The sequence below is a fragment of the Ammospiza caudacuta genome, chromosome 9 (assembly GCF_027887145.1).
Source record: "Ammospiza caudacuta isolate bAmmCau1 chromosome 9, bAmmCau1.pri, whole genome shotgun sequence".
Taxonomy (NCBI): Eukaryota; Metazoa; Chordata; class Aves; order Passeriformes; family Passerellidae; genus Ammospiza; species Ammospiza caudacuta.
In genome coordinates, this window is record NC_080601.1 from 33329757 (window position 1) to 33390704 (window position 60948).

Below are 60948 nucleotides of genomic sequence, written 5' to 3' on the forward strand. Positions count from 1 at the left end.
CAGTGATGAAAAATTATATTTCTCTATTTGCACTCACAGCCTGCCTTATTCTGCACTCAGACAACTTGGTGAAAAAAACTTTGGTGGCTATTCATTTTATGAATTCATTTTATTTCAAAACATGATGATTTCCTTCAGCTGAAAGAAAACTCTTGGAATTAAAGCAGAAGACAGGGAAATTGTGGATTTTTCCTAACACTACCACTGATTAAGAGATGGGCCCACTATCACATGGATGATTTCTCTTTTACTGAAATAAAAATCAAAGTTATAATATTCAGTTCCAGGAAATTCAGCTTTTTGTGCTTTCACATCTGCAAAGAGATGCAGGGTCAGCTAATGGGAAGCCAGATGTATTTCAGCTCTTAGTTATATCCTCTTAAACAGTAACTTCAGGGGGTTTTTTGTATAAAAATCTGCGACTCTGCCAGTAAACTCCCACTGAAATTCCACTTTTTAGGGACTTCCCTGTCCCCAGCCAGTGTCACACTGCAGCCTGCACATGTGCTGTACAGTCTTTGTCCCCTTCTCATATCCAGGAAGGTTCTGTCCTGCTTCTGTGTCCTTCTCCCCACACACCACTCCTATTCCCATCATTAATGGTTGATAAATAGCTAATGAGTGGCTTGGACATTAGGGCCTCCCTTTCCATCTGGGCTACATGCTATTTTACAGGCCCTGCTAAATCTTTATTAGATTTGGGTGCACATTATTGATTTAGGTAGATGAGGTCGTTGTAACCTCATCTCAAAGAGAAAGGAAGCAGGAGAAGCCAAATGTAATTCAGCTGTTATTTTCTGTAGCACTGTAAATCAATAGCAGGGGAAAAGGCACAACAAAACCAAAAAGTGTCCATTGAAAAAAAAAAGAAAGTCATAACTGGACCTTAAACCAAATGCAATGGTCTTACAGGCAATTGGAAGAAAGGAACTGAGATAGGCTATAAAAGTTAAGAGCTGTTCCCATTTTAGCACTAGAGAATAGGTGGTAGGTTCTAGTGAAGAGACAATGTTAATAAAATACCAGGCTGTTCCTAGGGCAAAGTGACATCTATTTATAGAATAAGAACACTTTACCTAAGACACAGTGATGGCTTAATAAAAGGGCATCTTTTGGTTAAGTTATTTTTGCTCCTGTTAAATGGCCATATCAGAACCTGCAGCTCTAAAAAAAAAAAAACTCAGGCTTTATACCAAGCAATTTGAGCATCCTGTCAGAGGTAACTTAAGCACAGAAATCCCCCAGAAAGTCTTGCATTCAGAGCTGGTCCCTCTGAAAGATTTCAACCACACTGCCACCACTTATAATCCTATGGATGTGAACATCAAGGGTGTGCATGGGCTCAAAAGACCTTGCACACATACACGAAAAAGGAGCCTGGAGGTGCCACATTCTCTGGAAAAATCCCTTTGCCCAGGATTTTTCTCCTGGGAAGCTGAGAAGCCTCAGAAAAAGGAAAACAACTATTATCTCATTTGCTTCTCCTGTGTTTTGCTGCTTCGGGATGTGCTTGGAGATGGTTTACCCACAGGTGATTGTTTCATTGGATTCTGGTGTGAGTTGTTTTGACTTAATGACCAATCAGTGCCCAGCTGTCAGGACTCTGGCAAGTCACGAGTTTTCATTATCTTTTTAGCCTTCTGTAAGTATCCTTTCTGTATTCTTTAGCATAGTTGTAGTATAGCATTCTTTCATATAATACAGTATCATAAAAAAATATATTAGCCTTCTGAGAACATGGAGTAAGATTCATCATTCAAATGTAATTCAGCTGTCATTTTCTGTAGCACTGCAAATCAATAGCAGGGAAAAAGTCACAACAAAACCAAAAAGTCCAGGGGCAGCACAAATACAATATGGAGGTACTTTAGGAAAGAAATCCTTGCACAGGTGTGTGCAAGAGCTGTGTGTTCATCCTTCCCCAAGCCCATTCCATGCACAGGGCAAGGTGAGCCAAGGGGGAGGCACAGCTGCTGTGTTCACTGGTGTTGCGTGCCCTTCCCTGCTCTTCCCAGCCCTGGTGTCAGGCCATGCTGTCCCTCCCAGCTCACAGCTGTCACTTCAAGGCAGAGGTGACCCCAAGCTGAGCACCTGCCCCTGAGACATAGGTGCCAACTCCGGCACAGCACCCCCTTAGCCCTCCCTATCTGCCCCCCATGAGACAGGGCCTCTCCCTTCATCCTCTCTTTTGGAGGATGCAGCCCAGGGTGGCAAATTCCAGCAGGCAGCAGAGCACTTATCCAAACTCACAAAGGACTCGTGTATTGTGTGCCTAATCCAGGGGCATTTTGGGATTCCCATCCCTAAAACCACAAACCAAACCACACAAAAGCCATTTTCACCTGGGCTCGGGAGGGTGTTGTTCCCTCCTAATGCACCATGACAGGCTGCCTGGCTGCTTCCAAATCACAGCTCTTTGATCTCCCCATTCCAAAGGAATAGGAGATTGAGGGCTGCTGGTCGTATCCAGGAGCTGTCGAGTCCCACTAATCTGCCTCCCTTCCACATGACAGCCAGCTGGTGTTTGCCTCTGCAGCCACATTCTGGTGTGGAATTCCAAAGCCAGGGAGCCTGGAGCTGCCACCAGGGGCCTGGGGGCACCTGCACACACCCAGCTGCTGCAGGACTGTGTCCAGTTTATGCCCAGGTCTGTGCAAGCCCCTCTGTCCTGTTTAGCAGGTGGATTTGGCTGCCTGGAAGGATTCCAGGCTGGCAGCTCAGCTCTCTCCCTGCATGGAGCCCTGGCAACTCAGCAGTGCAAGATCCAAACTCTTTATTCACCCCTGTGTTTCACCCAATATGATCAATGCTGGTGTGAGTGCTCATTTTCAGCAGCATTAAATGCTCAGCTCATCAGGGTGTGATAACAGTCACACAGGAGTCTCTCTCTGTGTTTTCTGGTAACAGAAACCATGACAGGGCACAATATATTCCATTTTACTGCCGCTGTGACCAGCTCCCAGGCACTGCCACCTCACTGCCCACCAAGCACAGGTACATCTCCAACCCTTTGCTTTAAACCAGCCAGAGAGCCAACACCCTGGGACCCCATGTGATTTCTAAGACACTGGAGATGAATTTGGAGAATTTTCAAGTTGTCCACACCCCCAGGCACTTCTGCAGCTGATGCTGAGTGCACCAGCCTGGGCTGCTTTGGAGCTCACACCATAGGATCCCTGCTATGCTGCAGCTGAGCACTGAATGCAATCCTCTCCAACAGTGAGGTCTGGGACACTCATAAGAAAATGTGACCATATCTGTCCAAAATATAATTGAGAAACTACTGCCACAGGGGCAGCACATCATAGCCTTCATTTACCATTTCACGGTTTCACAAAAAGGTCAAAACACACTAAAAAGGTCAAAAACATGCCTTCACCAAACTGGTTTGAGTGAAAAGCTGTGTATTTCTATCTGGTGTCAGGGATCACTCAGCTGTCTCCAACTCTTTCCAGATGTGCAGTAAGAGCACAGTTCCTAGTCTTCCTCATCTTCCAAAGACCAGAAACATCCTTGGATCAAAACCACAACAAATTACAGCAGACATCAGCACTGCAGCTGAAAGTGCAAGCCACCAATGGGTATGTGTGAGTTTTATGTGGCCATGTGGATGCTCATTTTCTAGATAAGAAGACAAGGGAAGCTATAAAGTGAAAGGTTTTTTGTTTGACCCAGTGAGAGTCTTCATGCACTCTCCACTCCCTCACTCCAACTTCAAACCAATTCTCTCTTGTTGGACTTTGCTGCTGCTACAGCCAGAATTTCCTTTTTGCCTCATTAGCCAGAGCAGTGGCTAGTTTTAAAGCTTTGCTAACACTTCCTTCCTTCTCCCCATCCATAATGCTCCATCAGACATCATCATGGCTCAGTGAGAAAATAATGAAGAAAAATGCACATTTGACAGTTTGCTGAGACTGCCTGCCCTGCTGGCCTCAATTCTGCTTTTTGTTAATTCTTGAAGCACTTATGCCAGGCAGTACCCACTCTGCAGCAAGCAGCAGCCCTGGAATCTCAGAACCCCAGGTCTGTTTCCACACAGCAGCAGACGGAGATGCTGCAGTAGACCTGGCAGTTCTGGTCCTTGGAGTTCCCACTGGCCACATCTCTGCTCCCTGTGGATACACCTGAACATGTGCATGGAGCTCAGGGCTCCTCAGACACCTACCAGCGTCTGTGCCAGGGAGACACAAGCTGTGAAATGGGAATAAATACTGTCGCAGAGATCTTTTATGGAAAATCCTTTCCTTAGGATTTTCCCTCCTGAGAAGCTGTGAGGCCTCAGGAACAAAATGTAAACAATGGTTATCTGCTGCTGTGGAATGCAACAGGTGCATCTGTGACTGGGCCATGTTGGTTGTTTTTAATTAATGGCCAATCACAGTCAGCTGGCTTGGACAGAGTCCAAGACAGCTGCCTTTGTTACCATTCATTCTTTTCCTATTCTATTCCTTTCAAGCCTTCTGATGAAATCCTATTCTTTTAGTATAGTTTTAATGTAATATATATCATAAAATAATAAATCAAGCCTTCTGAAACATGGAGCCAGATTCTCATCTCTTCCCTCATCCTAAGACCCCTGTGAACACAGTCACAACATACATCATGTAGTTCACCATCAGTGTACAAAGCTTATTCTCTCTAAAGAAATCCTTGAGTCACACTGCCAAAACAGCAGGGACATTTCAAAGTAGCCACACTCAGATTAACCAGCACTTTTGCTGGCTCCAAAAGAGTCAACACAAGCTGATCTTACAGTCCCAGACACACCAGGCTCCTGCTGCCATTTATGTGGCCACAGACAGAGATCAGAGTTCTCATCCTTCACCACTCAGCACCTGGGCTGGTTCCCTGCTTGGCCCAGACCCAAAACCAACACTGTCTGCAGCAAATACAGAACTTGGGGCCACCTGGGCTGTGGTGCTCCACTGGCTCTCACTCACAGCAGCGTTCCCTACAGTTACAAGCTGGGGTAAATAAGAGAGATCATGACAAAGCAAACACCAGCATGTCATCCTTAATTCAGAAATTGCATTTTCTGTGTTCCCAGCCACCACCATCAGATACTTCATCCTTCAATGTATAGACACTTTCCAACCTGCAGACCAGGAACCCCGGGGAATCCTGAGATAATTCTACAAAGGGTAATTAAGAAAAGTGAGTCTGTTGTTAATGGCCTTAAAGTAGCTCTATGGGGATCCATGTACTCACTGAGAAGTATTTTTAATAAGAGGAAAAGAAGGTTTACACGGACACTCATTGCACAAAGAGTTCATTCTCCAGAGCAGCAGAGGTCAGAGACACCTTCTTGTCCCCTCTCCTGCCCACATCACATCCCTGTGACTGTACCTGTGCACTCTGTATGTGGTGACCCCCGTTATGCTGTTGTTTTACATAAGCTCAGCCCATGAGAAGCAAAATCAAACAGCAAAAGATCACTGCACTGAGACGAAAGCAGAAGAAAACTTCTTTCCTAAAACTGATGTTCATAAAATTGAAAACAAACTAACCTGAGACAGCTCCTGTAACACAACATCACTGATCAAACATTACAACAGGCTCGCTCTAAGAGAAGCCCCTTGCCTTGCCACATATGCCCAGCCCTCTCTAAACTTCATTAAAGTCTAGTAAAAAATAAATAAGATAAATATCATTTGCATGCATTATAGGAATTAGAAGGGATTGCCAGATGGGGAGCTCTCCTCCAGCAGGGCTGTTGTTTTCCAGCAGAGACCAGCACTGGCACTACCCAGCTGTTTGGGGCCTGTGATGCTCCCACTCCTGGAAAAGCATCGCCCCTGGCTTCTCCCTGTAATTAGTTGGTGCTAATACCCTTGGCTGGCTCTGCAAAAGTCACATTCTGAGAGATCACCCCTGCGAGCAGCTGCACTCAGGAGACAGAACGTCACCGCTGCAAGCTGTCAGCCAATTCATCTCCAGCACAAGTCGGCCTGGCCAGAAACTGGGAGTTCTTTATCTCAGGACAGCAGACTGAGCGGGGCTTTAATTGCTGAGCTATGCTAATGAGCCTGGTGTGTGACACGAGGTGCTGGTGGTGGCTCTGTTTGAGAGCACAGCACTGTCACCACCCCCCCCGAGGGCACACACAATCAGCTTAAAGCTGCAGCCGTCTGGATGCAGAGGAGAAACCATGTAGGGTCCCCTCAGCATGGCACCTTATCAAAGGCATCACTAACAGCTGCTCCTGCAGGGGCAGCAGCCTCTCCTGGGTCAGCTCGGTTCACTTCCCTCCTTTCTGCCCTCCCTTAACAGGTTTGTTTTTTCCCCTAAATTGTGAGTTCTGTAAACATCGCTGCCAAATCAACTGCAGGGGAACAAAATGATACCAAGAATTCAGTGTTTCCTCACAGATAAGAGCTGTGTCTGGTTTTAAAAGGAGTTAAAACACATTGTGCCAGGGGAAAACCAAACAAAAGAATATCAGCTGAAGTCCTTCTTGCTGACTTCTTGAGTCAAACTCTACTTCAGCCTGCATTTCACCTTTTACCTTTTGGGTTAGTACTGAAAACAGTTATTTTAACACTGACATTTTGGAAAATAATCAGAGAATCACACAATAGTATGGGCTGGGAGATATCTTAATGATCATGTAGCTTCAACCCCACTGCCATGGGTAGGGAACGCATCAGATTACTGAGATATCTTCAATATCTCCAGGGATAGGGGATCTACAGCCTCCCTGGGCAAAATGACAGCCCAGGTGGACACAAGGCTACAGATTTCCTTGTCCAGACATCAAATGATGTTTCATTTCCCCATTAATGATGAGGCTTGCCCGCCACAGAAAGCCAAAGCCACATTTCCATGGGTAAGGCCAGTGCTCAGCATCTTTAAAAACCATTAGTATTTAAATGTGGCATTATTATTCTTCTGGCACTACCTAAGGAGGTGTGCAGGCATCCCAGAGCCCAGACACTCTGCAAACATCCATTTCCCCAGTCCCTGAGATCTTCTAACCTGGGGGCCCAACCTTGCACACACTTGAGCAACCACCAGCATCTCGTGGCCCCACTGAAATCAACACAACTGATGAATGGATTGAAATCAGTAATTACCCATGTGCTTAATTATTTGCAGAACTGGGCGCTAAGTGCTTGATTTCCAGCTTTATGCTTGAAAATACTGGTTCTAATCTAGAGTGCCTTACTTTGCACTCAGTCCCACGAGGAGCAGCATGGTCTGGCCTAATTAAGCAAAAGCACTTAAAGTGTTTAACTTGAGCATGTGAACAAACCATTGACTGAACACTGCATTGCTTGGCTTGGATGGCAGGATGGGGCCTCAGCCCAGGTGTGAGGGGGGCAAAACTGAGGGAAACGTGACCCAAACGTGTCCAAGGACAGGTGCTCAGCGTGTTAGACATGCCAGGCCTCCCCTGGTGGGACAGGCAGGAGCCCTGGCAGGGCTCAGGATCCACCCCTGTGTCCCCCACTGCCATCCTGGGTGCCATCCAGGCCTGTCTGTGCAAGGGGGGGCACAGAGGCAGGGCTGGGACTGAAAGAGAAGCTGCAAATGTTCTCTGTAATTCACTGACTGAAAGCCTTCATGCCCAAAACTCATCCCTGATTAAACACTGGCCACAGCTCCCACTGTGCAGCAGGGGAACAGCCCAGCCCTGCTCAGCACTGATGGCCCTGGGGACATCCCTCACTGCCACACTGGGACAGGCACCTTCCAGGGCCACAGGACTTGCAGCCAGACCCCTCTGCACCTCTGCTGCCACCTCTTTTCTTTTTTTTCCAAGCTAAGGAGTACCTGGAATGTGCAGGTGCATGAGGAGACCCATCTCTCCCCAGGCCTAGGACAAAGCCTCCAACCGTGGCTTGCTTCTTACAAGCCCTAATTTTAGGCCCTTTAGGACACAAAGTAATGATAACACACTCCCTGGAAAAAAAAAATCCCCTTGGGCCTGTGTAAAATTAGCAGTGTGCTGCCTGTCCCACTTTCACTCCTGCTATGTGGGGCAGCCTGGCTTATTAATACCCTGCGCTCATTTCCACATCCTTTGCTTTCCCCCTTGCAAAGGGAGCCTGGGGGCTGCCAGGATCCTCTGCTGCTCCTCCCAGCAGGGCCAGAGGTGCCTTTCTTACCCTGACAGACAAAACCTCCTGCACCCCACCTGGGAGGGCAGCAGGATGGGCAGGGCAGGGTGGAGGAGCTGCAGGGGAGGAAGAGGAGGGATGTGCCCTTTGCTGGCACCCCAGCAATGAGGGTGAAGCACAGCTTGGACTGTGCATGAGCCCAGAATGTATCAGAAATGTAAAACATTTAGACTGATTAAAAATATTTCTCGGTGTTTTAATGGCTTCTGTATTCTTCAGTTTATTTTCTTGGATATCACTGTTTTTCTCAAGAGAGACAACTTCAATTTCAGATCAATAAACCAGCACCACCAAGCAGGGAGGACAATGGAGAACAGTCTGCTTACTCCTTTTACCAAATAACAAAACAGAAAACAAGCGTAAATTTGCACAAGCAATTTCCAAGTGCAAGCCTGATTTTTTGGATTGCTTTTGTCTTTCAGCTAAAATGTGCTTATCAGCTTGACAGAAAATGCAATGACTGTTTTTCACTAGGAATTTTTTACTACTTTAATGGAGTTGTCAGGAGAAACGCTGTTATCCTCACCATGTGAAATTAATATATCAGGAACTTTTCTACTGTCTTGTATGTGTGAATGACATTTATATGGATCATTGCAACTAAAACATATATATCCAAAGGGGGGGGGAAGATATATATAAGATATCCAGTACACATATATAGAAGATATGTATATATATATATATATGAGATGTCCATATATATATGTCCAAGAGGGGAAGATAAACCGCAGGTGCTCTCCACCCTCCAGAGGCTCTGGCAAGGCATCAAGGACTTCAGTGCCACTCCTGGAGGGAGCTGGGCTGTCCTGCTGTCCTACACACACCCTTCCCCTGGAAATAAAGCACAGCCTGACAGGAAGACTTCTAGAAAGTGTCATCATTACCATAAATCAATATTAGTGTAAAATATAACCTCTGCACAGAAGCAAAGAGGAGGTTGGTGCCTGTTGTCTGCCCAGGTGAGAATCTCCTGACAGAGATCCCCAGGGAAAGGGAATTTCAGAGGTGCTGTGAGATTTCTCCCAGTGTGCAAGAAAAATCCCAGCTAAACTGAAATGTGCAAAGAGAGGAGAGAAAAATGGAACTGACCCCAGACACATCTACATTAGAGCCATTTAAGGAGAGGAAACCTCAGCTAAAAGAACAAAGTTTTCAGAAATAAGGTTTTTCATAATGTCACACAGCCTGTTCTTTCACTCCAGACAACATCCTGCTCCAACATTGTATTTATGCTCACAGAGAGTGTTGTGACACTCCAACCCTAAGCCAGCTCCCCTGTTAAATTCTGATTTAACCTCAGCTCAAACAAAAACCTCAAAAATCAGCACTCAGTTTGATTCAGATATAGAACACAACAATACACGAAGAGAGAGAGGAAAGGAAAGATCTGGGGGAAATGATGTTGTATACCTTAAACAAGAGAAATGTATAAACTGCCCTGGCCCCACAGAGCCTCAGGAGCTAAGCCTGTGAATCAAATACATTTCAGTAAACAAAGAAAATCTACTGGAATGGCACTGCTTTTTCCTGTGTAGGTTTTTTTTTTTTTTACTCTCATGGGGATCATGGGGACTGCAAGTTGTGTTGCTTGGTTTGTTTTGGTTTTTTTTCCCTTTCTAAGGTACATTATTCCATTTAAGTGCTTGTCCGTATTTATTAATAGAACAAAAATGAGTGAACCAGGAGCTGCTCTGGGGAGGCTGAAAGCCTCAGTGAATCAGAGGAACAAATCCATTTAGGAAAATTCTCATTTTCCTAAATGTGAAAGTTCCTTTCACATTTGAATTATTTTCCTCTAACATAATCAGACCCAGAGACATGCCAATGCTACAACACCATGTACCCACCCCAGGCAGGGCCCTCCAGCTGCATCTCCTGATGTTGTGCTAAAAAACAATCAGAAAGTGGCCAAGAGCAGCTCACAGTTGCTAGGAAGCAATGAGTTGTTGTCATCTTATTGCAAAAGTTCCATACCTTCTCGGTGATTTCTCGTGGTCATCTCCTCACAGCACTGACTCCTTCTTCACAGCACAGCCAACAAACTCCAGCTCTCTCCTCACCCAGCTAAGCCACTCCTTTATAGCACTTATCATTATTGGACACAGCTGTGGCCTGTTAAGGGCAGGCCTGTTCCTAATCTTTGGTGATTGGTACAGCTGCAAGTCCTCAGGTGTGAGATTACCTTCTGCACTACCTTTATTTTCTTACATTCTATCCCTCCACAATGAATGGAAAATGTTTAGGAAACATCCCTCACTCAGGCTGTGGAGGAGCCCCTGTAGGACTGGCACCATCACAGCTATTGCTGCCAGGTAGTAGATGGAAGACATGAAACCTGAGATGATTCTGGCCCTTCACAACTGTCCTGTACCCCCAGGTGAGCCCCAGGGCTGCCAAAACCTCCTGAGCAGGTGGGGACAGCTCAGAGCTCCCTGCAGAGGCACAGGGGACATCACTGCTGGCTTCAGACAGGGAGAGCATCCTGCTGTGAGTGCCCACTGCTCTGGTAAACCCTGGGGAAACACCTGAGCAAATGCACACACAAAACCAGACACAAATGTGGGCACAATCCCCAAAGCAGTGGAAAGGCAGGTGCCCAGAGCTGGTCAGGAAAAGAGAGTCAGAAGAAAGTAAAAAGAAACGGAGTCAGAAGAAAGTGAGGTACACAGGAAGATGTGTCAGCAAAGGTCACCAGAGAGAGAGAGAGCACAAATTGTCCTCTTGCTAATGAAAGGGGTTTAGTAATGTGGGAAGAAATGTTTCCAGAGCAACTCATCCCTTATCAGAGCCCCCCTCAGCCCTGGCAGAGACACCTGACAAAAGCAACCTGGGAACCACAGAGCTCCCTGAGCACACCAAAGGTCACAGGTATTTGATTCATTTGCTGTCCCCAAAGGGCATTGCTATTTATTTGCTTGCTGTCAGGATCTGTGCTCTGCAGCTTCAGCTCTCTCTTGGCTTTGCTAAAATCCTTTCCCAGCCAGTGAGGGCTGCAGCTGGATCCAGCAGAGCCAGGACAGTCTCAGCTGTGTCCCCCAGCACCAAGCCCCTGTTTGCAGTCCCTGCGTGCTCTCCAATGAGATTAGCTGATTTCAGACAGTACCTGATGAAAGCTGAGTTTTTTCCATGCCAGGATTTGGCTTCCCAGCCTGAAAACACACGGCTGGAAGGTTGGCCTGGCACTCAGGCTGCAGCATGTGACTCTTTAATGAGGGAGGTCTATGAGCTGCAGGACTAATGCACACAGCTCCCTGATGTGACCTGCTTCACTGGAGTGGAAGGATTTTTTTTTCTTTTTTTCTTTTTTTTTGTGATTAAGGCCCACTAAGGGGAAACAAGCCTGTTCTTGGGTCTTTCACAGCCCTAGCAGGTGATTATGAACAAATTCTATAGCCATGTCCTACCTCAGGAGTGCCCCACCACAATAACGAGGTAAAAATGCCCTTTGTCACAGGAGGATGCAGCAGGTTCAGGAATTAGAGGGATGAATGTCACAGCAATGCTTGTAAAATGTAAAGACTAAAACTGGAGCAAGCCCTGCAGCGCTGGCTTTGAAAGAGCCTGCGTGGAATAGCTGGATTACAGTGGTCCTTTGGATCTCTGAGCAGCACCTGCAGCAAACGTGGCTGCAGTGCTCCCCTCCTCCTGCCATCCTGCCCAACAGCAGCCTTCTGTCCTGGAAGAAAACATGGAATCATCTCCTAATAAAGCAGCAGCTGACACAGCAGAGCAGGGGGATAACTCAGGGACAGGATTGCTGAATGCCAAGGACCTGGCTGGGCAGGGGCAGGGGCGTCCCAGGCACTCAGGGCAGGATGGAATCCCCAGCTCCATGGGGAACACAGAGGAGGCAGGGCTGTGTTCAGAGATGCTCAGACAGGTTTGGGGTCCTGGTGGTTCCTCAGCTCAGCTTACAGACAGGGAGGCAGTGTTGGTTTGATTTTTTAAGTTTTTCTAAGCCTTCTGATGTTCATATTCTTGTAATGAACTTTCTTGTTGCAGACATCTTTTATGGAAAATCCTTTCCTTAGGATTTTCCCTCCTGAGAAGCTGTGAGGCCTCAGGAACAAAATGCAAACATTGATTATCTGCTGCTGTGGAATGCAACAGGTGCATCTGTGATTGGTGTCATGTGGTTGTTTCTAATTAATGGCCAATCACAGTCAGCTGGCTTGGACTCTCTGTCTGAGCCACAAACCTTTGTTATCATCCTTTCTTTTTCTATTCTTAGCCAGCCTTCTGATGAAATCTTTTCTTTAATTCTTTTAGCATAGTTTTAATGTAATATATATCATAAAATAATAAATCAGCCTTCTGAAACATGGAGTCAGATCCTCATCTCTTCCCTCATCCTAAGACTTCTGTGAACACCGTCACACTTTCTTACACATTTTAGGTAAAAAAGTGATTGGTTTGCATTCCTTTATAGAAGAGGAGAAATTTGATAGACTGTTGGCTTGTACAGTGTCATTTGAGAGGTGGCACTGTCACTCTCCAATCCACTGTCACTTTTAGAAGTCTATAAATGCTGGAGTCAGAAATTAAAAATTCTCTTTTTACCTTGTGAGAGCAGCATGTCCATATCATGTTATTTCATGTCCTGTGGTGACAAGGCAGGGCTCCCCAGAGCTCCTGCCCTGGATCTCAGAGCTCTGGCAGAGCCCAGGGTTTGCTCCTTTTTGGGGTGCCAGGGCTGGCACAGCCATCAGGGTGAGCCTGTCTGCTGCACACTGTCCTCCTGTCTGCCCTGCCTCCCCAGGGGCTGCTGGGATTTATAAATATCCTTTCCCAGACTCCTAGCAAAGACACAAATCTGGTTTGCAGTTTAACTCCTGGGGCAGCCCATGGCACCAATGCTGGGAAGCTGCAGGACTTTGGATGCCAAAGACATTGGACACCAGGCCATTTGGACACCAAAGAATTCCAAAGGCTTTGCATGGAATTCCAGATTGTATCTTTTTTTTAAAAAAGATAAAGGGAGGCTGTGCAGGGAAATGCCACCCTTCAGAATCCACCCACTGCTACAAACAAAATGCTGAGCTGGAGGAACCTTGGTCTGAGCCTGTTTTTGTGCTCCTCTTCGGCTGTACACAGTGTCTGAGGGTTGTACTGGGGCAAAGGATGCAAATCTTCCCGTGCTCCTGGCATTACTGGTGCAATTCCCACCGGAGGGCCATGTTAATTTTGGAGCCCACAATTCATAAAGGAACTGACAAGTTGCAGAGAGTCCAGAAAGGAATATGAAAGATGGAAAAACAGCATTTACAGCTGCAGGAGCTTCGTCTGCTTAGCTTGTGAAGAGTTTAAGGGATGACTTGGTTAAAGAATATCAGTGCTCACAAGGAGAATTAAATGTTGAGATCGGGGTCCTCAATTAGCACAGGAAACCTTGACACTGAAAGCAGGCAAGTCCTGACTGGAAACATGAGGCACATGTTTACCAGTGTAAATAGTGAATTTATTACCAAAGCCAGAGTTGAAGCAGACAGGATGACTCTTCATTACAGGGATTTTAATAACATTTGAATGTTTTTTTCCTGAAAAGACATGTTGAAATTCAAACAAGCACAAACAGAACCAGCCTTGTGACCTGTATTATCCAAGGGAGCAAAGAGCAATGCTTCCCTTTTTTCACATTCATGGCCTTCTCTCCCTTCCACCAGCAGTCCTGACAGCAATTCCAAGTGTGTAACAGCTTGGAGCATAATTCTGATCACAGATCCTCCTGGCAGAGCTGCTCTGTGTTTGTGCAAGCACCAAGGAGTTCTCTCAGCTCTCTGCCAGAGATAAAATATAAAAGCCATAAATACTATTATAGGGACACTGGTGCTCCCTCCTCACTGCCTGAGGCCAGAGGCCAGCACAAAATTCACCTCCTCACTCCCCTCCTAGTGCCCAGCAGCAGCAGGGAATCCTCTGACACATCCTGGTGCAAGCAATTCCAACCAGCCCTCAGTTATCCATCCTGCATTTCCCTAATATCCAATCAAACAGCTCTCAGTTATCCACCCTGCATTTCTCTAATATACAACCAGCCCTCAGTTATCCACACTGCATTTCCCTAAATCCAACCAGTTCTCAGTTATCCATCCTGAATTTCCCTAATATTCAAACAACCAGCCCTCAGTTATCCACCCTGCATTTCTCTAATATCCAATTAAACAGTTTTGTTATCCATTCTGCATTTCCCTAATGTCCAACCAGCCCTCAGTTATCCATCCTGCATTTCCCTGATACCCAATCAAACAGTTCTGTTATCCATCCTGCATTTTCTTAATATCCAACCTCTGTTATCCATCCTGCATTTCCCTAAATCCAACCAATTCTCAGTTATCCATCCTGCATTTCCCTAATATCCAATCAAACAGTTCTCAGTTATCCATCCTGAATTTTCCTAATGTCCAACCAATTCTCAGTTATCCATCCTGCATTTCCCTAAATCCAACCAATTCTCAGTTATCTATCCTGAATTTCCCTAAATCCAACCAGCCCTCAGTTACGCATCCTGAATTTTCCTAATATCCAACCAACCAGCCCTCAGTTACCCATTCTGCATTTCCCTAAATCCAACCAATTCTCAGTTATCCATCCTGCCTTTCCCTGAATCCAACCAACCAGTTCTCAGTTATCCATCCTGCATTTCCCTAAAATCCAACCAGCCCTCAGTTATCTATCCTGCATTTCCCACTTCTCAGTTATCCATCCTGCATTTCCCTGATATCCAACATCCACTGTGCTGTAACACACTCCTCTGTGTCCTATCCAGCAGGATCACAGAGAACAGATTATTCCCTCTTTTCAAGGCATTTAAGACCATTTTCATGCCTCACTGTTCTCTCCTCCTGACTTGACAGCACCCATTTCTCCTCCCTTTCCTGAGAGGCCACAGCTCTCTTTAGTTTTTGCTGCTGGATTCCTCCCAAGTGCACCTCCTCCTGCCCAAAACATCACCCCCAAAACTCCACGTGGGGCTACAGAACTTCCACAAACCCACACCAAACCCCAAGCTCTGTCACGTGTGCCTGAGAGCAGAGCTTGGCCCTCTTTTAATCCCATTGCCTCTATCAGCCATATAATGTTTTGCACATTATCACCCCAATTATAGAGGCTTGTAGGTGATAATGAGATTGCACTGGATGTATTCCAGCAAAGCACATTCTAGGTTTTACTAACTTCATTAACCAAGAAAAGCTGGTTAATGGCTGAAAAGTGCAACGATGCACATAATCACACCAGTTGCTTTGCTGCTACAATTATATTATTAAGATGGATCTTTTGAGGTACAATTTTCATGTATAATTAGTGGGTTATACCTTCAGAAAAAAAAAAAAAAAAGTAATTTAAAAGCACCCAAAGGTTTGAGCAAAATAGTTCTTGCTGAAAACACAAATGAAGTCATGCTCTCAGGTCAGACTCTGAATGGGATTTGTGAGAAAACAGGAGTGCAAGAATTTAGAAACTTGACAGAGGCTCCTCAAGGATGTGAAATGCCAAAGCTGCAATCCACTGGCACACACTGGGAACACCCAAACTCAGTGGTGTCCATGGGTACGCAGGCTGTGACTTCTGACAAGACAGCAGAGCCCAGAATGTATCAGAAATGTAAAACATTTAGACTGATTAAAAATTATTTCTCAGTGTTTTAATGACTTCTATATTCTTCAGTTGTTTATTTTCTTGGACATCGCTGTTCTTCCCAACAGAGACCACTTCAATTTCACATCAAGAAACCACCAAGCAGGCAGGACAATGGAGAACCCTCTGCTTACTCCTTTTACCAAATAACAAAAGAGAAAATGAGTGTAAATTTGCACAAGAAATTTCCAAGTGCAAGCCTGATTTCTTGGATTGCTTTCCTCTTTGAGCTAAATTGTGCTTATCAGTTTGACAGAAAATGCAATGACTGATTTTCACTAGGAATTTTTTACTAATTGAATTGAGTTGTCAGAAAAAATGCTATTATCCTCACCATGTGAAATTAATATATCAGGAACTTACCTACTGTCTTGCATGTGTCCATGACATTTATATGGATCATTGCAACTAATACATATATATCCCTTCTGCTTGGTAGAATTTCACACAATAAAAAACCTTCAGAACGGAATTTGTTATTGTCTAAAAGTCCTTGAATTTGGCTGGCTCTGCCAAGGAGCTTAGCAGGAGACTTTGCTGGATTTAATCAGCCAGCCAGACCTCAGAAATTCTGCTGGAATTCTTGTTGCTATCAGAAATATGCACTAGCATTTGCTAATTCAGTTCAGAACTGATTCAGAAACTAAAAGCAATAAATCTTCATGCAAGCACTGAGCTCTCTCAAGGATATCCTGGAGCAGTGATTTTTTTTGGAGAGGAGGAATACATAAAGGAATGTAGAGTGTCTAGCCAAAATTTTATTTGAAATACTTTTTTCAATGAATGCAGAGACTTGTCCAAAACAGAAAACCTCTGATTTTTCCCAAATGCATTGACTTGGCTTTCCACTTCCAAGAGACAAGAAAGCAGGGGCAGCAGGAGATGAACAAACTCTTAAGCAGCCCCTTTTAGTAAGGAGGATTTTCATCTCTGATATTAAACAGGGGTTTAATCTGCACTGTGAGTCACCAGGACACCTTTCTGTGCTTTAAGAGCTCTGTGGTCTCCTGACATCTTATAAAACTTCCAGCTTTGAGAAAAACTGCAGGTGCTGTGGCAAGGCCTGCCACAATAAGCACATCCTTCACGTTTGCTGGGCTGGGGTTTCATTTATTATTACTCTGAAGTTAAAGGAAAGTGTGAAACAATATTATCTGCAGGTGAAGCCCACTGACACTCCAAAATTCAGTGTGTGAATTAATACCAAAATATTAAATATATAATTTACCAAATTATATACCAAAATACCCCCAAGAGGCACAAATCAAAATACCCCCAAGAGGCACAAACCCAGCACAGCTGCTGGGGCAGACTCTGACAGAGGCGCAGATAACAACCTGGCAGGACAGTGAGCTCCAAAGATGAACTGCTGGCTGCAGAGGGGTGCAGCAGGCTGGGGTTTAACCCCAACACCCCCAAATGCACAGCCAGGTCACAGAGGGTGTCAGCAGCTCAGATCAGATCAGACCAGAGCTCCTGCTCCCCAAAAATGTGAGTTTGAGGTCACAGCATCGCAGAATGGTTTGGGTGGGAAGGGATTTTAAACCTTGTTCCAGCCCCTCTGTCACAGGCAGACACACCCTGCACTAGACCAGGCTGCTCAGAGCCTCATGCAGCCTGACCTTGGATATATCCAGGGATATCCAGAGATAGTCAGCAATAATAAAGTTCAGTAATATAGACTTGATTTAATTCATACAAAATTGTAAAATTGGCACACCTCCTGTGCCATTTCAGGCTCTTTCCAGAAGTACCTGGTTCTCCATCTCAACATGGATTTGCTGTAAAGGGAAAACACATTTGACATTTAGGAACTAAAGTGCTTATAACATTTATTACATTTCCCTGATATATTAATAAAATGCATAGACACAAACTGTTCTTCAACAAAATAAGAAACCAAACCTACCTTTTGGTTTTCATAAAAAACATTTAATTTTCTCATGAACAGTATATATGAATTTCCATGCCACTTTAGCATCCTCTCCATAAGTCAGTATATCTTCAGGACAAATATGGTGCTGCTGATAATCATTTGGCTCTTGGCTTTATTTGTGTCCTGCTCCAGTTTGGATGGACAACTCAAAACCCTGGCTGGTTGTCTATGACCTTTGCATTCTCCTTTAAATTCCATGCATTTGCAAGAGATGATGGAAGAGCTGATAGCATCTCCTGTTTATCAGCCACCATAATTAGATTAGATACATTTTTGATTGTAAAAATAGTTTTGAGATGGATTTTTTTTCCTTATTTTTTTACAGCTTCTATTTCCAACACTTTCAGCAGTGCTCTGATTTTAAAAGACCAGGAAGCACTTTGTCTCCTTCAGCTGACAAACTTTTCTGGGGGGAGAGGAAATACATTTCTCTTCTCTCTGCACTGTCTCTCTGTATGAAATCTCCTCTCATGCTCTTTGCTGTCAGCCCTGGGGAAGCTCAGCTGTCCCCACACACCCCTGAGCTCCCCTTCTGCTGCAGGTGATGCTGGGCTGGGCACTCTGGGCTCTGCTGAATGCTCAGCTTCCCTTGACCTTGGCTCAAGGTGCCATTGCTAGAGAGAAAGCAAACCAGGGGAAATGACAGCATTTTGCTGGAAATTCAAGCACAGCCATGTTTAGGTTGCCCATATAACTTTCTGCTGTGATGAGCACATTGCTTACTTGGTGGCAATGATGTATTCTCGGAAGCACCTTTTATTTTCTGCCCTCAGCTCTTTCCAGGTGGAGCAGCAGTTCTTACAGAGCTGGCTAATGCTGTGTGCTGCTCTGCAATTTCAGTGGTTGAATCAAACTGAGACACAGCTAAAAATGCATCATATTCCCCAGCAGCTGTGTTGGCCTGGGCAAACATTTGCAAACATTTGCTGCAGAGGAGTGTCATGTAACTCTAAATGAGTGATCTGGGCAGTCACTGCTGCCCCCAGTGCAGTGAAGGTTGTGCTCTACACCCCGAGGGAGTTTGATGCCCTGTTAAGGAAACACCTGATGTGTTTGGTTATGCTGAAACAGCCTCTGGGCTCAGCACAGACCAGAGGTGAAACCACCACTGCCTCCTTTGCAGCCACATTTCCACCCCCTTGAAGGATCAGCTGCTTCCACTCAACAAAAGCAAAAGCACAGCTCCAAAGAAATGCTCCCAAAACCACAGCCATGTTTTGTGGCTGGCTTTTGCATCCCTAATCCTGCATCACAGAGGTTTTTGCCAGTAAAATGGGGCTGGGATGATTTCTTTATCCCTCTTACCAACACTGTCATGCCAGCTCAGGGCCTCCTTTCCCTGGAGTTCGGGAGACACCGAGCCTGGGATCCCCTCACAGCCCTGACAGGGAGCCGAGGCCTCCTCCCTGTGCAGCCCTCCCTTCTCAGGAGGGAAACGCCAGAGAAGCTCTTCTCCCACAGGAACATCTGATACCTTGTGGAGGCTGACCTAGAACAGAGACTGGACAGAGATATAGAATAAAGCAGGAATTTATTAGGAGGCCTCAATGGATCTACCTTGGGCAGGACAGCTTAAAATGGCCACAAAATGGACAAGCCATCATGGGGTCTCACACTTTTATGTTTTTTCCTATTAACATATTGGAGCTAATTGTCTAATTCCAGGTTTAGCCCATGCAATCCCATCTTTCTTGTTTTCTCTCTTCAGCCCACAATGTTTGTGCTCTTGGGCCTGAGATCCGGATTGGCTCTCTTTGGGTCCCCAGCCAGAGAAGGAATTGTTTTGTCTACTTATTCTGTGAAGAGAGCTCACCATCCCCTATTATGAAACCCAGACCCACACACTAAAGCAGCACAGATCTGAAAAATATAAAAGCTGAACCTGAGACATTACATCGAACATCGGCACTGAGGCCTCTGAGAAGGCCCCAGGCTGAAGCTCTGCTACCCTCACTTGTGTTTGTATCCTCTTCTGAAACCTCACTTGTGTTTGTATCCTCCTCTGAAACCCAACTCACCCATGTCAGTCCCACCAGCTGCTTCCAATCTTGTGCACAGGATTGCTCTGTGCTATAAACCTCAGCTTTCCAAACACAAGCATCATCTGTTAAGCAAAAGGTTCAGACAGGATTGCTGAACACCAGGCTGGGAGTCCAAGCAGCACAGGGCATATCTCCCCTGTGTCAGCACACACATCGTGTATTTTCAGTGCTGTCAGAAACAAACCACTCCCTGATATTCCAGAGGGGGGGGGGGGGAAAATTCTTCTAGAAGAGGTGGTGAAGCTAATATTTTTAAAAGACCCTTCTGAGAACTTGCCAGCCTCCTGGGGGAGCTTGTCAACATCTCCCACATTAAATGAAAGCCACTTTAAAATCCACAGGGGTTTTGAAGAAAAGCTGGAACGTATCAAAGCTGCTGGGATGGCAAGCTTCACAACGTGCACAATACATCAACACTTGCAGGCAGTAAATCCTCCCCAGCCTCGGGGGAGCTCTCAGCCCCCCAGAGTAAGCCCTTTCCTAATGTATCTCTCAAATGAACTGCTAATCCCCTCTCTAAACTTGACAGCTGTCCTGCGTGCACTCAAACCCCTCTGTGCTTAAATCCTTCTATCGTTCTTGTTAAGTCACTTGTTAGATCATTTTTGCTTTGATACCAAGAAAAAAATCTTTCCTCCAGCCCCAAACAAAGGCCTCGCTCACCTGCAGCTGGCACAGCCCCAAATTTCCTGTGTATTCCCAGGAGTAATCTTGGACCCTACAAATTCCTGTGGCCACTGGGAGCTCCCCCAGCAGATTTCTCAAACCCCAGCAGATCTGGTGGCTCCCTGTGCTCAGATCAGCTCCAATTTCTGACACAGTTTTTCTCTGCTCTGAGGAAGCAGAAAACTTTCCCCCTGGCTGGGCAGAGCTTGGTGGTGGTGCTGAATTCACAGTGCCAACAGCTGTTTATTTGTCACTTCTGCTCCAGATGAGAGTTTGCCAGGGTTGCTGTGCCACAAGAACTCACATGAGACACCCCAAGGCAGCTGTGCTCCTACACTGCCCAAGCCCTGACAGGGGATCCCTAAAGGGGACTTTGGCACAGTCAGAAAAAATCCCAACTTCCAGCTGAGGACAAAGCAGTTGTTTTTCATGCAGTTCTCAGTGCTGCAAATGTAGAACATTTCAAAGCACACCAAAACATCAGTCCTTCCCAGAAGCAGCTGCCTGTCCATTAGCTCTTCTTGACGACATATTTTGTTTACTGCTTGAAACTGGTGAAGACTTTCACCAAGACTTTGATTCATTCCATGTCAACAGTGGGATTCCCTGCTCTGGCACCAGCACTGTGCCTGGGTGACCCCAATGAGCTGGCATGAGCTTGGTGCAAGCCTGACAATGCCTGGCAGCTCTGCAGGGACCTGAGTGGAGCTGCTGAGTCTTTGCTCAACACCGGAACATGCAGGTCCATGGGCAGAAGTCTGGACAAAGAAAGTAGTGAAGTAACTCCTGAAACACATCCCAAACACTTGGATTGCCAAGGCACGTGAGCTCTGCTGAGCTGTTGGTCAGACAGAGGATGCTGTTACTGCAGTGCTGGTGACAGGCGTCTGTCCTTCACAATATTTTCCCAGTGAGGATGTTTTTTTATGCTGCTCCAGGTTCTTCATCACAACACAGGGTCATTTTCCTCTCTGCCTGTAGCTACACATCCTGCTACAGCAGTGATGTGAAATTATTCACTCTGCCTCTTGAAATGCCTACAGAAGATAAGACACAACAATTGCTCCAGGAAGTGATGCTCGACCACTCTGACTGATCCCCCTGTGCCCTGTCACCCATCTGTCACCTCTGCCATTCCCTGCTGGCTCCAGTGCAAATCAGGCCCTGAAACACTCCAATGAAGAGGGAAAAGGACAGTCACATCTCAGGGATGAGCTCTGGGCTCAGCCTGACACCCCATGACAGTGAAATGTCCCTGCGGTCACCCAGTGCAGAACTGTGTCCCACAAAAGGTGGTCTGGAACAGAACTTCCTCTGGGAATGTTTTCAGTGCTGGAGGGAGTCCCAGAGAGTTCCAGCCAGGGAATTCATGCTCTGAAACTCTGCTTCCAGCCAGCTCTGCTCCCTGCAGCCATCCCTGTTGTTCCCTGCTCCTGGGCACACCCACTTCCCAGGCATTCCATGTGGCTGGGGAGGTGGATCCAGCCCCCAGGGAGGGATTCCTGATACCTGAGCTTATGAAACCTGCCCGTTCCAGATGCAAACAAAACACACTGGAAAGCTGCTTTACCTGCCAGAGGAGCATCTGTTTGACAAATCAGGGCCGTGCACAGGGGAGAGATATTTACTCCTGACAAAACCCACCCACCCTGCTCAGCCCAGCAGCTCTCACCAGGAGCTGGAAATTAATAGGATCTTTGCATTGTCAGCTCCTCTTGCCCAAATGGAAAAGCACACCTGATGCTTCCCAAAGGAGGATCTGGTTTCTGGGTGGCCTGACTGGATGGGAACCATCAGAGGCAGCAAAGGGGGTTTGCATCTCCCCACCACGGTGCCTTGTCCTGCAGCACAGCACCTGCCCTGCAGGACTGCCCAGAGGGCTGGGCCACCAAAACCTGGGCTCAGCAGGCCCAGCAGTGGGTGCTGAGGGACCCTGCTGCCTGTCCTGCTGCCAGGGTGTCTGTCCATCCTCCCACTGCACACAGAGCACTCACAGGCACAGCACAGCCAGGCCCATCCCTTCCTAGGGTTCAATATTCCAGACTGCTTCCCCACACCTGAGCAGCACTCCAGTGAGGGCTGCAACTCACCTGAGACCCCAGCCACACCTTCTCGAATTTAATTAATTAAAACTCACTTCTGGCAGAGGTGTAAAGAGGAAATCTCCTCTGCCCCAAACAACTTATTGGCAGCAATGGGAAGGCACCTGCTGCCCTGTTTCCATGAGCTTACAGGGCTCGTTCGAGCCTCTTTCCCCCGTACAAACTTGTTCTGTGCCCGCAGCGCTCTGCGGCGGGGGGCGATTCGCCCCTGCCACTGCCGGGCTCTCGGGGCGGCACCGCCCGGGCCTGTGCCCTGTCGGGTCCGGCTACACGGGCTGCTCCCGGATCATCCTGAGGCTCCGTTTCCGCTCCCCGTCCCGGTCCCGGTCCCGGTCCTGATTCCGGTCCCAGTCCCGATCCCAATCCGCATCCTCATCCCCATCCTAGTTCCGGTCCCGCTCCTGATTCCGGTCCCAGTCCCGATCCCGATCTCTCTCCCGATCCCACTCCTGATTCCGATGCCGGTGCCAGTCCCGATCTCCATCCCGGTCCCGATCTCCATCCCCATCCCGGTCCCCGTCTCCATCCCCCGGTATCCCGGTTCCCCGATCCCGGTCCCCCCATATCCCGATCCCACAGTCCCCGTCCCCCGGTGTCCCAGTCCCGGTCTCGGTATCCCTATCCCGGAATCGCTGTCCCTGTCCCGGTCCTGTCCCCGGTCCGGCCGCACCTGCGGGACCGGAGCGCGCCCCGACCGCGGCTGAGCCACGCCCCCTCCGCCGCTCAGCCAATGAACGCGAAGGAGCTCTGGACATCAGCCAATGGGAGCGCGGCGGCCGCGCCCCCGCCCCCTACTTGAGGCGCTCCGCGCGGCCGCGCGCTCGCAGAGGCGGCGGCGGGAGCGGGGAGCGGGAGCGGTCCCGGAGCGCACGGAGCGCCGCGCCCGAGGCGGGGCCGCTCCCATGGAGGCATTCCCGGGCACCAAGCTGGAGCAGCACCGGCACCTCCCGCCCGTGGAGTGCCTGCCGGGCGCCCGCTACGGCGGCCGGAGCCACAGCGCCTGCGGGAACGTCTTCAACTCCTGGAACGACTACCTGGGGCTGGCTACGCTCATCACCAAGGCCGTGCGGCCCGGCAAGGGCTTCGGCCCCGAGCCCCCCTCGGTGGTGGTAGCGGCCGCCGTGCCGCCGGCCGAGGAGGAGGAGGAAGAGGAGGAGGAGGAGGAAGAAGAGGCGGCGGGGCCGTACTTCGAGGGCGCGCTGGACTTGCACGACCTGGAGCTGTGCGGGCATCACCACCATCACCACCACCACCACGGCGAGGGGCTGCTGGAGGAGCGCTTCGCCGAGTTCAGCCCCTTTCCCGGGCGCGGCGGCCCCGCCGCCGTGGTGTTCGACTGCTCGGGGGAGCACCCGGGCCGGGAGGGCTCTGCCCACGCCTGGGGCGGCGTGGTGGTGGCGGGGCGGCTGCCGGCGCACCCGCGGGCCGCCTCCCGCCTGCTCAAGCCCGAGCTGCAGGTCTGCGTCTTCTGCCGGAACAACAAGGAGGCGGTGGCCCTCTACACCACGCACATCCTCAAGGGACCCGACGGCCGCGTCCTGTGCCCGGTGCTGCGGCGCTACACCTGCCCCCTGTGCGGCGCCAGCGGCGACAATGCCCACACCATCAAGTACTGCCCCCTGTCCAAAGTGCCGGCGGCGCGGCAGCTCCGGCACGCCCGGACCGCGCTGGGCAGGAAGGGCCGCTAGCGGCCGGGACCCCCGGGGCTCGCCCCGCGCCCCCCAGCGCTGACACCGCCCCGGACCCGGCCCCGCTCCCGGCCCCGGGGCGGCCGCTGCGCGCTGGAACGCGCGGAGCCCGGCGCCGGGCACGGGCACTGCGAGGCGGAGATGCGCTGTGTTTGTTTATTGTAAGAAAAAATATATCTATATGTGATTTTTATGGAGACGGCGAGGTCTGACTGGGTGCGGTGTGCGGGGGGAGTCCGGGGTTAAACCCGCGGCCGGGGAGGTGGCGAGGTCCCGGTGCCCATGTCGGGGGTCCCGGTGCCCGTGTCGGGGCAGCGCCGCCTTCTCCCGCCCGGCCCGAGCGCTCCGTGCGGCGGGAGAGCCGCTCTTCATTGCTAATAACAAGGTGTTTAATTAGGGTACAACACTCCGCCTTTCAGCGCTTAAAGCAAACATCCCGGCGGTTTCCTTCGCCGGTGTTAATGCCGGTGTGCAAATCGCCATCGGAGCTGCGCTCGGTGGTTCGCAGCTGCTTCCCGGAATCGCAGCATCCCAGCGGTCAGCCTGCCTCCCGTGGGCACCGATGGCGCTGGTCCCGCTGATCCCCGTGTGGAATACGCGGCTTTAGGGGAGGTCTGAGGGGAGAAAACATCCAAGTGCGTGTTTGAAAACGTGCTGGCTCTGGGCTAGAGTGCAAACCGAGCCCGTGCTGCTGACAGAAAGGCAGAAAGAAGGGCAGTGGAACAAGCTTTGATGCAGCTGTGTTTGTGGTGGAGAATGGGGGAAACCCAATGGAACGAGACCTGCACAAAGCAGAAAGCTGGGACCGTAGGAGAACGGAAGAAAGGGAGGTTGTTTGTTTTCAAGAGTTAAGAGAATGTGGCTTTAACTCCTTGCAACTAAAAGAGATCTACCCGTGTGGATAACAAATATCCTTAACTCTACACAGACCGTACAAAGCATAAGAATTAGGCTGAAGTCCTGGACCACTCTGGGTGATGGCAGTTCCTTGGTACTGAATATTGGCCAGGGCTGTATCATGTCTAATACCCAAGTGAAAAAAGGCTTTTTTTTTTTTTTTTTTTTGGTTGGTTTGTCTGATCGTTGTTTCTGTTTTGTTTTGGATGTTTTTTGTTTGTTTTTAGTTGGGATTTTTTGTTTGTTTTGTTTTGAGTTTTTGGGGTTTTTGTTTGTTTTTGGTTTTAGTTTTTTGGGGGTTTTTTTATTACCCAGAGGCAGGACAAGGAGCAGCAGCTGTTTGGAGTTTAAGAGTACTCTGGAGCAGAGATGGGTGCTGGAGTTTTCAGGGCAGAATCACACTGCTGTGCAGCAGGGAGGTGAAGAGAGGTGGGACATCACCAGGAAGGTGAGAAAGGAGATGGGACAGAAAAAGGGAACTAGGAAAGTGAAGAGTAATCCACACTTGAGTGGGGTTTTTTTGAAAAGCTGCTCAGCAGGGTGGCAGATGGGGTCAGGAGAGCAGGACAGTCAAGGATGGAGTCAAAACGTGTGGGGTGGGCTGGGCATGGGGACCCAGGGTTCATTACTCACTGTTGACTCCCAGCTGCAGCAATTAGGAGGGAGAATCTGATTTTGTGTGGAAGTGTTCCCTTAAATCTCCATCAGATGGCTCCAAAGATGGTGTCAGGTCTAATTACCAAATGCAGTGGGGTTTGCATTAAATAACACTCAGTGGCTGCAGCTATCCTTGTGCTGAATACATTACATTTTGCCTCTTGCTCTGTGGGGAGTGCACCACAGGCTCTTCTAAGCTGTTAAAGTTAGATGTGTTTGGTTTTGTGATTCCTGGTCCACATAGGTTTAATCTGTGTCCACATTAGAATCGAGCTCCAGTGTGATGCTGTGGGAAGAGTTTTCTTCTGTAATTTTGTTACCTCCTTGTGGGAAGTTTGAAGATCCTTATATACATTTTAATGCAGCTGACTGTTACTGGACACAAAAGCAAGAAAGATCAAAGAGAAAATGTGTCTCGGGTATTTTCTGAGGGTTCACTGGGCATGATTGGAGGGGTTTGCCATGACCCTGCCCCTCCTCTTGCTCTTTCCATTCAGCTGCTGTGCAGCACCAGCCTGAAATCCCTCAGGATAACAGCAGATCTGTGTCCTGCATGGCACTGGCCTTCTGCAGAGCCTGTGTGAGAGGAAAACTTGTGTCCACAGCCTGCAGCTCCTGGTTCTGTTCTGCAGGGAGCTGCAGCCTTGCTCTGGAGAGGCCAGGAGCTGCCTGGCCCCGCTGCTACCCAGCACTGGGCATCCCATCACAGGTAAAGTGCAAGGGTAACAGCTTCAAGACCAGTTGGGGGTGGGGGAAGTAAAAAAAAAAAAAAAAACAAACCTCAAACTACTGCAGAAAGATGACAGGATTCAGCAAAAGCCAGCCTGACAGCAAGGCTCTTCAGTGACTTTATGTAATCATTCAACAGGACAGCTTGCCCTTTAAAGATTTACAAGTGTGAGTCTAACAAAGACTAAACCTTAAAGGATTTTTTGATTGGTTTTTTTGAAGTGAGCTCCTGTGATTTCTGGCGTACCAGCACACTCCTTGTGGCACTGAGTGAGCAGAAAGATGCTTGTTCTTGGTCACTCTGGAAAGGTTATTACAATAGACAGTGTTTTGTTTTGCTACTTTGACTCCTTAAATACAGGGAACTGTTTGCATTAGTAATTTAAATTCTAGGAACAGCAAAGAGCTTAATCTGAAATCTATGAAAAGTGAGATACTATTTTCACTCTTCTGCAAGCATTTGCAAATCAAAATATTATGGTCACCTGATTAAACTTGTGCATGTAAGTCATGGAATCTTTTCTATAGTGATAGTCTGGCAAGAGCAGTGAACACAATATTGGATAATCATCCTCAGCTGGTGCTAGTCTTGGCAAAAAGCAAGCTACTTTTAATTAGAAACTACTTTCAGGTGCATAGGTAACTTGATTCAGCTGAAGTCAGGTAAGTCTGTGCCCATCTTTAGTGGAAATTCTGTTTGGGCAGGTTGCTGTCAGTCTGCTGACCAGTGACTCAGATGCCATAGGACCCAACCACAACAGCTATAAAATGTCCTTTTTTCTTTTACAGTGCCAGTGTGACCCATCAGATATATAGATTATAGGTTATTTTTTACTAGAGATGCTAAGAGTTGCATAGGGAGGAAGATAGATATAATTCTAAAATTACTGTTTTCTGGACAAAACAAGTGATGCACTGAAAGTGGAACAAGGTTTAGCGAAGCCTCCTGCCCAGGAGAGAAAGGGCTAACAGAGCTTGAAGTGCAGCAAGGGAGGCTTTGATTAGCAAAGTGCAGTGGAAGAGTTGGCAAAATCTCTATCCTACTGTAATTAAATGCATTGATTTTATTTAAGGGAAGGACCAGACAAAGTGTAGAACATTTCAGCTACAGCTGAAAATGGCAAGAAAAAGGAAGAATTGGGTGGGTTTTTTTCACCACTTGAGTGCCCACTTGCTGCAATGCTGCAGTAAACCACAGGATGGGCACTGGTGCCTGAATGAGAGGCACAATTTGGATCTTGCATTTCACTGACCCAATGCCTTCCCTTTGTAGGCTGGCACCACTCAGCAGAACCCTTTAGCCACAGGAGGAAAACTTGCTTACATGCAGCAGCTCCGGCCAAGGAGAGCAGCCCAAGGACAGGGAAATCACAGAGATCTCTTTCATTTACAGCAAGACAAGCCTCCCAGTACTCTTGCTGTCTGAGGTGGCTCCTGGCTGCCCATCAGCCCACCCCAACATCCTCCTGGCCCTCCTCATGGCCTCACTGAGGTCACCAAAGTCATGACATGTCCTGGGCTGCAGATGTGGCTGTGCCCAGTCAGGGGAAACACCACTGCACCCTGCCAGTTCTCATAAATGTGGATTTTGTAAGTAAATATTAGTTTTTATAGGTAAAGCACTCTAGGTAAAGCTTAAATATGATGCCAATTATGCCCCTCTTCTGCTGAGGACCCTGATGGCCCTGTCCATGGGCTGGGTCAGTGTCTGGACTGCTCCTGCAGCAGGTAGGAAACTGCACTTGTCATACCTGACACTGCCCTGCTGGAGATTTATTTTAATCCAGCAACATTTGCACCCATTCAAACAGCAGCAGCCTTAAGTTCTGCCTTCTAAACACAGCCTGTCACAGTTTGTGTTCTTCTGAGGTTCACTGAAAAATTTAGCTGTTTAAGGGAACATGACTCAAACAAGGCAAAGATTGACACAACTCATTTGGCTTCATCAACGTTTTCAGGTAACCAAATTCTGTGTTCATGTTTAATGATGGTGGGAGATGGAGGTTTGAGCTGTTGGATTTGGTCAGCAGAGGTTTTTGATCACTGTCAGTATTGTGTCTAAGCAGATCAAGCAATAAAATAAACACCCTGGCATGCCTGCAAAGCTCACATCTCCCCAGCCTCTTGCCAAGCTGCCCAGCCCTGAAAATGTAACACTCACTGACAACATTGCCACAATCTCAAATAATGCAAATTAACAACACAGATTGGGAAGCAGCTTTAGCTGGTGCAGGGATGACTAACTCCCATCCCTGTGTGGAAGTGTCTTTGTGTGGATACAATTAAAACTGCAACTGAAGGTATAATCACTATTTACACATTATAAGGCTGCAGGAAGGCAAATGTTGTGATAAAATGCTGAAAGGACCATCTGAGGAAGCACAGGCCAGATGCTATCACTTCAGTTCCTGGGAGAATCAGAGGAAATCCTTGCAGAACATCTTTTTGGGGACATGCAGAAGACAACTGGGAACAGCCAGAATGGAATTACTGAGGGTAAGCCATGCCTGGCTCACCTGCCTTCTACGTGTATTAAAATATCTTTGTGGATGAGGGAAGGAGCACTGGATGTTCTTCATGTCAGCTTTAGCAAGGCTTTCAGCACTGTCTCACACACTGTCCTTGCACCCAGCTCAGGATGGAGCCCACCTAACAAAGGGGGCAGCAAACCTGGCTGGGTGTCTGGGCTCAGCACCGTGGGCTGGGCTGGAACCATCCTCCAGGCCTGGAGCAGCCACAGGATGGCACTGAGGTGGGACACAGCTGGGACAGGGCTGCTGGCCAGGGGGATGGACAGGAGCCTGCTGACCTCAGGAGGGAGCAGGGCAGCCAAGGAAGGAGCCCTTGCAGTGCCAGGCTGGGGGCACAAACAGGGAAAAGGTGAGCACGAGGCAGCAGAGCCCAGGCTGTCTGAGCTGGGCACTGAACTGTTCCCAGCCTGCAGAAGGGAAGAGTCCCCCTCAGTTCACCCCATCTTTCCTGTGTGCTCTTTGGGGTTCCATTCCCCCCACACAAGGACTCAGCCAAATTTGAGTTCAGCAGAGGACCAACACAGTGTCCAGGGCTGGAGCACACAGCTGGGAGGAAAGGTTGAAGGGACAGGGCTTGTTCAGCCTGGAAAAAGGAATTGTTTTAGGGGAGACCTCACAGAAGTCTCCCATTTCCTACTAGGAAGTTATCTGGAAAATTCCAGCTTTTGCACAGTAGCACACAGTGAGCAGAGAGATACAGGGTAGAAGCCAAAAGAGAGAGGTCTAAACTTTTGAGGGCCACAAAAATGACCAGAGAGCTGGAGCACCTCCCCAGTGAGGAAAGGCTGAGAGCTGAGGTTTTTCAGGTTTTTCAGCCTGGAGAGCAGGCTCCACAGAACCCTAACTGTGGCCTTTGAAGGGGGCCTGCCTGTAAGAAGGATAGGCACAGATTTTTTGGCAGACTTTGTTGTGATAGGAAAAGGGGTAATGGTTTTAAACTGAAGGATGGTTGATTCAGATTAGATACAAGAGGTTTTTTAACAATGAGGGTGGAAAACAGTGGCACAGATTGCCCAGAGACAGGGTGGATGCCCCTTCCCTGGAAACATTGAAGCTCTGAGCAACATGACCTATTGAATATGTCCCTACTCATTGCAGCTGAGGGTTGGACTGGATGTCCTTTGAGCTCCCCTTCCACACCAAACCATTCTGTGACACTGATTTTTCACTCTGGAGCAGGCAAGCACTGGAAGAGGCTTCCCAGAACAGTTGTACAGTCCTCAGCCTCAGAGGTCTTCAAAACCACACTGGACAAGCACAGTTGTTAGGACCACAGGAATTTCACAGCCAGCGGTGTCCCCTTTAACAGCATCCAGTGACACAGAATGCAAGGACAGCAGGAGGTGGCTGAAGAACAGCAGCACCTCTACTCCAGATCCAGTAAGCACCATTACTGGGGGGTTGCCGGTCTCTAGTTCCATCATTTTTGGGACTGTATAAAGAACAAAAAATACTTTTCGGGTTTTTTTTATGCTTAGAAAACACTACTTCTGAAGGAGTCCTGTGATTCAACCAGCAATGACAGGATCCAAAGACACAAAAATCAAGCCCTGAGAAGATGGCTCTGAGAGCGAGGTTTTCCCAAGAAAACTACTGGCCCTGGATAACCCAGAAGAGGGCAGGAAAAGGACAAGAGGAGTAGTACAACTTCTGTTCACACACCAGGTTTCTCAGGGAGAAACTAGCCCAGGTGTTCTCATCTTCTTCAGCAGATACAGAACAGGTCTGAGAACAGAAAATGGTTGTTCAATAGCTGTTCTGCATGAACACATGGTGCAGGACTCACCAAAAAGTCAAGACACTGCAGCAGCTAATTCCTTAACTTGTTTATTTATCATTGAAGAAACACACAGCAGCAAGTTCTGTGTTGGCTTCAGTGTGACCAGATTGTTCCTTGTTGTTACTGCACCCCAGCTTTAAAGTCAACACAGCCATTACTACAAATCACTTTTTTGGAAAGGGAAAGAATTGACCCTGAAGACAAAGAATTGGGGGGAAAATTGAACAATTTCTCCAAAACCACACATTTTAAATATGACAATATTTATAAATCCTTGAAAGGCATGAATTATCCAGTAATGGAAAAAGCAGTTGTGATATTGGCAACAGAAAGTACATAGCCATATGCTTACCAAAACACAAATTGTAAAAGCTGCAAGTTTGATTTGTACACTGCAGCAGTGTGTACATTACTGGAACAATGACTGCAAAGTGGCCTCAGAGGCATTATGGATTCAAGTAAATCTACAGAAAATATCCCAGTGTAGCTAATTCACAATGTTTATTGTATTCAATTCAAATTTAAACAACTTACTGAATTTAGATAGTGATAGAATATCTCAGAAACAGCCTGCCCTCAAAAATACCTATGTAAAAGAGGGCTTTTCTACTTTCTGGCTAATTATGCAAATTCTTTTAGCTCTGCTTTTTCAATAATTCCACTGTGTGAACAGAGGCGTTTTCAGATGCGTGTCCTGTGACAATAATACCCCATTCCAAACTAAGAGAGACTAAAAATAAAAAGGGCAGCCTGTTTTTGGTGCAGAAGAGAAGCTGTACTGAAGACAGCTGTTGGGTTTGCTTCTTTTTATTTTAGCAACAAATGACCCATGAAATAAGCATCATTTGAAATCTCAAAACCTGGCATTCAATTTCCAACCTTCTGCTGTGAGTTTTGTGCATGATCAATCTATATGAGTAAGTAATTCATGCTTTCATGTTACCTCAAAACATTGGTTAAAGAATTCCAAATTCAGAATGTTTATAAGCACAAATATAATCTGTGGATTCCATCAAATCAAAGCTAAAACATCGGTTAAACTCTGTGATTCCCACTTAACGTCGTACAGTGGTCCACCCTTCTTCGTCTGTCTCGTTTTTAGTGCGGCGTGTGGGCTCACGCTCCTTCTCTGCTTTCCAGGATCCTTTCTCCTTCTCCCCATCCCTTTCTCTCTCTTTGGAAGCTGCTGGGGGAGCAGAGGTTGGAGGAGCAGCAGGAGCAGGGCCCGAGCGCCGCGGCGGTTCCCGCTCCTCGCCGCGCTCTTCCCTCCTGTCATCGGCGCGCCGCCACGAGCTCACTGCGGGGAGAAAGGAAAACAACTCAGTCACGCTCCAGCAGCAGCCTGCAAGAGCTCCAACAAACAGCCCCCACCCTGGCAGTGGGATTTACTGATCCTCAGCCCTGACAACAGGGAATACCATCACAATGGCCAAATACACGTTTTGATTTTATAGGAAAGTACAGCAGAACTACTCAAACCTCTTTTCAGGTTTGGGATTGTGGTGAGCAAGCCCAGTGTCATCTTAAAACACAGTAACTGCAGTAAGAATGTTCTACTGCTGTATGTGGCTTTATGGTGTAAAAACATATTCTTATATTAGCAGAATTAAAATCACAAAAGTGCCTCCTTAGAAATGACTGAACCCTGAAAATAGAAAAATCCTGACTCAAAAACATCTGTGGAAAACGTTTAGGTGTTTGCTGCTATTGCAAGACAGGAAATTGCTATTAAGCCTACTGGAATCAGATGTAAAATGGTACTGAATTACATGACTCCACTGGTAACAGCATCCACCACCCTTTACTGTATGAAAAACTGTTCATTTCCACCAAAAGGATGTGCCACCCCAGCTGTGTGTGAACAAAGCTATGGCAGATGCCAAGAAGTAGAATCCCATTAAAAAGAAATCTCCACACTGAGAACACTCTGCCTTTCTGTCAGCAGCACTCCTGTGTTGCCATGCTCTGTTCCAGCTTGCTCCTAAGGAGCACCCACATTTGGGGCAGAGACAAAATGAGATTCTGAAGGTAAGAATGTCAGAATTGGAAGATGTGGTGGTCCCTCCAGGCTAAATGGATTTGCTGTTAGCGTATTTTTAGAACACAGCAAAAGATTAATAACTATATGAAATTAATACAGGTCTGTCATCAAAATTAATACTATTAATAGTGTAAAACCCTCATTCACAAATATTTCCGTCACATTTTAATGGTTTTAAGGAAAGGGTTTTAAGAAAAGGGTTTTAAGAAATTACTTTCTGGGATGTCTGTCTTGATAATCTGAACACAAGGACTACATACACCCAGAACACAATCCTATGAGAAGCGCGTACTTGAAATGTTATCCTGCTACTGTAGAAGTGAAATGCTACTAAGATGGAAAACAACACAATTAGAAATAGTTAAGATTCCCTGAAGAACTCCCTATTATGCCAAAGGTGCTGTTTATTATTTTGTTTATGGAAAGGCAGTTTAAAGATAGGCTGAAATCTATTCCCCTGGCAGTGTCAGGAAGAGGGAGGCTCTGTGCAGCATGCAGGACTTTGGGGACACTAAAGGGAACGTACGCTCTTCCCGGTCGGATCGCAGGGGGATCCCTCTCCTGAGGGGCGGCTCCCTGTCGTCACCACGCCGGTCCCTCATGTCACGGCCACCTCTGTCCCACTCCTCACGGCGACTCGAATCTCTCCAGCTGGAAGTTTCCTCAGCTGGCCCTCTCCTCCAACCGCCTTCATCCCTTTGGCCACACAGAACATAAAACAAAACGTTAGGATTTTTATCTTTGCTATGGAAAGGCGCAGTAATAAATCACAACACGGATATTTACAGACCTAGTGGGTGTATATTTAACATACTTCCAAAATTGGTTTTGTTTTCCTGGAGCCTAACATGGAATTCTCTTGATAAAAGGTTAAAAAGAAAAATTTAAAAGCATTTTAAGCATTGTGGAATTCCTCCTGTAAACAGATATCATCCTAAAAATAACAAACCAAAAAGGCTCCAAAATGCCCCTATCCATTTGCTGCCCTAAAGTGCTTAGCTTCACACAAACTAACCCTTGTTCCTTTCACTCAGCAATTCCACGTTACTTCTGTATCAGCAGAGCCCTTTTTTCTTTTGGCAGAAACATTCTAGAAGTACTTAAACAGAGCAGTCAGACCTGGGACGCCTGAAACGATCGTCTCGATCAAAATCTCTCTCCCTGTCGAATTCCCGCTCCTTCTCGCCTTCATCCCGATCTTTGTCTCGATCCCATTCACGGTCTCCCGAAGGTCTGGAGTCTCGGGGAGGGCCCCAGCTGTCCTCACGAGCCTTCTCTCGTTCTCTCCACCCCCCTGGAAGAAAGAAACACAGTCAAAGGAGTTTGTGAGTGACCTCTGATCTCTCTTGTAGACAAAGAACCCTTTACTTCCGTCACAGAAACTGGTTCTTCAAGTTCTGACTCCTGAAGATGCAACTCAAGATGTTTGTAGGAAGCTTGCACTTGGGAGGCACAGAGAAAACACTGTGCAAGCAGCTAAATGTAAAGCCAGTAATGCACAGGGCTGCAATTCAGCAGAGCTGGCTGCACCCTGCAGCTTTCAGCCAGAAACCACAAGGGTCTGGTGCAAAACAAGTGCAAGAAGAAGCAGAGGGTGTAGCCCAGACAGCAGATTCCTTTGTGAAAATCCACAAGTGAGGAGATTTTAAGGAAGCAGATTTTTAAAGGACTTACTGCTTTTTAAAGCACTACTTTAAAATGTGACTTTTGTTACCATCCACTTAACACAGTGCACCCTGCAGTACTGCTCAGTTATTTATGAATGGGTGTTCTTTATTATGTAGCTTGCTTAGGCTTTAAATAGGAAAAACTGGAGTGCAAATTTTGATATTTATAGTAAGTATTCTAAAGGTTTGGATTATATGATTAGTGTTTATGAAAGCTGACATGGTGCCTGCCAATACATAAGTGAAAAGAACCAGGAAATCAAAATAATATCTAACATTCAGATGTCATCAACAGTTCTGAAAAAAATCAGAAACAGCTCTAGACACCATCAATGACACTTAAGAACAGAAATAAACAATACAAGAACAGGATAATTCAGATTTTAAGGGACCTCAGAAGGTCATCTAATCCAAGCTCTGCTCTTAACAGGACTCTCAGTAAGAGTTAAAAACAAAAAGGGAATGTTAAAAACTTTATCTCTGCACACACAGGAAGGGCTTATCAAAACCACACCCACTTGAATGAAGTATCAAAATCTTCCTTTAGAAGGAGATTAACTTCAGACACATGGAAGTGGCAGGGAAAGAGTCCAAGGTGTGCTAATCTAGTGAGAATGCTCCCAGCAGAGCATTCAACTTGTATATTTTGTTTTTGCACACAGGGAGGTGACCAGTGTTAAGTGTGACCATCACATATCTTCCACACAAGCAATTTTTTTTTAACTTCAACTAAATGAAAAGGTTTAATTATGGTAAGTGGAGGAGTGTGTAGCCATGATATTTTCTGAAAAATCCGTTCCTTAGGATTTTTTCTCCTGAGAAGCTGAGAGGCCTCAGGAACAAAATGTAAACATTGATTATGTGCTGCTGTGGAATGCAACAGGTGCATCTGTGATTGGTCTCATGTGGTTGTTTCTAATTAATGACCAATCACAGTGAGCTGGCTCAGACTCTCTGTCCGAGACACAAGCTTTTGTTATCATTCATTCTTTTCCTGTTCTTAGCCAGCCTTCTGATGAAAACCTTTCTTCTATTCTTTTAGTATAGTTTTAATATAATATATATAAAATAATAAATCAAGCCTTCTGAAACATGGAGTCAGATCCTTGTTTCTTGCCTCATCCTAAGACCCCTGTGAACACTGTCACAGGAATGTCCATATAAACCAAATTAATCCAGATGTTTTCAGAGCTGATTCTCCCACCTCTGGTACCAAGTATGTTACATTCACTATCTGTGAGGATACTCTGGAGGGAGGATTATTGTTTTTAAGTTTTACCTGGTTTACCAAACGGTCTCCAAGGGCCTGGCCTGGAGTCCTCACCGCCACGCCACGGGCCCCTGTCATCGTCTCTCCTGGAGAGCCTGTCATCGTCCGCGTTGCGCCAGGGTCCCCTGTCCTCATCCCTCCGGGCCATCCTGTCGTCATCCAGCCCGCGCCGGGGCCCTCTGTCATCATCCAGCCCGCGCCGGGGCCCCCTGTCGTCATCTGCAGCCCTCCAGCTGCCCCTGTCATCATCCAGGGCACGCCTGGGGGGCCTGTCCTCATCCAGGGCACGTCTAGGGGGCCTATCATCATCCAGCCCACGCCGCGGCCCTCTGTCGTCATCCGCCGCGCGCCAGCTGCCTCTGTCATCGTCCAAGCCGCGCCGGGGAGGCCTGTCGTCATCCAGGGCACGTCTGGGTGGTCTGTCATCATCCAGGACACGTCTGGGGGGCCTGTCATCATCCAGGGCACGTCTGGGGGGCCTGTCATCATCCAGGGCACGTCTGGGACCTCTGTCGTCATCTGCAGCTCGCCAGCTTCCTCTGTCATCATCCAAACCACGGCGGGGCGGCCTGTCCTCGTCCAAGCCACGTCTGGGGGGCCTGTCCTCATCCCCTTCTCGCCTCGGGGGCCTGTCCTCGTCCCCTTCCCGTCTAGGTGGCCTGTCCTCTGCTGACTCTGGAGGACGCTCCTTGTCATCTGCAGGACCACGCCTGGGCAGATCGTCCCCTCGCCGGGGCAGATCGTCCCCGCGGCGGAACGGTCGGTCATCGTCTCGCGGATCTCCTCGACGCCAGTCTCTGCAAAACCACAGGGAACGAGTGAGAAGTGGAGGGTGACATCCAGGAAAGCTTTACATCAACAGCAGCAAACCCCTCAAAGCCATTTCTGACTGCACCCACTTAATCAGTGGCTCCAAACACAAAGTGTGCAGTTTCAAATGCACCTTTTAACGCCCTTCACTGCCACAGGAAAGCGGCAGGTCACCGTCCCTACAGCTCCAGTAAAGTCTCAGCAGTTCACCACCTCCTTTCAAACTACAGTTTGGACAGTCCCCTGTTGGTTATCTGCTGCAACACCACAGAGAAGAGGGCTTGCTTCTACACCAAGCCTAATTTGGCAAACTTGACCTAAGTCTGAAAGAATCAATACTAAAAAATCCCACAACCATCAATTCAGTATCCCTCTCTCCAAGCACTTGCCACCCTACACATCATTAAGTCTGCTGTCTACAAGATTTTAAACATATATTTAGACCATAAACCCTGTTTTTGTCACCAAATTAATTTATTTCAGGAAATTAACCTTCCTCAGAAATAAAAGAAAAAAAAAAACCAAAAAACCAAGAAGTAGAACATCACAGAAATGTACTGGTACCTGCTTCTTGGCAGGAGAAGAGAAACTGCACTGGGGTTGAATCTCAGGGATTTAAAAAAAATAAAACCCAAATCAAAACACAACAGAAAGAACACCCCAAGGTTTAGAAATCCACTATGCTACTAAAATGTAAACAAAAAACTAGCAATGACTTGCTACAAAACAGCAGATGTAGGACTTGAAGAGGTGAGAACAAAGAGACAACAGTTTGTGACAACTCAAGAGTCTTGAGAATTTTGAGGAATAGCAAGCAGTGCATTTCCTGGGTTTGGAAGAATAAGGGAGAATGCAATTATCATTGATCTGTGAGGTAAAAACCAAGACATGGAGATTGTTAATTTCCATTTAGACTCAAATTGGATAATCTTCCCCTTTGAAAAATCCGGTTATTTTACCATAAAAGACACGTGGAAGAATGGTTATAATGTTTATCAGATGAACAAGTATTTAATTCATTCAGATACTGTCTCAGTGTCTTAGGATTTTAAAATCTAATTTTAAACTATTACTTTTAAACTACCTCTGCTCTAATCCATCTCTTGGAAAGCTGAATGAGAAATGACTAAGACAAGCTGCATCACTCTGTGTGGAAAAAACCAAATCTATGGAAGCATACAAATAAAATTAAACACTTCACAAAATCACAGAATGGTTTGGGTTGGAAGAGACCTTGAAGATCATCTCATTTCACCCCCTGCCATGGGCAGGGACACCTTCCACTGTCCCAGGTTGCTCCAAGCCCTGTCCAACCTGGCCTGGAACATTTCCAAGGATGGGGCACCACAGCTTATGCAATATATTTGTAGTGAAAGGCTTCACCCAGCAGTTTCATCCAATTGTTAGATTCTGCAGTTCATGACAAAGTGGATCACTACCAAGAATGGCAACACAGCTTTTAAGGAAAGATGGAATTCCATTTTGTTTATAGAGATCATGCCCTTCTAAAACATTATAAGAAATTACTAGAGAGAGAAAGAGTCAATAAACTTGCTTCCACTGGAGTCAGAGCAAGCAGTAATGGATTTAAATTGCTGTACTGGAAATTAGGGTTAGACATTTACAAAAACCTATCTACCTGCAAGGCTAATTAAACAATAAAACATACTGCCAATTGGAATCAGCAGTGTTATCTCCATCAGCACAGGCTTTTAAGAACAACTAGATGTGCACCATCAGAAATATTTTTAGCTACAGTTCATCCTGATGTGAAGCAGAAAAACAGACAAATGTTAAAAATCTTGTTTTCTACAACTGTATAAACAGTTTTCATTATTAGTGAACATATCCACAATAAATGGTAACAAGTGTGGATTTTTTTAATATTTTTGAAGTTCAAAGTACATTCATAATATTCTTCCTTCAGAAATCTATCCCTCCCTGTTCAATACAGCTCTTCAGAACTTAGTTTAATTTATGGCATGTGTTTTTTCTGCTCTGGGAGTTGCACAGTTACTATCAATTTTCTAAATGGAAAATCTCAGAATTTCATCATCCAGGAACACTGTACTTGCTTGTCATTCTTCTCCATTCTGTATTTACAGAACTGACACCAATGTTTGAGTGGGAGAGAAGTTGTTAATTTAAAAAGGAATCCAAGGAAGCAAATTGTTTATCACACACAGAAGGTGTCTGCTTGCCTTCACATATCTAAGCCACATAAAACAGGAATGTTATCTGAGCATGGTTCCAAGATAAAACCTCTCTCTCATTCCAAGATCCTTACAAAGCAACTTTTTAATAGAAGGTAACTTTCAGAGATGCAGAGGCATGAGATATGACTCAGTTAATGCAGCTTTAGCACCAAAATGGAAACTTCTATTGATCCAATGTAACTGGGGCTTGGTAAGCCCTGATTACCTCTCCACTGGTGCTCGACGCCATTCAGATTCCGGCTCCCCTCCTCTTCTCCAAGAGCTTTCTGACTCCCTGTCACCCCAACGAGATTCCTGCATGCCAAGAGAAATTATGAACATTCTCTTTGAATGTGTAAAACTAAGATTTTCAACATATAATTCACTCTTGAGCATGTTATGTCATAAAAACTCACTTGCCACACTGCAGAACACAGAACTATTACGAGTTTTGAGTAACTAAAGTGTGGCTTGAACTGACTTTATTGTTTCTGCTGTAGTTCAAACAAACATGGTTCCCCTTGTGCCACACACTTCACAGGCAGGGAAGGATGTATGCAAATACACTAAAAAGTTTATGAGAAGTGTATGAACAATTGAACAACAGCTACAGTCAGCCACAGCCACTACCTGTTGACACAAAAGAGATATTTTAACAGTTAAACTTTTCCTGGGCCTTTATACAACAGGAATGAACCTAAGTAATTATTTGCTTTTGTGCTTTCTGATCTCATCAGGAAATGTAACTGAATACACTGAAAGCTCTCTGTAGCAAGAACAATTTTGTTCCCACTACTCAGTGCACAGAAGAGATGAGGTATTAGTGATTCCCACAGGTTGCAAGGCAGACCAATAATCAATCTGTATTTTTTAAAAATAAAGTGTCTCTCTCCATTGCCAGACAAATCATTTAAATGGATTTTTATGCCTTAATTCCGGAACTAGTTATCCAAACCATCCTAAATACCTGATTTCACATAATCACACAACCTCTTTATAAGAAGGGTATTCCAGTTTTAAACCCCTCTTTGAAAAGTGCTTTTATTTGTCAATACAGCTTAACCAAGATCTTGTATATCCACTACTTTGTCTCCTTAAATTCTTTTGAAATTACTCCAAAAACCAACAGTGAGCAAAGAATCCCAAAACTGCAAATGGAATTTCTGGAGTGGTACAGGGATCTCTCTCAGAACCTGAGGCAGCTTTTCCATGTAATCAAGTACCCAAGACCTCTTATGTGAAAAATACCCATCATGATTATTTACTTGACAGACTGTCAAAACAATTTATACAAGCTGATAACTTATCTTCATAGTGTTCCTCAATGAAATATGTATTAAACAAAGAGAAAGGCTGTGGGGGATGAAATTTAAAACTAGTTCTCTTGAAAGGTAAGTTCTAAAAAAGTGGGAGTGTAGAAGGCTTATGGTACTTAGCTGCATTCTTTTAAACCATTAAACATTTCCAAATAATTTTGTTGTTTTATTTCTTGTTGGGTTGGGTAACACATTCTCCCAACCAAAGTTATATTTGTAAAGAGAAAGTTGCACACACATCTTGGGTTTATGTTATTGCATATTTCTTATAAAATACAAAACTATGCTTTTATGTTTAATCTGGAGGGAATTTTCCTTCAATATCCACTTGAATTTCTGACTTTTGCATGAGTTGCTGCACTTGCTTCCAACAGTTTTCCTTCTTTTTGCATTAAAGAAAATTTTGTCCAATATTCATTTTAGTCTTTATTAATTTAGTTTTCAAACAGCTTGGATATCTTAGTTTCAAAGTAATTTATTTTACTTTATTGCTAAACTAGAGATTCCAGATCCTGATGGTGAGCTGAAACTAAGTGACAGTAATTTAACTATTAAATTAGCCACTCACATTATAACTTAATAAATAAATAAATAAACTAACCTATGACTTTGCAATGCTGACACCTTATTTCAAATAAACTACTGAAGAAGGAGCAGTCAGAAAGAAACAAACCTGCAGGAATTACCCACCTTCCTTGAGAATGGGTCATCCAGCCCTCTCCTCTCCTCCTCTCGGCGGCGCTCTCTCTCCTCGATCTCCATTTCTCTCTGCCGTTTTTTCTTCTCCAGCTCCTCCAGCTTCTTGACCCTCTCCTGGTACTCCCGCTGCTCCTGCTCGCGCTTCTCGCGCTCGATGCGCTCCTTCTCCTCGCGCTCTGCACAGTTGGAGACACACAGAGAACTTGTTACCCACACAAATTCCGTTGCTTTGCTGTATCCACAGAGGGGCTCCACAACACAATCTCTCCCCTTGGACTCTATAAAAAATAAACACTTAAAAATAGAAGCATTTTGTGTGATGTGTTTAGCTAACCACAGAACCTGTTTTCTGCAAGTCGTCTAACTCAAAAGCAATAGGAAAAGATACATCCATTAATGAGACATCTTGAACAACTAACAAGAAAGAAGTTCCAATACATGTATGTTAATTCAATGTACATACTCTAACTGTAGCAACCAAGATATCAGCAACTACCTCAAACATAGCAGAGAATCCCTCCTTTAGAAAAAGTCAAACAAAAAAAATCAGCTAAGAGTGTCAGAAATTTGATATTCATGGCCACTTCTGGTTTTGTTTGTTTTTTTAAATACTGCGTTGTGATGAGCTCTGAAGCATAAAATCTTCAACCTCCAACTGACAAATAGGGCAGAAATTCATCCTGCAGTTTGCCAATCACATCTTCTCCTCTAAAGTCCTGAAACAGGCTGTTAGGGCTATCAGACACAACAATTCACAAAGGTTGTGAGTCGTTCACAATTTTGGAGCTCTTGATCTGACACCAATGTTCTTGTCTCTTTAAGATGTGCACAAACAAGTGGCCAGAACTCCAACTATAGGCTAAAATCAAAGACTCGTTTTTTCATTAGCCTCCCTTACTTTATCTCCTCCTTCACTCACGTCTAGGAGCTACAAAGCTTTACCTTCCTGTCTATGCTGCACAGGTAAGCAAGGAAGGTGCAACAACTGGAAGTTGGAAAGACTTTCTCCAAACTCATGAAACAGGAAAACCAGACACTAGCTGTGTTACAAAATGGGAAGGTTCAAGGATGCAAAGGATGAAGGATTCTCAATGCCACCTTTAAGCAGCTGCTCCTCCCGTAGCCTTTGCTCCTCCTCCTCCTTCTCCCTGTAGTAAGTGATGCGTCTCTCCTCTTTGCGCTGCTTCTTGCGTTCCTCCAGACGGTTCCGCCGCTCCTCTGCCAACCGCTCCTGGAACTGCTTCAGTTTATCCTGAAATGCCAACAAACACCTCAGAACACCACACTGTAATGTCTGAGAGCTAGGCAGTTACACAATTGGTAAATAAAGCTACACAGAAACTCAGAACAACTGCAACGTTAATTTTGTTCCATTGAAAAATGAGCTGTTTGGCATGCCAAACTCTTCTGTAGTTGATTTTGTATAAAAGAATATACTCTAGCATAGAAGAAAGACACAAACAAATCATCATGTACGGTATTAGTCCTGCTTTTTCAGAAAGGAATTGCCTAAATAATAATTTATCTGTACCCAAAACACATTACCCAAAATTTTCCCTATTATTGCAAAGAATCATATGCAGTTACTAATTTATATTAACATAACACCTCTTCTGCTTTTTTTTTGGTAAAGCCAGTTTTTACTGTCACATAGCCAAATACTCAAAGCTATAAACAGGCAGATACAGCTGCCTGCCTATATGACACCCAGTGATCCCTTACTAATACGTGTAATGAAATAAACAATTCACCCCTCTTTTATTTTTCATACTAGCTATGCCAGAAACTGCCAAAAACTTTGAATGATACTACCTAGGAACAGGTACAAGGAATTCAATTTAAAAGACAAAGCAGAAAAGAAGCAATTCCACAGTTCTGAACCATTTTAAATACTAATTTGTTTCTAGTTTGATGAAGAATCAGTTTTAGCTCCTCACTTTAGGGGTGTACTTTGTTAGTAATGCCACATCTCATGTACCTCATAAACTGTTCGTCGTGATGCCTTAAGCCTGGCTTCAAATAAATCTCTATCCTCCAACATCCTGGAGAGTCTGCTCTTGTGCTCAAGGGCTTTCTCACGCTCCAGCTGCAGGGTGGTGATCTGAAAACAGAAAATACACAAAGTATAACTTCACTATACATTTGGATTCAATCTACCCCAGCCACTAGAAGGTGAAATTTTCTCTTCCTCATTCAAAGCAAAGACAGAAGAAATTGCTGTCCACTAAAACAGTGAAATCACAAAGCTAACAATTTGTGAATTTGTGTAAAGACTTCAATCTTTATTTTTTGGAAAAAGAAAACAGTGCAAATACCACTATTTTTCATGCATTGCTAATGCACTTTATCAACTGAACAAAAAATTCTTACCCTTTCTTCTTCCTGTTGCTCCCACAGCTCCATATCATGCACTCTTTGTTCCTCATAGGCAGTCTTTATTAATGGAATTTCTTCCAAGCGCTTCGCTCTCTCAAAGTAGTCAATCTGAATAAAAACAACACATCTTTAGTGTGAGATAATGCACACATAAACCCCTGATTTCTGGAGACTTCTCCAATATAGCTGATATGTTATGGCAAAATAGCAAAAACCACACTGGACCATCTAAGGTCAGCCTAACCAAAAACCTGCCTCTACCACTGCAACTAAGTGTACTCCCAGGCAAGGATGCAGGAAGGGAGACAGGCACATCAAATTCTCTCTCAGCATCATCCATTTTCAGCTCCCAGCATTTCCTGTGTTAAAAGTATTTTTATATTTTAAACAGTGGGTTTCCTCTCTTGTCCTGAGCTCAAAGCTTTTCATATACAACAATGTACTTTGGAAAGAACTCCTGCATGCCTGTGGCTCACAGCATGAAGATCAAACTTCTACCTACAAACAGCTCTGAACACAGCTCCTGCTGGCTTCATTTGATGCTTCTCACTCCACTACCTGTTGCAGGCAGTGCAAGAACAATTGCTCCCACCAGCAGCTCTTACAACAGGTACTCTTACAGACTGGCACCACATCCTCTCTCTAGAAATCTGACAGAGGGGAACTATTTTACACAGACAATATCCCCACAAAAGTTAATCTGCATCATTGATAATTCTTGTTGGCCTACTGACAAACTTTCAGTTCAGCCACATCCTTTTAAACAAAGAGACCAGAACTGCAGACAGCGCTCAAAATGCAGAGGCACCAAGTTCTCACTGCTGGCAAAGAATGTTAAGTTTGAAGTCCATCGTTTAATATGCAAAGCCAAAGGGAGAGGGATTCTTTCCCCAGCTTTCCCTCTATGAAGTTTTTTAATCTATCTAACCAGAACATAATTCAAAGACTTCCTTTTGTCACACTACTAAGTTGGGGTTTTTTGTGAAGAGCTTTGGAAAAAGCTTTTTTTTGAAATCAAACTTAGTTGCACCCATCAGATCAGCCTTGCTCATGTTTGCCTTGACAGCTTCAGAGAACTCTAAGAGGAAGCCCTTGCTAACATTCCTTTCATAGAAGCTGTGCTGACTTTCCCAGGTAGATCACATTCACTCAGGTGACTACTAATTCTACTGGTAATGTATTTTCTGCTCCTCTGTCCAGTGTAAGCAACAGCTCTACAGGCCTGCAGTGTCCAAGATCCTCACTGGAACCTTTTTAACTAACCTGCCACTTTCTACTTGCCATTTTTCTTTAAACCAGTTTTAAGTGACCCAAGTCACCAACTGTACCACAGAACCCCTGTTTCATTCCTGAATAGAGCAGGAAGCCCTGGCTGAGTTTCACCTTGCCCAGGTGATGAGTTTCTATTTATTACTACACATTTCTCACACTTTTATAGCTACCCACGTTTCAGACAGATCCTTTTCTGCCATCTAGGAGGGCTCTAGCAGTGGAGTTTCCTCTCTTTCAGTGAGGACTAACATCATTAATTTTGTTTCTCTGTCATGGGCTCCCCTTCTCTGAACATTTAACCTGTTTTGAACATTTTTTAATTACAAGTCTTCCCAACTAAGACTCAGTTCACATCCAGTTTAAGGATCCTTGTTCAAATTAACTCCATTAATCAGAACAGTAAATTTTGCACCAAAATCAGAGACCCAATTGGTATATAACACATTTACCTTTCTTGAGTTTCAAACATTTCCAACACCAGTATTATATATGTGTGTGTATGCACATATATGTATCAACACAGATCACATTCACTAAAAAACTGTATGGACATTTTTACCCTTCCTACTTTGTACCTTTTTCTCCTGATTCTTCAGTCGTTCCTGAAGTTCCTTCTTTTCTTTTTCCAGCTGTTCCACTTGTTTAGCCATAATAAAGTCAGGATCCAATTCTTCAAGATCCTACAACCAGGTAAAGTTATCAATACAAAAAGGAGACAAAACTCCCACAAAAGGTGGTCTTTATTCCCTCAAGTAAAAATGATCCTATCCAAACCCAGAACTAAAGTTTACTTAATTGTCTCATTTTTAGGAGAGACTGTAAGACTAGTTGCAGTACAAACCTATGAAACTCAGGTAGCCCAGCAATGTAACACTGAAATAACAAAATAACTCCCCACTGCAACAATAAATCCCCTACCTCAATATCAATATCTTTAAACGCTTTGGCTCCCAGTTCAGTCTTCTTAATCTGCTCCAAGCGCTCCCGAACAGTTTTCTTTTTGATCTGCTCATGCTCCTGCAGGATCCTCTCCTTCTCCCTCTCCTTTGCCTCCTGGCGCAGCCTCTCCTCCTCAGCTTTCCTCACTTTCTGCAGTTCTGCTTCCCTTTGTTCCAGCTCCTCCTTTTCTCTCTGGATGTTCAAACTTTCCAGGCGCTCCTTTCTCTCCTCTATGGTCTGACGGCGTGCGAGGATACGCTGGTGCTCCTTCCTGGAGTTCTTCAGGAAGGCAGTGACTGCCAGCTGATGCTGCTCTTCCTTCTCTTGCTGGATTGAAATTGAGAATAAGACAATGATGTAAACAGTCCTTCTTTGAAAAGGCAGTAAGCAAAGCAAGTGCTTCTCAAGGAAAAACACTAAGTTAATTCTATTCTCCCAACTTGCCAACTGAATGGAAGTACAGCTGTGGTGGCAAATCTAAGCAATCACTCATCCAAGTGGCATCCCAGGCAGTGCCAACTGCCCAGAACCATGTGTACATGGAGAAAGTTGTCTGTAAAACACAATATTCTGCAACATGGTTTGGGTATCACAATTTGGCATTTTCTGTCCAAAAATACTGTACACCCAGATGTTATTGATATTGAAATCTCTGACTGGAATGGGTGTGTGGGCCAATATTGTTTGTCTCTATGTTTACAAACATATCACCACATGTACTGTATTTCACCAAAGTTATTCTTTTCAATTTTGTTATTTTCCAAACACACCAATAGAAGAAAAATGTATCCTAATTAACACAAAACACTATCAGTGAGATGATTAAAAAGCAAGTCAATGACTTAAACATTATATTTAAAAGCATTTTCATTACCTTATAAAAACCACTAGGCTACTAGACACTAGAACACAGACTGCTGTATAAGCAGCCTTCCCACCCCCAGCACTGCCCAGAGCACCCCACATTCATGCTGTACACACAAGGAGGTGTCACTGTGCCAGCTCAGGGAGCTGCCCATTTCCATGAATCCAGCCAAGCATTCAGCCCAAATCAGCTCCCACACTCCCCCAGCCATGCTACTCCTGAAATGTGAGCACACACGGGGTATTTTTAGTAACCTGTCACTTCTAGGGCACTCAGCAAAAACACTGAAACATCCATACTTTGCTGCAGATTTGCACACATTCAAAGCTAATTGGAGGGGCCAGAAACACCAAAGTAAAAAGCTTTAGACAAATTTAATGGCTTTGTGAATTATTAGAAATGTGACAAATTAAAAGCTTTTAAGCAACTGACAAAAATGGAAGGTTTTGACCTGAATAGTGAAGGAAAAAAAGGATATCAACTTGTTCTGTAGCTTCTCTAACATCACAGATTGATATTAACCTTGATACTGTTCTCCAATTTTACAAGTGTAATGACCACTAATGAGTTAAATGAGGAGGACTTATGTTTAATTCAGCTACTAACTGTACTTACATGTCAAGTCCAAGACTAATTGCCATTTCTATCCACAAATGTATAGTTAAAGCATGTTTTTTCTTTCAAAATAAAAATCTAATACCCATCACAAATCAAATATTTTTAAGGGAAAACCTGTATAAAAATATTTTTATCTTAAACACTATAAAATCACTAATGTATGTTCAAGCTAACATAATAAAGTGAGCATTGGGTGCCATGATACAGTTCTATGTTCTGCATTTAGATTTTAAGAATATCACTTAGTATTTCAATCTGTAGAGAATCTAACATAGACATGCTGCTATAAGCCTTTTTTTCCCTATGGAACAAATATCTAATTTGAAATCTTTCATAAACCTGAAACAAATGAAAAAATTACTGCTCTAGTAAAAGAAGTGAAGGTTTAATTTGCCACGACCAAAGCGTGTTGGAAATCTGAGACTGATTTACACCTTGCTGCTACAGAGCACTGGAAAACCTGAAATGTGAGTCTGACCTTGAAGCCAAGAGCCCCAGGGAGGAGGAAAAGAAGTGACAAAGACAGGTCAGCTCTTGAGCTGTGGGATGTTTGGTTCTATAAAGCTGCATTCCAGGTTTTTCACAACAACAGTTTCTCCAGGAAGAATAAATGAAGCAGGCTCTTGGATTTCCAAAAATGTATGCAAAACTTTAAACAAATCCTAGTTCTGTAGGCTCACATATTATCAGTTATTATTTGTTATATCCTAAACCAGGTATTTTCAAGACTGGAAATTTTAAACTCAGGCCTCTTGTGTACATTTTGTCATATTTTGATTATGACCAGAAACAACTAGCTGAGTGCTTTTAAGAATGACTTCTTTAAAAGCACAAAAAAACTGATTAGCACTAAGCGGAAAAAAAGGAAAGTAAAATGTATGTCTAATCTGAGAAAACACATTCATTGAAATATAAGCTTTGTCAACACTCTCCTAAGACTTTAAACGACTTACCATTAAGTGAGGAGGCTTAATGACTGCAAGAGCCTTAGCCAGAGCTGAGGACATGGCAGTCAGCTGGTTTCTGATCTGCTCAGAAGGCATGCTCTGCAGCTGAGGGCCCAGGGGAGCATCCTCTCTAGTACAGTAATTCAAATCTGAACCAAAACTCAGTGTCCGGGTTGTGTGATCAAGGCGAACCTTTGCAAAAATAGAAAAACAGGAAGAGAAAGGATTGTTTTTTATTGAACAATTTCTCTGTTGTTCTGCTTATGATCTCCACGAGTCAACAGAAGCTCTAAGCAGAAATAACTTTAAAAAAATGTTGCTATACCACTCAAATTAGTAGGAGAAAAAGAGCAATGTCAATGAAGGTTTATTTCTATGGTTTAGAAAAAAAAAACCCAAACAACAGAACCAAAATCATTGGAAGAGGCTGAACTTTCAATGATTCAATGAAGTTAGCACTGAAAGCCAAATCACTCTTGTCTCTTCCTCCACATTGTCAAGCAGTTCCTTTTTATCACATGCAATACACATGACCCCAGACACGACACAAAGTCTTTCACAGCCCTCACCTGTAGGTCACAATGCCTGGCTGCATCCACGATACAGCGCTCCAGCTGGAAGGCATCCACAAAGGGAACCAGGGTGCACAGCCGAGCAAACTCAATGCTTTGATAAATCTGGGCCACCTGAATGTGAACAGAAACATCAGTATTTTTCCTCAATAATAAGAAATCACAAGTAAAAGTTGTTGTACAGGCCTTAAAGTTAACTCGCTAAATTGTCAACAAATGAATGTATACACACGAACGTAGTTGCAAATACTGTTTGAGGATTCTGTTTCTGTACTGTATTCAGATTAAACCCCATTCCTGAATGGCTGCTTTGTATGAAGGAGACTGGCAGCAGTAACTACATCCAGCTATGCTGCTAATTAGCCTTCAACTATTTCTTTAGCACACCAGAAATAACACTGCTCATCACTGGTAACGAAAGCAGGTCAATGAAATGTGCATTTTATAAAAAAAACCTTAAGATACAAATGCAATTTAAAAAAAAAGAAACTAAAAACCAAAGTGAAAGACTTCCCTCCCTGACATTACTCCAAAGAGAAGTAATGAAGAAAATCTAGAGAGGATTACTACACCACTGTACCCCACTATCAAGTATAGCTACTATAGCTGTATTTAAATTATGCACAAACTGAAGATATGGGTTATATATCATAAAAATGTGTTTGAAAGTCAAACAGTCTTCTATTTGAAAGAAAGAAAAATTATTTCGGCATTAAAGTTTCCAACCTAATCTTCCTCCAAAGCAAATTCTAACTTATGTATACTTAGGAACATACACTATCTTTACTCATACCTGCTGCAGAAGGCGAAGGATGGTGTTGTTTTGCAGGTGAGGAATGTACAGCTGCAGCTCAGGCTCCTTCTCAGCTTGGTCCTTCACCCAGTTCAGAACCTATCAAAAGCCTGAAAAGTTACTCTATCTGCATTGACCTGTACAAACTTCACCATTAAAGTTACATTTCTGGTTTACACTCTTAAAACAAGAGCACTTCTGTCCAGATCCTTTTTACTGAAGTGCATCCTTTGATCAGAACACTTACAGTTACAAAGGAGAGCTGACAGTTTTTGTATGAAGGCGACTGACAGTACTGGCAACATTTACCACACTGCTAATTTACCTTCAAGTTCTTTTTAGCACCTCAAATATCTTTGTTCCCACTATCAAAGAAAAAGAACATGATGTGCTTCATCAGCTGCAGAATTTACACTAATCTAATCAACAGCTCTCACATTATTCTACCTCCCAACACTCTACCTTTTAATAGTAAAACCAGTCATTGGTTCATCTTTCCACTTAGCATACAACCCACTTGCCAGCATGTGCCCACGTGTGCACACAGTATTCTTATTTTGCACCTTTAAACAAAATTAACTCAGTATCATCTCCACCAACAAAACCTTCTGACACATTCCCAAAACTCTGCACTTTTATGGAGCCCTCTGAATAGCACCCAAAAGACCTGAGTGAATTTTCATTCTATTTCAGTGACCTGTGCACATGTCATGGTGATGGAACTTCACCAAATAAGGCTACTACTGAAAAATCAGGCAACAGCTGGTTGATATTTACCACAAATCAATATTGAAAAAACAGACTATTAGTCAAGACCAATTACTACACACAAAAGAGCTACAAAAACCTTACCTTGCTGACACGGGCACTCAACTTGAGGGGGTGAAAGTCTACTTCAAGCCAATTGTAAAGTTCTTTCACTTCTGGGACAACATATTGCACTACATTGAACCTGACCTACAGTCAACAAAAAAATTCCAAAGATCTCAATATAAATACAGTATTAACCAATAGTTAATGCTTTAAGAATTTCATATTCAACAAGTTAAACAGGAAACAGATGTGGTTTTTAATAAAGGAAACTAGGTATTTTTCATGACATTCTTAACTGCAGTGACAGTAATTCTACACTACATCAATTAAATGTAGTTAAAAATGGAAAAGTGGACAAAAAACAAACAATCTAAACAGACTAGAGTACCATCCTCAGCCATTTCTAAGACACAAGCCTACTACACAAACATAGGCCCACATCCAAACTAAAACCACACATCCCTGTTCATTATTAAATTTCTGAAGCCTTAAATTGTGGGTTTGAGGCAGACTGAAGAGTACTGCAAAAAGAATTAATTCAAATTGTAAAATGAGCTTTGAACCTAAATTTTAGATATGAGTGTGAATAACTGCAAGAAATTCAAACATTCTCTGAAAATACCCATTACTTAATGTCTAATTTGTTCATGAACGTTAGGGGAGGTCTGAGGATAGATAAATCTAACATCCCTTCAAATTAAACACATGGAAGTTTTCATAATCACTTAGATCCATATGGTCCAACATTTGACATCTGGCCTGTGCTTATCCAAAACACATTTAAAACAGAAAAATAAGCACTTGGTTCAGTTAATTACACACTTCAGAGTTGGAAAAAAACCCCAAAGTTCTAGATTCTAACATGTCTCAGACCCCCCAGTGTTTCAAATCAGTATTTGTAGTTTGGGTGACATAAAAGACTGTAAGTGTTCATTATCACTGCCATTTCCAAACACTCCTTGTGAGTCTGCAATTAAGTTCCAATTACCTACACAGCTGTTTTAGCTATTAAGTTTCCATCCCACAGCTAAGCAGAGTGCTCTAGCAGGAGCAGGACTCAGCATTGAGGAGCTGCTGAGCTGACCCCCAGCACCCACCATGTCATTGATGAGGCTGGCCCGGGTAGGGGGCGCCTGCAGCCCCAGCAGCGTGGCCAGGCGCCGCTGCTTCTCCACGATGATCCCGTCCATGTCCAGGAGACGAGCAATATCAGTTCTCTCTGGGGTTATGGGAATGGACAGAGTGGCCAAAAGGACTCGAGTGGACATCCTGGTGACAAAGCAGAAGTGCAAAAAGAATGCTTACTAATTCCTGTTCATGGATGTAGCAGTTCAAGAGAGGAATGGGGAGCATCCATGATGCAAAACTGTGTAAAAACACCAGAAATAACAGAGCACACACCAACTATAGCATGAGAAGAAACAGTGAAATCTTGTGAGGAAAATACCACCACTCAAAAGAGAAAAAGAAAACAAACCACCAGATATTTATTGACTTGCATATCTCCTCAGTAAAGAGAAGGAAGCTTAACTAAGGTGATGCTAATGTTGACAATACTTACACTGCAGCTTTGTAAAACATCCTCCTTGCTCTAGATTTCTTTTGAGGCAATTAGTACTGGCCAATTTAGGCAGAGCTGCTCATAGCCATACATGTCATCTGCTTCTTTTGGGGTACAATTTAGTTTATTTTTGAACCTAGGGGGTTAAAAGCAGATTCTAAGATCACAGCAAGCATCTTTCCCCACCTCTGCATCTCCTCTTGTGTGAGATTCTTCCGCATTTCCCTCGATAAGTGATAAAGGCGGTGAAGGGTGGATGCGTGAAAAAGAGCATTTCCTGATTTCCAGAAGACAGTTGAGACTTTGTGGTAGTAATTTGCCATCAGCTGTGGTTTGGGTGGCTTCTTTGACAATGCAAACAGTCCATGAATATCTTCCACTGCTTTGAAAGCTTCCTAGAAAACCCCAAAACAACCAAATACACCATTGTTAGGAAGTTTTTTGCAACATCCCAAAAATGGAAAAAATACAAATCTATTAAAGGTTATAAGACTATAAAATATTTAATACTACTGAAAGCTGTGATCTTCAATCACAACTTTTAAATCTGAAAGTTTTGTCAGCTATATGAAATTACATCCTTCTTAATAAATTATTTGGACATATTCACTTTAACTATCTGCTTAGAAGTTGGTATTTTTGAAAACTTGTTTCATTCCGATTTTCAAGCTACAAACCAAGGTGGGTGGGGAGCCAAACAAAAAATCTCTCAAAGTTCTACCATCAAAGCTTGGTTTGAAATGCTGTGCAGGAACACCAGACTAAGCATTCAATATTCTAGATATTAAAATTTTATTCTTTAGCTCTTATCCTCTCTTCACCTTGCTGCATGTACCATGAGACAAGAACAGCTTGGAGAAAATTCTGGAAAGGCTGCAGACCAAGCGTGATGGGGAGCCCTGGTGCATACCTGCCACAGCTCCATGCTGATAGCACTGTCCAGCTGCACCAGCCTGGTCTCCAGGTGCATGGACTGGCTGTCAGGGTTGTTGAGGTTGATGGCTGTGCTTTGGTTGTGGTGCCGCTGGATCTGCCCCAGGTGCATGCGCAGGTTATCGCAGAGCTTGCGGAACTCCGCTTTCCGCGTGTACTGCAGGCAGAACTTGAAAGCTGCAAAAAGGAATGATGGAAATGGAAAATGTTCACTAATGGTGACTTCACGGTACTTCTAAATGGGATTTAAGTATGTAAATCAGTACACTTAAAAAATCTTCATTTGCAGTCAAAAGACATCTCAAACATGATACAATCTGTCACACATAATGAGTAAGTGACAATGCAGCACATTTTCATCTTGACCTCAAAAGATGAAGATGTTTCCACATAATTAAGATTAAAGAGCAAAGGGAATACTTTAAGTCTCTTTAAAAATGTTCTAATTTATGTAGCGATTCCAGCTTTTAGTCTGAACTAAGAGCACACAAAATCCTGTGAATGGCATGAATTCAGGTTTTGGCTTTATAAAATGTGGGGCAAAAATTCTCAAGGCATCTAAAGATGGTAAAGTCAAACGAAGCTTTCAAATGACTGGATATTACACAGACTAAAACCCTGTCATTAATCCCATAGTTCTCAAACACCAGTCCTTGTTCTGGTTTCCAGAGATAAGCACAACACAAGTGCAGGAAAGAGGCCAAGAAGAGAGTATGGACTGTAGAGGGGGATCAAGACCACCCAAAACCCTGGAAGCCCTCCAACCCATTTCCACAAAGGTCCAGAAGAACAGATGGAGCATGAGAACGGATCTGCATAACAAGTGAGAAACTCATCTATAAAAAGGTCAAGCCCAGGTGTGTGTACACCCCAGGACACCCCCATCAGTTGGATCAACACTGAGGACTGGTGACTTCTCTCTTTTACCCTCCCATTCTTTCTCTCTAACCCTCTTCTTTAATTCAACCCTCTCTTGTTCCACCCTATCCCTTTACCCAGAACCCATTATGGGGGTTATACTGGGACTAACACACCAATTTTCATGCCAAGCATGTCATTCACTACTAAACTCTGTAAGCTTTCGAGGACCCTCTGATTCTTGTTGTTCCTTTTGACCACATGCATCTACAAATCTTGATGTTCCCCTCCCCTTAAGGGGGACACACCACATCATTACAGTTCAAGTTTCCAACTTTTGCACCTACCTTGCTGTGCAATGTCATGGTACAGGCGTTCTACTCGAGAATTATTTCGGAGAAGATCCAAACACTGTCTATAGGATTCCCACAGAAATTTAACCCAGGGTGTCAAAAGCAGGCGGTCAGTACGATCCTGAGTGTCCTCTCCACTTACAGCACTCAAAAGAACACTTCAGTCAGGGCAGTGGGGTAAGGAAAGAGAAAAAAGAGAAGTGGGTTATTCTCTACAATTCTTTCTCATCAATTTTTCTTACCAGGTTCTAAGACGAGTCTGGACAAATTGGAACAGCTGATTGCTGCTGAATGGTCTATTGCTTATTTTCAAACTGGTCCCTCAGATGGCTCCCTTTTCCTTTAAAGGATGCAGATAAGTATTTCAAAGTTTTAAGTTTCAAACTTTTGCCACTGCCTATATGACTGACATGTCCAAGCTCCAGAGGTAAGACATCAGAAACTTGTATCCTTCAAAGGAAACTAAGTCCAGGATTTTCACCTTCCCTTTCCTAGCAGGGAGCTGTGTCCTGTACCTCTGTCAGAGGCAAGTATCAGTGCCAATGCAAACACTTTAGTACTTGCTGACACTTCCCTTTTAGTCACCAGCACTGCTGCCAGAGTTCACTCCATGTTGACATGTGACACAAATGCTGTGGTATCATCTGCACACATCAGAAACCAGAATACTCACACTAGCATTTCAAATCCTTTACAAATTCTGACATGAAAAAGATGATTAAATACACCAGAAGTAAGACACAATAATCTTGCATTTAGAACTTCATTCCCTCCTCACAGGAATATAAGACAGGGGAAAGCATTCCAAAGACACTGAGACCAATTCAGTGCTATGTCCCACACGATCCCTTTCTGCTAAACAATCCACTCAACATATTAAACTCACAAAAAAACATCTTCCCTAAGCCTATATTTTGAAAATTCTTTTTGAACTGTTTTTAATATAAAGTCTTAACTCTTGTATCTTTTCTACTACACCATTTGCAGTTTTAATTTGCATCCTTGGGTACTACATACACTATTAAACACGACACATCACCAGTGCTTTCTCTAAAAGATCAAGAGGTGAATCCAGCAAAACAGCATGAGAAGTCTAGAAAACGGGACCTAAAAAACACTAAGGAAACTGTGCTTGTTTAGAGGAGAAGTGTGATTGAAAAGATCCATTCTCTAGTCCTCTGTTACAGAAAGGAGAACAAGGAAAAGAGAGGTCAGTCAATCTTCACTGTTTAACTATTATTGGATTCCTCTGTAACAATTTCAGGCACTGAAATAACATGAATGGCACTGCCCCCTATTGAAGACACATCTGCCACCTCCTCTTTTTTGCAACCAACTTCTACTAGAGAGTTTTGCTCTTAACATGTAAAAACAGAGCAGGTTTTTATGAGTATTACTTGACTACTACAACTCTATTCCTACATAAGACAAATATTCAGTAATTTCTTCCAATTTTTTATTATTTCTATCACCATTCTATGTTCTCATTACCTATCCTATTAATTCTCTCTTGACTGTACGTATCATGTTCTTTCTTCTATTATCTCATCACTTAACCAAGCAAATATAAAGTAACATTTCCTTTTGTTTGTATGTGCACAATGTCAGAAGAAATGAAGGCTATCACACATAAGAATTACATTGGTCTGATATAATTAACAGCATTTCTACATCAACTAGTAATGATCAGTTTACCATAATAAACTCTCCAAAACCACTAGAGATGCAAATCTGAGCAGACACTGGAAAGTGGTGACCCAACTCCCAGAACCACTCCCACTGCACCTAGATTTTCTACTCCTTACTGCTTGCTTTCTTTACTCCGGATTTCTTCCAACATAAAATTTCTGCTTTTATCCCTACCTTTAAAACCTCTAGAACACCACTAGTATTCCATTTCAAGTCTACCACATTTATATCTCAACACTGTGAATGAAATTAGGGATACTTTCTGTGAATTGCTACATTTTAAAGACAGGCTGCTCACCTTTCTGGAGTCTGAATGTTATCCAAGTCTTCTATGTCCAGCACCATCTGCTGGGATTCTTCCTTAGCTGCTTCTGTTTTTTCTTCAGCTAATTTTAAATAGGCTCGAACAACATCCTCCAAGGATTTGATGTTAACCTACACCAAAGGCAAAAAAAATGGGAAGATGTTTCCACCCACAATAGGCAACATATCTTTTAAAATGTAACTGCTACAAACCCAGGAACATCTAAAAGGCAGGTTAATCCTAATTCAGGACAAATCAGTTACTTTTAGATTATATCAGCTGAGAGATACCACACTTGCTATAAATACATACCATAAAAATTCAAAAGCCATACCTGCTGGCAAATATTCTTGTACTGGTACAATCCCTCTTTTGCCAGGTGACTCTTGCGCAGATCCACGCAGAGCTCCAGGTACTTCAGCATAATCGGCTCGTGGATTTTCTGCCATGTTCGGTGTTTCTTACTTTTCATAACATCATAGAGAACATCGAGGGCAGGCTGCTTTTTGCCAACCTCAAGAAATTCTGAAAGTAAAATCCCAGTTAGCAAAAACTTGCACACCAGAAGATGCATTTTTTTTATGCTTAACACAGGAAACACTCAGTATTTCATTAACTCTACCCAGGTGCATTGATGGTTTGATTTAGTTGGCCAGACCAAAAACACTGGCAACTCAGTGCCAGTCATTCAATGACATAACTGGCAAACAAATGTTGACCAGGAAATTTACATGGGAATTTCAGGATAGCAGAGCTGTCTCTCCATCCATCCAGGCATGACTGAGCACTTCATACACATGAATGTGTATGAATGCACACATCCAGTTTTAACCATCCTGGTTTCATCAAGGACAAGGAATACCCACCAGGAGGCTTGTGGGTACAGCACCTACCATGGGCATTTAACAAGGTACAAAACATACCACAAATGTGACTGAATGTACTGCTCTCAGGTGAGGGAGGGAGGGAGGAAGAAACTTCTTCAGCAAAGTTGTTCATTTGTTGTTTTTAACTCCTGAGTGGTTTAGCACTTCAGTTTACAGAAGTTACATCAAAAGCTGCTGCAGTTCAGTTGAAAGGTCAGATACTTTTTAGATCAGCCTTGCTGCTGAAACCAGTGCCCCATTTACTCATCCCTAAGCAGCTGCTGTTATTAACAGGAGCTCTCAGCATCACAGCAACTCCCACCTCTGACATCCCACACATTCTGCCTTGCACAAAACACAGCAAAGCACCCACTGGAAACACTGAGGCAGAGACCCACATCCACACAGACCCTGCTCTGAATGTACTCTGCACTGCAGAACAGCAGGAGAAATGAACACACAGAATAGGAAGCAAACAGGTTTAAAAGATAAGGAAGGTCAAGCACAGCCAGTGGGAAATATGCCTGTTCTTAAAGGCTGAGGGTGGAGTCAGTAGTGCCATGAAGTACCCTGGAAAGCACTCATTCCTAAAGAAATAATGGCAGAAATTATTGAAGTAGGGGCCTGCTCCAGGGGCTCAGATGTCAGACAGCTTCCAAGTTTTGGAACCTCAAATTTGAAGTTAAACATGGCAAAAGGTTTAGACTGAAAGCAGCAGAGTGGTTTTAATTTAAGGACCACAACAGCTCATATTCATGGGTCAGTTTATGTAAATACTGAGCTGGCAGAAGATGAGCAAACTCCTGTCTAGAGAAAGCACCTGATACAACTGCAGATAATCAAAGTTACGGTGCGGCAGTGCCCAGCAGTACTTTAGTCACCAGGGGAATTTTAATAAAGCTACCCTCCATCCCATAATTTACACTGCTATTCTATCTCAGAGCTGCTTTTGAGACAATTACTGTTGAGCTTTACACTTTACTTATGAAAATAAACTTGAAAGGCAAGTTTGATCCTGCAACAATACCAGGGCACTCCAAGCACAGCGCTCAGTGGTCGATAACCAACTGGACAAAGCACAAAATTAATTTATGTTGTTTTGAAACTTTTAATTAACTCTGGCCAAGCAGGTTCTTACAAGTAAGTCAAATAATTAAGGCTAATTTAAGAGACACTTCAGTAAAAGCACAAAATGAACCTGAAGAATCAAATACAGCACACAATGCCAAGCTTTGCAGTAGGAACTGTAACTTATGGAAACTCAGATCTGTAACATATGAACTGTAAAGCTGAGTCCATAAGCAGCTGTAAGAGTTACCTTCTTTTTGTACTTTTATACTTCTTAAAATGCTAACAGGTATCCAGAGTAGCAACTGAAGCTGAGTGGTCAAGAACCAGCTGATACACATCAACTCACTGCTGCTAACCCTAAATCCTGAATTAAGCTCAGTTTTCAATCTGAGAAAACATGTCACCACAAGAGGTGACAAAGATGTCAAGTGCTTTACAGTATCTCTAACAGTGAGCAGGCTGTTATATGCAACAATAAAACACTCCTTAAAGTTGCATTACATGCCTGAGTACAAAGCAATGCCAAATAACAACAATAGCTGAGGGTTTGCCTTGACCTACATTAATCAATTATAAAAACACTTTTCTTACATGTCTGTATATACTTAAAATTCTTCATGCTCTTTGCATTTCCAAACATCACCTCTGTATGTTGAAGTCGCTGAGAACATGAAGTGCTTCTAATGCTCACTTGAGCCTTATAAAACACACACTGAAACTCTGAAAACTGCACTGAATGTCCCCATTAAAAATGCCAGTTTAACATTAAACTGCTTCCTGCAACACACAATCTGCCTTAGGTACGACTTTCCACCCTTTAATATGCTTGGCTGTGGTTAGATTGAGCCCCTGCAGTTTGTAAGATGTGACACTGCTTGTCATGTTTTCCATTCAGCCCACTGAAATTCAGGATTGCCAGCATCTGTCTGGAGAACACCCCCTGCAGTTCCACTCCTTCACTTCAACACAACTTAGCTGAATTGCAGCACTATAAGAAATGTAAACTTATATTCCAGGAAAGCATCAATAATAATAATAATGAGCAGCTTAAAGTCAACATTCCAGAAATGTGACTTGCACACCAAATGCCACTTCCTCTACCCAAGCATTTGCAAATATAAATAAAATTTATATATTATGGTACGTGCATCTTTTCCAGTGAAAGGACTGATACAACACATCTTCATCCTTGAACGCTGACTGAAGCTGATTTTGTCTTTGATCATTTTATCTTTGTGGGAAAGATTTTTACAATGAATTTTTGATTAAAAATCTTGAGGATGTGCAGTACTTCCACATTTTCTTGTTACACTAAGTACTTTAATAATGCAGAGTCCCCAGACCATACAGCCTCTCCTGCTGTCATTTAAAGGCCCATAAATCATCCCTAAGTTGTGGATGTCTTTAAGTGTCATCTTTCGATTAGCCCTGTGACAATGATCAGTCTAAATGGTCTCGCTAAGGGCTTAAAATAGGATACTATAAAAAACAGAAGCGTCAAAGCCACATGTTTGGCCCGAAATGAGCCAGCTGATAAATATAACCAGTCCAGCAAGCAACGGCTACAGCGCTGAATTGTCTCCCTAGGTCGGTCTTCCAGAGGCAAACCAGCGTTACCAGCCTGTGCGGCAGCGAAGGAGTTTCACCATTTGCGTTCTCGCCGGAGTCACGCGAAGGACGGGACACAGCACACGGTGCCCACAGGGGCCTGGAATGAGCCCGCGTGTGCGCTCAGCCCGGCCGGGCAGGGCAGCGCGCTCCGGCCCGCTCATGGCCAGGCCGGCAGGCTGAGGCCGTGCCAGCCCCGGCTCCCCCTGCGCCCGGAGGCGGCCGTGGGGCCCAGGGGAGCGGAGGCGGGGCCGGGCCCGCTCCCCGCGCCCGCCGGGCCTGCCTCCCCTCCGCCATGCGGCGCGGCCGCGCCGGCCCTGCCCGGCCCTTTCCCCGCGCCGCCGCCGCACCGCCCGCTCCCTCCCGGGCAGGCGCTCCCGGGCGGCCTCCGCTCAAGCGCCGGGGGATTCCGGGTGGGCTCTCCCGGGCGGGCCCGGCCGCGGGGTCCCGAGGCGGGCGCGGCCGGGAGCCGGGGAACGGAGCGGGAGGCGACCCGGCGCTGTGTGTGTGTGTGTGTGGGCGCGGCCCGCACTGACCGTTCGCCCGCTTCAGGGCGTTCTCGGGCCGCTGGAAGTACACCGGCATGATGGCGGCGGCGGCGGCTCCTCACGGGGCGGCGGCGGCTCCGAGCTCCAGCCAGGCGGCACGCGCGGCCGGAAAGGGAGGGAACGCCAGGGGAAGGGGAGGGAAAGGGGCCCGCGCGCGCCGCCACGGCCGCGGCGGCGGAAGCGGAAACCCCGCCCGGCGCGCGCGCGGGCCGGCGCCAGGACCGGCACCGGAGCCACGGGGCGCTGGGATCGGGACCGGGAGGGGATCGTGGGGAAATCGCGGAAAAAGCGGGAGGGGGTTTGGGACCAGGACCCTGAAGGGATCGTGAGATGGGGCCATGGGGAGATCGGGCCCGTGAGGGGAGCGCGGGGCGAGCTCCACAAAGCCCTTTGTCCGAACGAGCCTTAAATCAGAGGGTTTAGCGGAGGGGCGGTCGGGTGGCGCTGGGTTCTGTGTGAGTGGTTCGCCTCTCTCGCACACTCTGTTATTAGCATTGTTGTTACTGTTCGTTTTCCTATCCTTTATCTGCTTCTAGTAAATTGTTCTTAGTCCAACCCGCGATCTTTCCCTTTTTGTTCTCCATCCTATCACAAGGGGAGGTGAGGGGGACGCGACCGAGTGGTGCATAGTCTGGGGTGTTTCAATGGGAACACTAAATTGGGGAATTTTGTTCCTAAGCCATGACAGACGTGTGTTTTAGTACAGTCTGCATTAAATAGTCATCACTAAGGTATTTATAGCGCTGAACAAGTGCTTTTCTTGTGTTCATAAAATTAGGTCTGTCGGGTGAGTATCTGAGGTCAGGATGGCAGCTGTGCCCATGTCACCGGAGCCAGTGGCTGTCCTTGCAGCCTTCTCATGGGGGCTGCTGTGCTCTCATGGGGACTGCAGGTGTCCTGCCTGGTATTTATGTCTGGGTTTGCTATTGGGCAGTCCACTCCATGTTTTTGGATCTATAAAAGCCCTCACAACAATTTTGTATCGTCTGTCTTATCTCTTCCTACTAATGTGTGTACCTGATGACTTCATGAAAATCATATGGCAAGCCGCCCTTTAGTGTGTTCTCTAGCCAGGCTGGGACAGGCCTGGCCTCTCCCACAACTTCACACATTTTTTATCAGCTTCTGATGCTCCTCTAGTTATCTCAGTTATTTCAGAAGTTTCTTCTCCTAATCAG

The 60948-nt window shown here is 44.9% G+C and overlaps 2 protein-coding genes and 1 non-coding gene across 3 annotated transcripts; 1 reads left to right on the forward strand and 2 right to left on the reverse strand.

Annotated features, from left to right (window-relative positions):
* The first annotated feature begins 23362 nt into the window (after window positions 1–23362).
* On the forward strand, window positions 23363–24385 carry NANOS1 (nanos C2HC-type zinc finger 1). The gene has a single exon (XM_058810826.1). The coding sequence runs from the start codon at window positions 23407–23409 to the stop codon at window positions 24190–24192; it is 786 nt and encodes a 261-aa protein (XP_058666809.1). The 5' UTR covers window positions 23363–23406; the 3' UTR covers window positions 24193–24385.
* Window positions 24386–30829: 6444 nt separating this feature from the next.
* Window positions 30830–59871, reverse strand: EIF3A (eukaryotic translation initiation factor 3 subunit A). The gene is made up of 22 exons (XM_058810944.1): window positions 59759–59871; window positions 56012–56202; window positions 55672–55808; window positions 53679–53842; window positions 52451–52650; window positions 51727–51935; window positions 51077–51248; window positions 50019–50123; window positions 49167–49265; window positions 48371–48487; window positions 47808–47993; window positions 45351–45698; window positions 45008–45112; window positions 43155–43268; window positions 42763–42885; window positions 41883–42036; window positions 40776–40960; window positions 38996–39084; window positions 35774–36561; window positions 33947–34121; window positions 33354–33523; window positions 30830–32083 (listed from the first exon to the last, which is right to left on the reverse strand). Exons 1-22 carry the CDS (start codon window positions 59805–59807, stop codon window positions 31842–31844), a joined length of 4122 nt encoding a protein of 1373 aa, XP_058666927.1. The 5' UTR covers window positions 59808–59871; the 3' UTR covers window positions 30830–31841.
* On the reverse strand, window positions 48682–48814 carry LOC131561647 (small nucleolar RNA SNORA19). The gene has a single exon (XR_009275095.1). It is a non-coding gene; the product is annotated as a small nucleolar RNA SNORA19 (small nucleolar RNA).
* Window positions 59872–60948: the final 1077 nt, after the last annotated feature.

What these genes read in the sequence shown, in the direction of transcription:
- NANOS1 (XM_058810826.1), top strand. Translation starts at nt 23,407, where the DNA reads ATGGAGGCATTCCCGGGCACCAAGCTGGAGCAGCACCGGCACCTCCCG.
- EIF3A (XM_058810944.1), bottom strand. Translation starts at nt 59,807, where the DNA reads ATGCCGGTGTACTTCCAGCGGCCCGAGAACGCCCTGAAGCGGGCGAAC. An exon ending in TCCTTCGCCTTCTGCAGCAG is followed by an intron (nt 48,488 to 49,166) that starts GTATGAGTAAAG and finishes GTTCACATTCAG; the next exon opens with GTGGCCCAGATTTATCAAAG. An exon ending in AGCAACAGGAAGAAGAAAGG is followed by an intron (nt 42,886 to 43,154) that starts GTAAGAATTTTT and finishes TTCTGTTTTCAG; the next exon opens with ATCACCACCCTGCAGCTGGA.